The sequence below is a fragment of the Microcebus murinus genome, unplaced genomic scaffold, assembly GCF_040939455.1.
Source record: "Microcebus murinus isolate Inina unplaced genomic scaffold, M.murinus_Inina_mat1.0 scaf007_hap2_Mmur4.0, whole genome shotgun sequence".
Classification (NCBI taxonomy): domain Eukaryota; kingdom Metazoa; phylum Chordata; class Mammalia; order Primates; family Cheirogaleidae; genus Microcebus; species Microcebus murinus.
The window spans coordinates 91,168-155,883 of record NW_027438953.1 but is presented as its reverse complement, the minus strand read 5'-3'; the positions used below and the strand labels follow the sequence as shown (position 1 = coordinate 155,883).

Sequence of the window (64,716 nt, the reverse complement as noted above, 5' to 3'; positions counted from 1 at the left end):
CTGGATGGAGGGGCACCAGGAGTAGAGGAGCAGGAAGGGGAAGGGGGTGGCCATGCGAGGGGACACTTTCAGGCCAAGTCCCAGCTTCAGCCTGATCCTCCTGGGAACCCCGGGGTGTACGTCACACCTCCTGGTTGTCCCGCTCTGAGACAAGGAGCCGGGCTTCGCATTCCCCCAGCAGCCAGTCGTGGGCTGAGGACACCTGGGGCGTTGGGAACTCCCTGGCTTCTCCTTGGCTTAACATCTGGAGCTGCTTGTGAATCGTGCCGCCACACACACCCGAGTGCAGGTGTCTTCTGCACAGACTGCGGGCCTCGCTCTTCTGAATGCCGCTAGCTCGCCACCCACCCACGGGTGAACCTGGTCAGGGTACTTTCTCTCGGGGGCAGACTCTGATCCTGGCGGGCTACCGGTGTTTCTGTTTGCTCGTTTCTTTCTTCCATTTCGGGAAAGGCTTCCTTACTGGGTGTGGAAATCTCCTATGCCTTTCCTCGCCTATTCTGTCAGCTTTAAAATTCTCTTTCAGTTGCCACCCTCACAGATGGATTAGGAAACTCTTTCCGGTGCACTCATTAGTGAAATGACCTCAATGAAGCTGGAATCCAATATCTAATCGCCGATTTTTAGCGAGTCCACACGCCAGGGTGGTCGGGGTCCAATGCAGCCCCGGCCAGGCCCAGGCCCCTTGGACTGGGCCACAGGAGGACACAGAGGAGGGTCCCGGCACCCCCGGTCGCATTGCCGGCAGTTCTCCAAGGGCTTGGGCGTTTTCCAGAGGTAGGAGATGGAGGGGACTGATTTCTTCAGCGCCCCACAAACCACGCCACCCCACCCATGGGACACATCCCTAGAGAGAGAGAGAGACGCCCCATACAGTCGCTCCCCTCCCCCATGCGCTGTGCCCCAGCCCGGGCCCGGGGGAATAGGCGGCAGCCCACCCACAGGGTGGGGGGCCCAGCTGAAAGGGGTTGTCGGGGAGGGCGGCCCCTGCCTGGGGTCAAAGGGCGGGCGATCCGCGCGTGCGCAATCGGCGGCGGCGGCGGCGGCGGCGGCGGCGGCGGCGGCGGGGGTGGCCACGAGCTGGGGGTGGGGGGCGGGTAGGTGAAGGAGGCCAGGCGAGGAGAGGAAGGGGGCTGGAAGGTCTCCACCTTGGCGAGTCCAGCCGTGGAGGCGCATCTTGTGTGAGTGTGAGTGTGTGTGTGTGTGTGTGTGTGTGTGTGTGTATAGAGAGACAGCCCCCCACCCCGGCCCACCGCTCCCTGCCCGCCCCGCCCCGCCTGTCACCCCCGTCCCTCGGAGCCCGCCGGACCCGGCCGGTGAACTCAACAGGCCCGGCCCGGCGCGGGTCAGCGCCGGTGCGGGGCCTGGGGCGGGAGGAGGCGGCGGGGAAGCGCAGAGAGGCTCGGCTTCTTGAGCGGGGCAGGGGCGCCCTCCGCCGTCTAGGGCCACACCACCCTGAACGCGCCCGACCTCGTCTGGTCTCGGAAGCTAAGCAGGGTCGGGCCTGGTTAGTACTTGGATGGGAGACCGCCTGGGAATACCGGGTGATGTAGGCTTCTTCTTTTTTTTTTTTTTTTTGTTTTGCCTCTTGTTCTGTCCCCTCTCTGGGAGCGAGGCGGCGGCCCGGGGTGGGGGTCACCCCCACCCTCAGCGCCCGCCGCGGTGCCTGGCGCCCCAGCCCGCACCGTGGGGCCTCCTCTTGTCCCAAGCCGCGACACCGCCGTCACGCGGCAGCATGCGTGGCTTCTGGACTGTCAGGTCTCAGACCAAAGGTCTGCTCTGTGGGAACCGACACGCTGGAGGAAACCTTGAGAGTCTGAGAGGGGAGGGAGTTCCAGAAGAAGGCCAGGATGTCATTTTGAGGGAGTATGTGACCAGAACTCGTCCCGTTGCTTTTGGGGTTCTATGGGCTACACGTAGGAATCTTTGGTGGTGGCACCTGATGTTGGGGGATCCGGAGTCACACCCAGACCTGCTCCACAGGCCTCCTTTTACTTTTCTCTTCGGATTCATTATTTTTAAAAAGTGTCTCTTATCTCTATGATTGCATTTTCTTTTCTCTCTCTTTTCAAGCAGATGATGGGAGTCCAAGTATTAAGGTGACATGTGTTGCCCGTGCCCCCCTCCCCCCTGTGTTCTTATTCATTTACCTCTGATGTCGTTCCAGCGTATTGTGGGGGTACCAATGTTAAGGTCGGGTACGTTGCCCTCTCCCAGCCTCCCCCCTCGGGTCAGAGCCTCAAGTGCGCCCATCCCCCAGTCGGTGCGCACCCACCCCATTCCTAATGGAGGTGTATGCCCATCCCCTCCCCCCACCCGCCCGACACCCACCCGATGAATGTGATTCCTCTGTGTTCACTTAGGTGTCCATCGGTTCGTACCCATTTGCTGGTGAGCGCGAGCACGTGGTGCTCGTGTGTCCATTCTTGGGCTACCTGGCTTACTGGAACGGGTTCCAGCTCTGGCCAGGAGAACCACGAGAGGTGCCCTCTCACCGCTGCTCCTCCTAGCTGAATAGCACTCCGTGGTGTCCACGCGCCACATTTCATTTACGCACTCGTGGGTCGATGGGCACTCGGGTCGCTTCCAGGTCTTTGCGATTGTGACTTGTGCCCTGACTCTAACCCTAACCCTTACCCAGCCCGTCTCCTCCTCGGCCCCTGCCTGACTGACTCCTTCCCGCCCGGCCTGTCACCTGTCACCGTCCTCTGCCCCTGCCTGACACGCTCCTCCCCGCCCGGGCCGTCACCGTCCTCGGCCCCTGCCTGACGGGGCTCCTCCGTCGCCTGGGCCTTCCAAGGGCTTGGTGTGGACGCTGGTTCCAGGACGCCCTCCCAGGAACCCGGTAGCAGGGCGGCCGCAGCGTCTCGCGCCACCCAACCGTCCGCCGGCCGGCGGCCGTCGCTAAGTGGCCTGCGGGGGACGTGCCCCCACTGTGGGGCGGGCGCCCAGCCTGGTGTCTTCTCTGAGGCCCCGTGGCTGCTTTTCCCCCCCCCCCAAGGGGAGAGCCGCGGAGGTGGGGACCGCCTCCTCGTGGGGACGTACACCCAGCTCTCCACGTCGGATTCCGGGGCTCTCTGTCCTGCCAGAAGGCCCAGCTGGCCTGCGGGTCCTTAGAGTGGCAAAAACATCCGAAAACTGAGATTGAGGGTCCGGTGGTTGTCTGCACTTTTGTGCTGGGCACCCCAGGGAGGCCCGGGGGCTGGCTGGACAACGCGGTCTGCTGGGCAGGGGGGGGGTTTGGAGGAGCAACTGATGCCCTTTGCACTTTGGGTAGCAAGTGTCTGAGGTGTCTCTGAGCCCTGCGCCATGTCGGGGGTGGGGGGTGGGAGGTCGGGGGGGGTGGAGGAGCAGGAGGAGGAGGAGGAGGAGGTGGGAAGGGCCGTGGCCTGCAGTCGTCTTCCCGGGGTGGCTTCTTCCACAGGCTGCTTGGCCTGGGCTCCCTGCACCTGGGCCTTTGGAGGACTGGCCCTGTGCTTGCCAACGCTTCCCCTGCAGGGACCCAGAGCTGGGAGGTTGCATCTCTCAGCCCTGGGTCGGGCAGAGCCCCAGCGGGCCATGTCCACAACCTCTCTCAGCACGGGTCCCCCAGAAGGCCCCTTTGGGACCAGGATTCTCTTGCGGGTGACTCTTTAAGGTCTGGCCCCTGGATGGAGGGGCACCAGGAGTAGAGGAGCAGGAAGGGGAAGGGGGTGGCCATGCGAGGGGACACTTTCAGGCCAAGTCCCAGCTTCAGCCTGATCCTCCTGGGAACCCCGGGGTGTACGTCACACCTCCTGGTTGTCCCGCTCTGAGACAAGGAGCCGGGCTTCGCATTCCCCCAGCAGCCAGTCGTGGGCTGAGGACACCTGGGGCGTTGGGAACTCCCTGGCTTCTCCTTGGCTTAACATCTGGAGCTGCTTGTGAATCGTGCCGCCACACACACCCGAGTGCAGGTGTCTTCTGCACAGACTGCGGGCCTCGCTCTTCTGAATGCCGCTAGCTCGCCACCCACCCACGGGTGAACCTGGTCAGGGTACTTTCTCTCGGGGGCAGACTCTGATCCTGGCGGGCTACCGGTGTTTCTGTTTGCTCGTTTCTTTCTTCCATTTCGGGAAAGGCTTCCTTACTGGGTGTGGAAATCTCCTATGCCTTTCCTCGCCTATTCTGTCAGCTTTAAAATTCTCTTTCAGTTGCCACCCTCACAGATGGATTAGGAAACTCTTTCCGGTGCACTCATTAGTGAAATGACCTCAATGAAGCTGGAATCCAATATCTAATCGCCGATTTTTAGCGAGTCCACACGCCAGGGTGGTCGGGGTCCAATGCAGCCCCGGCCAGGCCCAGGCCCCTTGGACTGGGCCACAGGAGGACACAGAGGAGGGTCCCGGCACCCCCGGTCGCATTGCCGGCAGTTCTCCAAGGGCTTGGGCGTTTTCCAGAGGTAGGAGATGGAGGGGACTGATTTCTTCAGCGCCCCACAAACCACGCCACCCCACCCATGGGACACATCCCTAGAGAGAGAGAGAGACGCCCCATACAGTCGCTCCCCTCCCCCATGCGCTGTGCCCCAGCCCGGGCCCGGGGGAATAGGCGGCAGCCCACCCACAGGGTGGGGGGCCCAGCTGAAAGGGGTTGTCGGGGAGGGCGGCCCCTGCCTGGGGTCAAAGGGCGGGCGATCCGCGCGTGCGCAATCGGCGGCGGCGGCGGCGGCGGCGGCGGGGGCGGCCACGAGCTGGGGGTGGGGGGCGGGTAGGTGAAGGAGGCCAGGCGAGGAGAGGAAGGGGGCTGGAAGGTCTCCACCTTGGCGAGTCCAGCCGTGGAGGCGCATCTTGTGTGAGTGTGAGTGTGTGTGTGTGTGTGTGTGTGTATAGAGAGACAGCCCCCCACCCCGGCCCACCGCTCCCTGCCCGCCCCGCCCCGCCTGTCACCCCCGTCCCTCGGAGCCCGCCGGACCCGGCCGGTGAACTCAACAGGCCCGGCCCGGCGCGGGTCAGCGCCGGCGCGGGGCCTGGGGCGGGAGGAGGCGGCGGGGAAGCGCAGAGAGGCTCGGCTTCTTGAGCGGGGCAGGGGCGCCCTCCGCCGTCTAGGGCCACACCACCCTGAACGCGCCCGACCTCGTCTGGTCTCGGAAGCTAAGCAGGGTCGGGCCTGGTTAGTACTTGGATGGGAGACCGCCTGGGAATACCGGGTGCCGTAGGCTTCTTCTTTTTTTTTTTTTTTTGTTTTGCCTCTTGTTCTGTCCCCTCTCTGGGAGCGAGGCGGCGGCCCGGGGTGGGGGTCACCCCCACCCTCAGCGCCCGCCGCGGTGCCTGGCGCCCCAGCCCGCACCGTGGGGCCTCCTCTTGTCCCAAGCCGCGACACCGCCGTCACGCGGCAGCATGCGTGGCTTCTGGACTGTCAGGTCTCAGACCAAAGGTCTGCTCTGTGGGAACCGACACGCTGGAGGAAACCTTGAGAGTCTGAGAGGGGAGGGAGTTCCAGAAGAAGGCCAGGATGTCATTTTGAGGGAGTATGTGACCAGAACTCGTCCCGTTGCTTTTGGGGTTCTATGGGCTACACGTAGGAATCTTTGGTGGTGGCACCTGATGTTGGGGGATCCGGAGTCACACCCAGACCTGCTCCACAGGCCTCCTTTTACTTTTCTCTTCGGATTCATTATTTTTAAAAAGTGTCTCTTATCTCTATGATTGCATTTTCTTTTCTCTCTCTTTTCAAGCAGATGATGGGAGTCCAAGTATTAAGGTGACATGTGTTGCCCGTGCCCCCCTCCCCCCTGTGTTCTTATTCATTTACCTCTGATGTCGTTCCAGCGTATTGTGGGGGTACCAATGTTAAGGTCGGGTACGTTGCCCTCTCCCAGCCTCCCCCCTCGGGTCAGAGCCTCAAGTGCGCCCATCCCCCAGTCGGTGCGCACCCACCCCATTCCTAATGGAGGTGTATGCCCATCCCCTCCCCCCACCCGCCCGACACCCACCCGATGAAGGTGATTCCTCTGTGTCCACTTAGGTGTCCATCGGTTCGTACCCATTTGCTGGTGAGCGCGAGCACGTGGTGCTCGTGTGTCCATTCTTGGGCTACCTGGCTTACTGGAACGGGTTCCAGCTCTGGCCAGGAGAACCACGAGAGGTGCCCTCTCACCGCTGCTCCTCCTAGCTGAATAGCACTCCGTGGTGTCCACGCGCCACATTTCATTTACGCACTCGTGGGTCGATGGGCACTCGGGTCGCTTCCAGGTCTTTGCGATTGTGACTTGTGCCCTGACTCTAACCCTAACCCTTACCCAGCCCGTCTCCTCCTCGGCCCCTGCCTGACTGACTCCTTCCCGCCCGGCCTGTCACCTGTCACCGTCCTCTGCCCCTGCCTGACACGCTCCTCCCCGCCCGGGCCGTCACCGTCCTCGGCCCCTGCCTGACGGGGCTCCTCCGTCGCCTGGGCCTTCCAAGGGCTTGGTGTGGACGCTGGTTCCAGGACGCCCTCCCAGGAACCCGGTAGCAGGGCGGCCGCAGCGTCTCGCGCCACCCAACCGTCCGCCGGCCGGCGGCCGTCGCTAAGTGGCCTGCGGGGGACGTGCCCCCACTGTGGGGCGGGCGCCCAGCCTGGTGTCTTCTCTGAGGCCCCGTGGCTGCTTTTCCCCCCCCCAAGGGGAGAGCCGCGGAGGTGGGGACCGCCTCCTCGTGGGGACGTACACCCAGCTCTCCACGTCGGATTCCGGGGCTCTCTGTCCTGCCAGAAGGCCCAGCTGGCCTGCGGGTCCTTAGAGTGGCAAAAACATCCGAAAACTGAGATTGAGGGTCCGGTGGTTGTCTGCACTTTTGTGCTGGGCACCCCAGGGAGGCCCGGGGGCTGGCTGGACAACGCGGTCTGCTGGGCAGGGGGGGGGTTTGGAGGAGCAACTGATGCCCTTTGCACTTTGGGTAGCAAGTGTCTGAGGTGTCTCTGAGCCCTGCGCCATGTCGGGGGTGGGGGGTGGGAGGTCGGGGGGGGTGGAGGAGCAGGAGGAGGAGGAGGAGGAGGTGGGAAGGGCCGTGGCCTGCAGTCGTCTTCCCGGGGTGGCTTCTTCCACAGGCTGCTTGGCCTGGGCTCCCTGCACCTGGGCCTTTGGAGGACTGGCCCTGTGCTTGCCAACGCTTCCCCTGCAGGGACCCAGAGCTGGGAGGTTGCATCTCTCAGCCCTGGGTCGGGCAGAGCCCCAGCGGGCCATGCCCACAACCTCTCTCAGCACGGGTCCCCCAGAAGGCTCCTTTGGGACCAGGATTCTCTTGCGGGTGACTCTTTAAGGTCTGGCCCCTGGATGGAGGGGCACCAGGAGTAGAGGAGCAGGAAGGGGAAGGGGGTGGCCATGCGAGGGGACACTTTCAGGCCAAGTCCCAGCTTCAGCCTGATCCTCCTGGGAACCCCGGGGTGTACGTCACACCTCCTGGTTGTCCCGCTCTGAGACAAGGAGCCGGGCTTCGCATTCCCCCAGCAGCCAGTCGTGGGCTGAGGACACCTGGGGCGTTGGGAACTCCCTGGCTTCTCCTTGGCTTAACATCTGGAGCTGCTTGTGAATCGTGCCGCCACACACACCCGAGTGCAGGTGTCTTCTGCACAGACTGCGGGCCTCGCTCTTCTGAATGCCGCTAGCTCGCCACCCACCCACGGGTGAACCTGGTCAGGGTACTTTCTCTCGGGGGCAGACTCTGATCCTGGCGGGCTACCGGTGTTTCTGTTTGCTCGTTTCTTTCTTCCATTTCGGGAAAGGCTTCCTTACTGGGTGTGGAAATCTCCTATGCCTTTCCTCGCCTATTCTGTCAGCTTTAAAATTCTCTTTCAGTTGCCACCCTCACAGATGGATTAGGAAACTCTTTCCGGTGCACTCATTAGTGAAATGACCTCAATGAAGCTGGAATCCAATATCTAATCGCCGATTTTTAGCGAGTCCACACGCCAGGGTGGTCGGGGTCCAATGCAGCCCCGGCCAGGCCCAGGCCCCTTGGACTGGGCCACAGGAGGACACAGAGGAGGGTCCCGGCACCCCCGGTCGCATTGCCGGCAGTTCTCCAAGGGCTTGGGCGTTTTCCAGAGGTAGGAGATGGAGGGGACTGATTTCTTCAGCGCCCCACAAACCACGCCACCCCACCCATGGGACACATCCCTAGAGAGAGAGAGAGACGCCCCATACAGTCGCTCCCCTCCCCCATGCGCTGTGCCCCAGCCCGGGCCCGGGGGAATAGGCGGCAGCCCACCCACAGGGTGGGGGGCCCAGCTGAAAGGGGTTGTCGGGGAGGGCGGCCCCTGCCTGGGGTCAAAGGGCGGGCGATCCGCGCGTGCGCAATCGGCGGCGGCGGCGGCGGCGGCGGCGGCGGCGGCGGCGGGGGTGGCCACGAGCTGGGGGTGGGGGGCGGGTAGGTGAAGGAGGCCAGGCGAGGAGAGGAAGGGGGCTGGAAGGTCTCCACCTTGGCGAGTCCAGCCGTGGAGGCGCATCTTGTGTGAGTGTGAGTGTGTGTGTGTGTGTGTGTGTGTGTGTGTGTATAGAGAGACAGCCCCCCACCCCGGCCCACCGCTCCCTGCCCGCCCCGCCCCGCCTGTCACCCCCGTCCCTCGGAGCCCGCCGGACCCGGCCGGTGAACTCAACAGGCCCGGCCCGGCGCGGGTCAGCGCCGGTGCGGGGCCTGGGGCGGGAGGAGGCGGCGGGGAAGCGCAGAGAGGCTCGGCTTCTTGAGCGGGGCAGGGGCGCCCTCCGCCGTCTAGGGCCACACCACCCTGAACGCGCCCGACCTCGTCTGGTCTCGGAAGCTAAGCAGGGTCGGGCCTGGTTAGTACTTGGATGGGAGACCGCCTGGGAATACCGGGTGATGTAGGCTTCTTCTTTTTTTTTTTTTTTTTGTTTTGCCTCTTGTTCTGTCCCCTCTCTGGGAGCGAGGCGGCGGCCCGGGGTGGGGGTCACCCCCACCCTCAGCGCCCGCCGCGGTGCCTGGCGCCCCAGCCCGCACCGTGGGGCCTCCTCTTGTCCCAAGCCGCGACACCGCCGTCACGCGGCAGCATGCGTGGCTTCTGGACTGTCAGGTCTCAGACCAAAGGTCTGCTCTGTGGGAACCGACACGCTGGAGGAAACCTTGAGAGTCTGAGAGGGGAGGGAGTTCCAGAAGAAGGCCAGGATGTCATTTTGAGGGAGTATGTGACCAGAACTCGTCCCGTTGCTTTTGGGGTTCTATGGGCTACACGTAGGAATCTTTGGTGGTGGCACCTGATGTTGGGGGATCCGGAGTCACACCCAGACCTGCTCCACAGGCCTCCTTTTACTTTTCTCTTCGGATTCATTATTTTTAAAAAGTGTCTCTTATCTCTATGATTGCATTTTCTTTTCTCTCTCTTTTCAAGCAGATGATGGGAGTCCAAGTATTAAGGTGACATGTGTTGCCCGTGCCCCCCTCCCCCCTGTGTTCTTATTCATTTACCTCTGATGTCGTTCCAGCGTATTGTGGGGGTACCAATGTTAAGGTCGGGTACGTTGCCCTCTCCCAGCCTCCCCCCTCGGGTCAGAGCCTCAAGTGCGCCCATCCCCCAGTCGGTGCGCACCCACCCCATTCCTAATGGAGGTGTATGCCCATCCCCTCCCCCCACCCGCCCGACACCCACCCGATGAATGTGATTCCTCTGTGTTCACTTAGGTGTCCATCGGTTCGTACCCATTTGCTGGTGAGCGCGAGCACGTGGTGCTCGTGTGTCCATTCTTGGGCTACCTGGCTTACTGGAACGGGTTCCAGCTCTGGCCAGGAGAACCACGAGAGGTGCCCTCTCACCGCTGCTCCTCCTAGCTGAATAGCACTCCGTGGTGTCCACGCGCCACATTTCATTTACGCACTCGTGGGTCGATGGGCACTCGGGTCGCTTCCAGGTCTTTGCGATTGTGACTTGTGCCCTGACTCTAACCCTAACCCTTACCCAGCCCGTCTCCTCCTCGGCCCCTGCCTGACTGACTCCTTCCCGCCCGGCCTGTCACCTGTCACCGTCCTCTGCCCCTGCCTGACACGCTCCTCCCCGCCCGGGCCGTCACCGTCCTCGGCCCCTGCCTGACGGGGCTCCTCCGTCGCCTGGGCCTTCCAAGGGCTTGGTGTGGACGCTGGTTCCAGGACGCCCTCCCAGGAACCCGGTAGCAGGGCGGCCGCAGCGTCTCGCGCCACCCAACCGTCCGCCGGCCGGCGGCCGTCGCTAAGTGGCCTGCGGGGGACGTGCCCCCACTGTGGGGCGGGCGCCCAGCCTGGTGTCTTCTCTGAGGCCCCGTGGCTGCTTTTCCCCCCCCCCCAAGGGGAGAGCCGCGGAGGTGGGGACCGCCTCCTCGTGGGGACGTACACCCAGCTCTCCACGTCGGATTCCGGGGCTCTCTGTCCTGCCAGAAGGCCCAGCTGGCCTGCGGGTCCTTAGAGTGGCAAAAACATCCGAAAACTGAGATTGAGGGTCCGGTGGTTGTCTGCACTTTTGTGCTGGGCACCCCAGGGAGGCCCGGGGGCTGGCTGGACAACGCGGTCTGCTGGGCAGGGGGGGGGTTTGGAGGAGCAACTGATGCCCTTTGCACTTTGGGTAGCAAGTGTCTGAGGTGTCTCTGAGCCCTGCGCCATGTCGGGGGTGGGGGGTGGGAGGTCGGGGGGGGTGGAGGAGCAGGAGGAGGAGGAGGAGGAGGTGGGAAGGGCCGTGGCCTGCAGTCGTCTTCCCGGGGTGGCTTCTTCCACAGGCTGCTTGGCCTGGGCTCCCTGCACCTGGGCCTTTGGAGGACTGGCCCTGTGCTTGCCAACGCTTCCCCTGCAGGGACCCAGAGCTGGGAGGTTGCATCTCTCAGCCCTGGGTCGGGCAGAGCCCCAGCGGGCCATGTCCACAACCTCTCTCAGCACGGGTCCCCCAGAAGGCCCCTTTGGGACCAGGATTCTCTTGCGGGTGACTCTTTAAGGTCTGGCCCCTGGATGGAGGGGCACCAGGAGTAGAGGAGCAGGAAGGGGAAGGGGGTGGCCATGCGAGGGGACACTTTCAGGCCAAGTCCCAGCTTCAGCCTGATCCTCCTGGGAACCCCGGGGTGTACGTCACACCTCCTGGTTGTCCCGCTCTGAGACAAGGAGCCGGGCTTCGCATTCCCCCAGCAGCCAGTCGTGGGCTGAGGACACCTGGGGCGTTGGGAACTCCCTGGCTTCTCCTTGGCTTAACATCTGGAGCTGCTTGTGAATCGTGCCGCCACACACACCCGAGTGCAGGTGTCTTCTGCACAGACTGCGGGCCTCGCTCTTCTGAATGCCGCTAGCTCGCCACCCACCCACGGGTGAACCTGGTCAGGGTACTTTCTCTCGGGGGCAGACTCTGATCCTGGCGGGCTACCGGTGTTTCTGTTTGCTCGTTTCTTTCTTCCATTTCGGGAAAGGCTTCCTTACTGGGTGTGGAAATCTCCTATGCCTTTCCTCGCCTATTCTGTCAGCTTTAAAATTCTCTTTCAGTTGCCACCCTCACAGATGGATTAGGAAACTCTTTCCGGTGCACTCATTAGTGAAATGACCTCAATGAAGCTGGAATCCAATATCTAATCGCCGATTTTTAGCGAGTCCACACGCCAGGGTGGTCGGGGTCCAATGCAGCCCCGGCCAGGCCCAGGCCCCTTGGACTGGGCCACAGGAGGACACAGAGGAGGGTCCCGGCACCCCCGGTCGCATTGCCGGCAGTTCTCCAAGGGCTTGGGCGTTTTCCAGAGGTAGGAGATGGAGGGGACTGATTTCTTCAGCGCCCCACAAACCACGCCACCCCACCCATGGGACACATCCCTAGAGAGAGAGAGAGACGCCCCATACAGTCGCTCCCCTCCCCCATGCGCTGTGCCCCAGCCCGGGCCCGGGGGAATAGGCGGCAGCCCACCCACAGGGTGGGGGGCCCAGCTGAAAGGGGTTGTCGGGGAGGGCGGCCCCTGCCTGGGGTCAAAGGGCGGGCGATCCGCGCGTGCGCAATCGGCGGCGGCGGCGGCGGCGGCGGCGGCGGCGGCGGCGGGGGTGGCCACGAGCTGGGGGTGGGGGGCGGGTAGGTGAAGGAGGCCAGGCGAGGAGAGGAAGGGGGCTGGAAGGTCTCCACCTTGGCGAGTCCAGCCGTGGAGGCGCATCTTGTGTGAGTGTGAGTGTGTGTGTGTGTGTGTGTGTGTGTGTGTGTATAGAGAGACAGCCCCCCACCCCGGCCCACCGCTCCCTGCCCGCCCCGCCCCGCCTGTCACCCCCGTCCCTCGGAGCCCGCCGGACCCGGCCGGTGAACTCAACAGGCCCGGCCCGGCGCGGGTCAGCGCCGGTGCGGGGCCTGGGGCGGGAGGAGGCGGCGGGGAAGCGCAGAGAGGCTCGGCTTCTTGAGCGGGGCAGGGGCGCCCTCCGCCGTCTAGGGCCACACCACCCTGAACGCGCCCGACCTCGTCTGGTCTCGGAAGCTAAGCAGGGTCGGGCCTGGTTAGTACTTGGATGGGAGACCGCCTGGGAATACCGGGTGATGTAGGCTTCTTCTTTTTTTTTTTTTTTTTGTTTTGCCTCTTGTTCTGTCCCCTCTCTGGGAGCGAGGCGGCGGCCCGGGGTGGGGGTCACCCCCACCCTCAGCGCCCGCCGCGGTGCCTGGCGCCCCAGCCCGCACCGTGGGGCCTCCTCTTGTCCCAAGCCGCGACACCGCCGTCACGCGGCAGCATGCGTGGCTTCTGGACTGTCAGGTCTCAGACCAAAGGTCTGCTCTGTGGGAACCGACACGCTGGAGGAAACCTTGAGAGTCTGAGAGGGGAGGGAGTTCCAGAAGAAGGCCAGGATGTCATTTTGAGGGAGTATGTGACCAGAACTCGTCCCGTTGCTTTTGGGGTTCTATGGGCTACACGTAGGAATCTTTGGTGGTGGCACCTGATGTTGGGGGATCCGGAGTCACACCCAGACCTGCTCCACAGGCCTCCTTTTACTTTTCTCTTCGGATTCATTATTTTTAAAAAGTGTCTCTTATCTCTATGATTGCATTTTCTTTTCTCTCTCTTTTCAAGCAGATGATGGGAGTCCAAGTATTAAGGTGACATGTGTTGCCCGTGCCCCCCTCCCCCCTGTGTTCTTATTCATTTACCTCTGATGTCGTTCCAGCGTATTGTGGGGGTACCAATGTTAAGGTCGGGTACGTTGCCCTCTCCCAGCCTCCCCCCTCGGGTCAGAGCCTCAAGTGCGCCCATCCCCCAGTCGGTGCGCACCCACCCCATTCCTAATGGAGGTGTATGCCCATCCCCTCCCCCCACCCGCCCGACACCCACCCGATGAAGGTGATTCCTCTGTGTTCACTTAGGTGTCCATCGGTTCGTACCCATTTGCTGGTGAGCGCGAGCACGTGGTGCTCGTGTGTCCATTCTTGGGCTACCTGGCTTACTGGAACGGGTTCCAGCTCTGGCCAGGAGAACCACGAGAGGTGCCCTCTCACCGCTGCTCCTCCTAGCTGAATAGCACTCCGTGGTGTCCACGCGCCACATTTCATTTACGCACTCGTGGGTCGATGGGCACTCGGGTCGCTTCCAGGTCTTTGCGATTGTGACTTGTGCCCTGACTCTAACCCTAACCCTTACCCAGCCCGTCTCCTCCTCGGCCCCTGCCTGACTGACTCCTTCCCGCCCGGCCTGTCACCTGTCACCGTCCTCTGCCCCTGCCTGACACGCTCCTCCCCGCCCGGGCCGTCACCGTCCTCGGCCCCTGCCTGACGGGGCTCCTCCGTCGCCTGGGCCTTCCAAGGGCTTGGTGTGGACGCTGGTTCCAGGACGCCCTCCCAGGAACCCGGTAGCAGGGCGGCCGCAGCGTCTCGCGCCACCCAACCGTCCGCCGGCCGGCGGCCGTCGCTAAGTGGCCTGCGGGGGACGTGCCCCCACTGTGGGGCGGGCGCCCAGCCTGGTGTCTTCTCTGAGGCCCCGTGGCTGCTTTTCCCCCCCCCCCAAGGGGAGAGCCGCGGAGGTGGGGACCGCCTCCTCGTGGGGACGTACACCCAGCTCTCCACGTCGGATTCCGGGGCTCTCTGTCCTGCCAGAAGGCCCAGCTGGCCTGCGGGTCCTTAGAGTGGCAAAAACATCCGAAAACTGAGATTGAGGGTCCGGTGGTTGTCTGCACTTTTGTGCTGGGCACCCCAGGGAGGCCCGGGGGCTGGCTGGACAACGCGGTCTGCTGGGCAGGGGGGGGGTTTGGAGGAGCAACTGATGCCCTTTGCACTTTGGGTAGCAAGTGTCTGAGGTGTCTCTGAGCCCTGCGCCATGTCGGGGGTGGGGGGTGGGAGGTCGGGGGGGGTGGAGGAGCAGGAGGAGGAGGAGGAGGAGGTGGGAAGGGCCGTGGCCTGCAGTCGTCTTCCCGGGGTGGCTTCTTCCACAGGCTGCTTGGCCTGGGCTCCCTGCACCTGGGCCTTTGGAGGACTGGCCCTGTGCTTGCCAACGCTTCCCCTGCAGGGACCCAGAGCTGGGAGGTTGCATCTCTCAGCCCTGGGTCGGGCAGAGCCCCAGCGGGCCATGTCCACAACCTCTCTCAGCACGGGTCCCCCAGAAGGCCCCTTTGGGACCAGGATTCTCTTGCGGGTGACTCTTTAAGGTCTGGCCCCTGGATGGAGGGGCACCAGGAGTAGAGGAGCAGGAAGGGGAAGGGGGTGGCCATGCGAGGGGACACTTTCAGGCCAAGTCCCAGCTTCAGCCTGATCCTCCTGGGAACCCCGGGGTGTACGTCACACCTCCTGGTTGTCCCGCTCTGAGACAAGGAGCCGGGCTTCGCATTCCCCCAGCAGCCAGTCGTGGGCTGAGGACACCTGGGGCGTTGGGAACTCCCTGGCTTCTCCTTGGCTTAACATCTGGAGCTGCTTGTGAATCGTGCCGCCACACACACCCGAGTGCAGGTGTCTTCTGCACAGACTGCGGGCCTCGCTCTTCTGAATGCCGCTAGCTCGCCACCCACCCACGGGTGAACCTGGTCAGGGTACTTTCTCTCGGGGGCAGACTCTGATCCTGGCGGGCTACCGGTGTTTCTGTTTGCTCGTTTCTTTCTTCCATTTCGGGAAAGGCTTCCTTACTGGGTGTGGAAATCTCCTATGCCTTTCCTCGCCTATTCTGTCAGCTTTAAAATTCTCTTTCAGTTGCCACCCTCACAGATGGATTAGGAAACTCTTTCCGGTGCACTCATTAGTGAAATGACCTCAATGAAGCTGGAATCCAATATCTAATCGCCGATTTTTAGCGAGTCCACACGCCAGGGTGGTCGGGGTCCAATGCAGCCCCGGCCAGGCCCAGGCCCCTTGGACTGGGCCACAGGAGGACACAGAGGAGGGTCCCGGCACCCCCGGTCGCATTGCCGGCAGTTCTCCAAGGGCTTGGGCGTTTTCCAGAGGTAGGAGATGGAGGGGACTGATTTCTTCAGCGCCCCACAAACCACGCCACCCCACCCATGGGACACATCCCTAGAGAGAGAGAGAGACGCCCCATACAGTCGCTCCCCTCCCCCATGCGCTGTGCCCCAGCCCGGGCCCGGGGGAATAGGCGGCAGCCCACCCACAGGGTGGGGGGCCCAGCTGAAAGGGGTTGTCGGGGAGGGCGGCCCCTGCCTGGGGTCAAAGGGCGGGCGATCCGCGCGTGCGCAATCGGCGGCGGCGGCGGCGGCGGGGGCGGCCACGAGCTGGGGGTGGGGGGCGGGTAGGTGAAGGAGGCCAGGCGAGGAGAGGAAGGGGGCTGGAAGGTCTCCACCTTGGCGAGTCCAGCCGTGGAGGCGCATCTTGTGTGAGTGTGAGTGTGTGTGTGTGTGTGTGTGTGTATAGAGAGACAGCCCCCCACCCCGGCCCACCGCTCCCTGCCCGCCCCGCCCCGCCCCGCCTGTCACCCCCGTCCCTCGGAGCCCGCCGGACCCGGCCGGTGAACTCAACAGGCCCGGCCCGGCGCGGGTCAGCGCCGGCGCGGGGCCTGGGGCGGGAGGAGGCGGCGGGGAAGCGCAGAGAGGCTCGGCTTCTTGAGCGGGGCAGGGGCGCCCTCCGCCGTCTAGGGCCACACCACCCTGAACGCGCCCGACCTCGTCTGGTCTCGGAAGCTAAGCAGGGTCGGGCCTGGTTAGTACTTGGATGGGAGACCGCCTGGGAATACCGGGTGCCGTAGGCTTCTTCTTTTTTTTTTTTTTTTGTTTTGCCTCTTGTTCTGTCCCCTCTCTGGGAGCGAGGCGGCGGCCCGGGGTGGGGGTCACCCCCACCCTCAGCGCCCGCCGCGGTGCCTGGCGCCCCAGCCCGCACCGTGGGGCCTCCTCTTGTCCCAAGCCGCGACACCGCCGTCACGCGGCAGCATGCGTGGCTTCTGGACTGTCAGGTCTCAGACCAAAGGTCTGCTCTGTGGGAACCGACACGCTGGAGGAAACCTTGAGAGTCTGAGAGGGGAGGGAGTTCCAGAAGAAGGCCAGGATGTCATTTTGAGGGAGTATGTGACCAGAACTCGTCCCGTTGCTTTTGGGGTTCTATGGGCTACACGTAGGAATCTTTGGTGGTGGCACCTGATGTTGGGGGATCCGGAGTCACACCCAGACCTGCTCCACAGGCCTCCTTTTACTTTTCTCTTCGGATTCATTATTTTTAAAAAGTGTCTCTTATCTCTATGATTGCATTTTCTTTTCTCTCTCTTTTCAAGCAGATGATGGGAGTCCAAGTATTAAGGTGACATGTGTTGCCCGTGCCCCCCTCCCCCCTGTGTTCTTATTCATTTACCTCTGATGTCGTTCCAGCGTATTGTGGGGGTACCAATGTTAAGGTCGGGTACGTTGCCCTCTCCCAGCCTCCCCCCTCGGGTCAGAGCCTCAAGTGCGCCCATCCCCCAGTCGGTGCGCACCCACCCCATTCCTAATGGAGGTGTATGCCCATCCCCTCCCCCCACCCGCCCGACACCCACCCGATGAAGGTGATTCCTCTGTGTCCACTTAGGTGTCCATCGGTTCGTACCCATTTGCTGGTGAGCGCAAGCACGTGGTGCTCGTGTGTCCATTCTTGGGCTACCTGGCTTACTGGAACGGGTTCCAGCTCTGGCCAGGAGAACCACGAGAGGTGCCCTCTCACCGCTGCTCCTCCTAGCTGAATAGCACTCCGTGGTGTCCACGCGCCACATTTCATTTACGCACTCGTGGGTCGATGGGCACTCGGGTCGCTTCCAGGTCTTTGCGATTGTGACTTGTGCCCTGACTCTAACCCTAACCCTTACCCAGCCCGTCTCCTCCTCGGCCCCTGCCTGACTGACTCCTTCCCGCCCGGCCTGTCACCTGTCACCGTCCTCTGCCCCTGCCTGACACGCTCCTCCCCGCCCGGGCCGTCACCGTCCTCGGCCCCTGCCTGACGGGGCTCCTCCGTCGCCTGGGCCTTCCAAGGGCTTGGTGTGGACGCTGGTTCCAGGACGCCCTCCCAGGAACCCGGTAGCAGGGCGGCCGCAGCGTCTCGCGCCACCCAACCGTCCGCCGGCCGGCGGCCGTCGCTAAGTGGCCTGCGGGGGACGTGCCCCCACTGTGGGGCGGGCGCCCAGCCTGGTGTCTTCTCTGAGGCCCCGTGGCTGCTTTTCCCCCCCCCAAGGGGAGAGCCGCGGAGGTGGGGACCGCCTCCTCGTGGGGACGTACACCCAGCTCTCCACGTCGGATTCCGGGGCTCTCTGTCCTGCCAGAAGGCCCAGCTGGCCTGCGGGTCCTTAGAGTGGCAAAAACATCCGAAAACTGAGATTGAGGGTCCGGTGGTTGTCTGCACTTTTGTGCTGGGCACCCCAGGGAGGCCCGGGGGCTGGCTGGACAACGCGGTCTGCTGGGCAGGGGGGGGGTTTGGAGGAGCAACTGATGCCCTTTGCACTTTGGGTAGCAAGTGTCTGAGGTGTCTCTGAGCCCTGCGCCATGTCGGGGGTGGGGGGTGGGAGGTCGGGGGGGGTGGAGGAGCAGGAGGAGGAGGAGGAGGAGGTGGGAAGGGCCGTGGCCTGCAGTCGTCTTCCCGGGGTGGCTTCTTCCACAGGCTGCTTGGCCTGGGCTCCCTGCACCTGGGCCTTTGGAGGACTGGCCCTGTGCTTGCCAACGCTTCCCCTGCAGGGACCCAGAGCTGGGAGGTTGCATCTCTCAGCCCTGGGTCGGGCAGAGCCCCAGCGGGCCATGCCCACAACCTCTCTCAGCACGGGTCCCCCAGAAGGCTCCTTTGGGACCAGGATTCTCTTGCGGGTGACTCTTTAAGGTCTGGCCCCTGGATGGAGGGGCACCAGGAGTAGAGGAGCAGGAAGGGGAAGGGGGTGGCCATGCGAGGGGACACTTTCAGGCCAAGTCCCAGCTTCAGCCTGATCCTCCTGGGAACCCCGGGGTGTACGTCACACCTCCTGGTTGTCCCGCTCTGAGACAAGGAGCCGGGCTTCGCATTCCCCCAGCAGCCAGTCGTGGGCTGAGGACACCTGGGGCGTTGGGAACTCCCTGGCTTCTCCTTGGCTTAACATCTGGAGCTGCTTGTGAATCGTGCCGCCACACACACCCGAGTGCAGGTGTCTTCTGCACAGACTGCGGGCCTCGCTCTTCTGAATGCCGCTAGCTCGCCACCCACCCACGGGTGAACCTGGTCAGGGTACTTTCTCTCGGGGGCAGACTCTGATCCTGGCGGGCTACCGGTGTTTCTGTTTGCTCGTTTCTTTCTTCCATTTCGGGAAAGGCTTCCTTACTGGGTGTGGAAATCTCCTATGCCTTTCCTCGCCTATTCTGTCAGCTTTAAAATTCTCTTTCAGTTGCCACCCTCACAGATGGATTAGGAAACTCTTTCCGGTGCACTCATTAGTGAAATGACCTCAATGAAGCTGGAATCCAATATCTAATCGCCGATTTTTAGCGAGTCCACACGCCAGGGTGGTCGGGGTCCAATGCAGCCCCGGCCAGGCCCAGGCCCCTTGGACTGGGCCACAGGAGGACACAGAGGAGGGTCCCGGCACCCCCGGTCGCATTGCCGGCAGTTCTCCAAGGGCTTGGGCGTTTTCCAGAGGTAGGAGATGGAGGGGACTGATTTCTTCAGCGCCCCACAAACCACGCCACCCCACCCATGGGACACATCCCTAGAGAGAGAGAGAGACGCCCCATACAGTCGCTCCCCTCCCCCATGCGCTGTGCCCCAGCCCGGGCCCGGGGGAATAGGCGGCAGCCCACCCACAGGGTGGGGGGCCCAGCTGAAAGGGGTTGTCGGGGAGGGCGGCCCCTGCCTGGGGTCAAAGGGCGGGCGATCCGCGCGTGCGCAATCGGCGGCGGCGGCGGCGGCGGGGGCGGCCACGAGCTGGGGGTGGGGGGCGGGTAGGTGAAGGAGGCCAGGCGAGGAGAGGAAGGGGGCTGGAAGGTCTCCACCTTGGCGAGTCCAGCCGTGGAGGCGCATCTTGTGTGAGTGTGAGTGTGTGTGTGTGTGTGTGTGTGTATAGAGAGACAGCCCCCCACCCCGGCCCACCGCTCCCTGCCCGCCCCGCCCCGCCCCGCCTGTCACCCCCGTCCCTCGGAGCCCGCCGGACCCGGCCGGTGAACTCAACAGGCCCGGCCCGGCGCGGGTCAGCGCCGGTGCGGGGCCTGGGGCGGGAGGAGGCGGCGGGGAAGCGCAGAGAGGCTCGGCTTCTTGAGCGGGGCAGGGGCGCCCTCCGCCGTCTAGGGCCACACCACCCTGAACGCGCCCGACCTCGTCTGGTCTCGGAAGCTAAGCAGGGTCGGGCCTGGTTAGTACTTGGATGGGAGACCGCCTGGGAATACCGGGTGCCTTAGGCTTCTTCTTTTTTTTTTTTTTTTGTTTTGCCTCTTGTTCTGTCCCCTCTCTGGGAGCGAGGCGGCGGCCCGGGGTGGGGGTCACCCCCACCCTCAGCGCCCGCCGCGGTGCCTGGCGCCCCAGCCCGCACCGTGGGGCCTCCTCTTGTCCCAAGCCGCGACACCGCCGTCACGCGGCAGCATGCGTGGCTTCTGGACTGTCAGGTCTCAGACCAAAGGTCTGCTCTGTGGGAACCGACACGCTGGAGGAAACCTTGAGAGTCTGAGAGGGGAGGGAGTTCCAGAAGAAGGCCAGGATGTCATTTTGAGGGAGTATGTGACCAGAACTCGTCCCGTTGCTTTTGGGGTTCTATGGGCTACACGTAGGAATCTTTGGTGGTGGCACCTGATGTTGGGGGATCCGGAGTCACACCCAGACCTGCTCCACAGGCCTCCTTTTACTTTTCTCTTCGGATTCATTATTTTTAAAAAGTGTCTCTTATCTCTATGATTGCATTTTCTTTTCTCTCTCTTTTCAAGCAGATGATGGGAGTCCAAGTATTAAGGTGACATGTGTTGCCCGTGCCCCCCTCCCCCCTGTGTTCTTATTCATTTACCTCTGATGTCGTTCCAGCGTATTGTGGGGGTACCAATGTTAAGGTCGGGTACGTTGCCCTCTCCCAGCCTCCCCCCTCGGGTCAGAGCCTCAAGTGCGCCCATCCCCCAGTCGGTGCGCACCCACCCCATTCCTAATGGAGGTGTATGCCCATCCCCTCCCCCCACCCGCCCGACACCCACCCGATGAATGTGATTCCTCTGTGTTCACTTAGGTGTCCATCGGTTCGTACCCATTTGCTGGTGAGCGCGAGCACGTGGTGCTCGTGTGTCCATTCTTGGGCTACCTGGCTTACTGGAACGGGTTCCAGCTCTGGCCAGGAGAACCACGAGAGGTGCCCTCTCACCGCTGCTCCTCCTAGCTGAATAGCACTCCGTGGTGTCCACGCGCCACATTTCATTTACGCACTCGTGGGTCGATGGGCACTCGGGTCGCTTCCAGGTCTTTGCGATTGTGACTTGTGCCCTGACTCTAACCCTAACCCTTACCCAGCCCGTCTCCTCCTCGGCCCCTGCCTGACTGACTCCTTCCCGCCCGGCCTGTCACCTGTCACCGTCCTCTGCCCCTGCCTGACACGCTCCTCCCCGCCCGGGCCGTCACCGTCCTCGGCCCCTGCCTGACGGGGCTCCTCCGTCGCCTGGGCCTTCCAAGGGCTTGGTGTGGACGCTGGTTCCAGGACGCCCTCCCAGGAACCCGGTAGCAGGGCGGCCGCAGCGTCTCGCGCCACCCAACCGTCCGCCGGCCGGCGGCCGTCGCTAAGTGGCCTGCGGGGGACGTGCCCCCACTGTGGGGCGGGCGCCCAGCCTGGTGTCTTCTCTGAGGCCCCGTGGCTGCTTTTCCCCCCCCCCCAAGGGGAGAGCCGCGGAGGTGGGGACCGCCTCCTCGTGGGGACGTACACCCAGCTCTCCACGTCGGATTCCGGGGCTCTCTGTCCTGCCAGAAGGCCCAGCTGGCCTGCGGGTCCTTAGAGTGGCAAAAACATCCGAAAACTGAGATTGAGGGTCCGGTGGTTGTCTGCACTTTTGTGCTGGGCACCCCAGGGAGGCCCGGGGGCTGGCTGGACAACGCGGTCTGCTGGGCAGGGGGGGGGTTTGGAGGAGCAAATGATGCCCTTTGCACTTTGGGTAGCAAGTGTCTGAGGTGTCTCTGAGCCCTGCGCCATGTCGGGGGTGGGGGGTGGGAGGTCGGGGGGGGTGGAGGAGCAGGAGGAGGAGGAGGAGGAGGTGGGAAGGGCCGTGGCCTGCAGTCGTCTTCCCGGGGTGGCTTCTTCCACAGGCTGCTTGGCCTGGGCTCCCTGCACCTGGGCCTTTGGAGGACTGGCCCTGTGCTTGCCAACGCTTCCCCTGCAGGGACCCAGAGCTGGGAGGTTGCATCTCTCAGCCCTGGGTCGGGCAGAGCCCCAGCGGGCCATGCCCACAACCTCTCTCAGCACGGGTCCCCCAGAAGGCCCCTTTGGGACCAGGATTCTCTTGCGGGTGACTCTTTAAGGTCTGGCCCCTGGATGGAGGGGCACCAGGAGTAGAGGAGCAGGAAGGGGAAGGGGGTGGCCATGCGAGGGGACACTTTCAGGCCAAGTCCCAGCTTCAGCCTGATCCTCCTGGGAACCCCGGGGTGTACGTCACACCTCCTGGTTGTCCCGCTCTGAGACAAGGAGCCGGGCTTCGCATTCCCCCAGCAGCCAGTCGTGGGCTGAGGACACCTGGGGCGTTGGGAACTCCCTGGCTTCTCCTTGGCTTAACATCTGGAGCTGCTTGTGAATCGTGCCGCCACACACACCCGAGTGCAGGTGTCTTCTGCACAGACTGCGGGCCTCGCTCTTCTGAATGCCGCTAGCTCGCCACCCACCCACGGGTGAACCTGGTCAGGGTACTTTCTCTCGGGGGCAGACTCTGATCCTGGCGGGCTACCGGTGTTTCTGTTTGCTCGTTTCTTTCTTCCATTTCGGGAAAGGCTTCCTTACTGGGTGTGGAAATCTCCTATGCCTTTCCTCGCCTATTCTGTCAGCTTTAAAATTCTCTTTCAGTTGCCACCCTCACAGATGGATTAGGAAACTCTTTCCGGTGCACTCATTAGTGAAATGACCTCAATGAAGCTGGAATCCAATATCTAATCGCCGATTTTTAGCGAGTCCACACGCCAGGGTGGTCGGGGTCCAATGCAGCCCCGGCCAGGCCCAGGCCCCTTGGACTGGGCCACAGGAGGACACAGAGGAGGGTCCCGGCACCCCCGGTCGCATTGCCGGCAGTTCTCCAAGGGCTTGGGCGTTTTCCAGAGGTAGGAGATGGAGGGGACTGATTTCTTCAGCGCCCCACAAACCACGCCACCCCACCCATGGGACACATCCCTAGAGAGAGAGAGAGACGCCCCATACAGTCGCTCCCCTCCCCCATGCGCTGTGCCCCAGCCCGGGCCCGGGGGAATAGGCGGCAGCCCACCCACAGGGTGGGGGGCCCAGCTGAAAGGGGTTGTCGGGGAGGGCGGCCCCTGCCTGGGGTCAAAGGGCGGGCGATCCGCGCGTGCGCAATCGGCGGCGGCGGCGGCGGCGGGGGCGGCCACGAGCTGGGGGTGGGGGGCGGGTAGGTGAAGGAGGCCAGGCGAGGAGAGGAAGGGGGCTGGAAGGTCTCCACCTTGGCGAGTCCAGCCGTGGAGGCGCATCTTGTGTGAGTGTGAGTGTGTGTGTGTGTGTGTGTGTGTATAGAGAGACAGCCCCCCACCCCGGCCCACCGCTCCCTGCCCGCCCCGCCCCGCCCCGCCTGTCACCCCCGTCCCTCGGAGCCCGCCGGACCCGGCCGGTGAACTCAACAGGCCCGGCCCGGCGCGGGTCAGCGCCGGTGCGGGGCCTGGGGCGGGAGGAGGCGGCGGGGAAGCGCAGAGAGGCTCGGCTTCTTGAGCGGGGCAGGGGCGCCCTCCGCCGTCTAGGGCCACACCACCCTGAACGCGCCCGACCTCGTCTGGTCTCGGAAGCTAAGCAGGGTCGGGCCTGGTTAGTACTTGGATGGGAGACCGCCTGGGAATACCGGGTGATGTAGGCTTCTTCTTTTTTTTTTTTTTTTTTGTTTTGCCTCTTGTTCTGTCCCCTCTCTGGGAGCGAGGCGGCGGCCCGGGGTGGGGGTCACCCCCACCCTCAGCGCCCGCCGCGGTGCCTGGCGCCCCAGCCCGCACCGTGGGGCCTCCTCTTGTCCCAAGCCGCGACACCGCCGTCACGCGGCAGCATGCGTGGCTTCTGGACTGTCAGGTCTCAGACCAAAGGTCTGCTCTGTGGGAACCGACACGCTGGAGGAAACCTTGAGAGTCTGAGAGGGGAGGGAGTTCCAGAAGAAGGCCAGGATGTCATTTTGAGGGAGTATGTGACCAGAACTCGTCCCGTTGCTTTTGGGGTTCTATGGGCTACACGTAGGAATCTTTGGTGGTGGCACCTGATGTTGGGGGATCCGGAGTCACACCCAGACCTGCTCCACAGGCCTCCTTTTACTTTTCTCTTCGGATTCATTATTTTTAAAAAGTGTCTCTTATCTCTATGATTGCATTTTCTTTTCTCTCTCTTTTCAAGCAGATGATGGGAGTCCAAGTATTAAGGTGACATGTGTTGCCCGTGCCCCCCTCCCCCCTGTGTTCTTATTCATTTACCTCTGATGTCGTTCCAGCGTATTGTGGGGGTACCAATGTTAAGGTCGGGTACGTTGCCCTCTCCCAGCCTCCCCCCTCGGGTCAGAGCCTCAAGTGCGCCCATCCCCCAGTCGGTGCGCACCCACCCCATTCCTAATGGAGGTGTATGCCCATCCCCTCCCCCCACCCGCCCGACACCCACCCGATGAATGTGATTCCTCTGTGTTCACTTAGGTGTCCATCGGTTCGTACCCATTTGCTGGTGAGCGCGAGCACGTGGTGCTCGTGTGTCCATTCTTGGGCTACCTGGCTTACTGGAACGGGTTCCAGCTCTGGCCAGGAGAACCACGAGAGGTGCCCTCTCACCGCTGCTCCTCCTAGCTGAATAGCACTCCGTGGTGTCCACGCGCCACATTTCATTTACGCACTCGTGGGTCGATGGGCACTCGGGTCGCTTCCAGGTCTTTGCGATTGTGACTTGTGCCCTGACTCTAACCCTAACCCTTACCCAGCCCGTCTCCTCCTCGGCCCCTGCCTGACTGACTCCTTCCCGCCCGGCCTGTCACCTGTCACCGTCCTCTGCCCCTGCCTGACACGCTCCTCCCCGCCCGGGCCGTCACCGTCCTCGGCCCCTGCCTGACGGGGCTCCTCCGTCGCCTGGGCCTTCCAAGGGCTTGGTGTGGACGCTGGTTCCAGGACGCCCTCCCAGGAACCCGGTAGCAGGGCGGCCGCAGCGTCTCGCGCCACCCAACCGTCCGCCGGCCGGCGGCCGTCGCTAAGTGGCCTGCGGGGGACGTGCCCCCACTGTGGGGCGGGCGCCCAGCCTGGTGTCTTCTCTGAGGCCCCGTGGCTGCTTTCCCCCCCCCCCCAAGGGGAGAGCCGCGGAGGTGGGGACCGCCTCCTCGTGGGGACGTACACCCAGCTCTCCACGTCGGATTCCGGGGCTCTCTGTCCTGCCAGAAGGCCCAGCTGGCCTGCGGGTCCTTAGAGTGGCAAAAACATCCGAAAACTGAGATTGAGGGTCCGGTGGTTGTCTGCACTTTTGTGCTGGGCACCCCAGGGAGGCCCGGGGGCTGGCTGGACAACGCGGTCTGCTGGGCAGGGGGGGGGTTTGGAGGAGCAACTGATGCCCTTTGCACTTTGGGTAGCAAGTGTCTGAGGTGTCTCTGAGCCCTGCGCCATGTCGGGGGTGGGGGGTGGGAGGTCGGGGGGGGGTGGAGGAGCAGGAGGAGGAGGAGGAGGAGGTGGGAAGGGCCGTGGCCTGCAGTCGTCTTCCCGGGGTGGCTTCTTCCACAGGCTGCTTGGCCTGGGCTCCCTGCACCTGGGCCTTTGGAGGACTGGCCCTGTGCTTGCCAACGCTTCCCCTGCAGGGACCCAGAGCTGGGAGGTTGCATCTCTCAGCCCTGGGTCGGGCAGAGCCCCAGCGGGCCATGCCCACAACCTCTCTCAGCACGGGTCCCCCAGAAGGCCCCTTTGGGACCAGGATTCTCTTGCGGGTGACTCTTTAAGGTCTGGCCCCTGGATGGAGGGGCACCAGGAGTAGAGGAGCAGGAAGGGGAAGGGGGTGGCCATGCGAGGGGACACTTTCAGGCCAAGTCCCAGCTTCAGCCTGATCCTCCTGGGAACCCCGGGGTGTACGTCACACCTCCTGGTTGTCCCGCTCTGAGACAAGGAGCCGGGCTTCGCATTCCCCCAGCAGCCAGTCGTGGGCTGAGGACACCTGGGGCGTTGGGAACTCCCTGGCTTCTCCTTGGCTTAACATCTGGAGCTGCTTGTGAATCGTGCCGCCACACACACCCGAGTGCAGGTGTCTTCTGCACAGACTGCGGGCCTCGCTCTTCTGAATGCCGCTAGCTCGCCACCCACCCACGGGTGAACCTGGTCAGGGTACTTTCTCTCGGGGGCAGACTCTGATCCTGGCGGGCTACCGGTGTTTCTGTTTGCTCGTTTCTTTCTTCCATTTCGGGAAAGGCTTCCTTACTGGGTGTGGAAATCTCCTATGCCTTTCCTCGCCTATTCTGTCAGCTTTAAAATTCTCTTTCAGTTGCCACCCTCACAGATGGATTAGGAAACTCTTTCCGGTGCACTCATTAGTGAAATGACCTCAATGAAGCTGGAATCCAATATCTAATCGCCGATTTTTAGCGAGTCCACACGCCAGGGTGGTCGGGGTCCAATGCAGCCCCGGCCAGGCCCAGGCCCCTTGGACTGGGCCACAGGAGGACACAGAGGAGGGTCCCGGCACCCCCGGTCGCATTGCCGGCAGTTCTCCAAGGGCTTGGGCGTTTTCCAGAGGTAGGAGATGGAGGGGACTGATTTCTTCAGCGCCCCACAAACCACGCCACCCCACCCATGGGACACATCCCTAGAGAGAGAGAGAGACGCCCCATACAGTCGCTCCCCTCCCCCATGCGCTGTGCCCCAGCCCGGGCCCGGGGGAATAGGCGGCAGCCCACCCACAGGGTGGGGGGCCCAGCTGAAAGGGGTTGTCGGGGAGGGCGGCCCCTGCCTGGGGTCAAAGGGCGGGCGATCCGCGCGTGCGCAATCGGCGGCGGCGGCGGCGGCGGCGGGGGCGGCCACGAGCTGGGGGTGGGGGGCGGGTAGGTGAAGGAGGCCAGGCGAGGAGAGGAAGGGGGCTGGAAGGTCTCCACCTTGGCGAGTCCAGCCGTGGAGGCGCATCTTGTGTGAGTGTGAGTGTGTGTGTGTGTGTGTGTGTGTATAGAGAGACAGCCCCCCACCCCGGCCCACCGCTCCCTGCCCGCCCCGCCCCGCCCCGCCTGTCACCCCCGTCCCTCGGAGCCCGCCGGACCCGGCCGGTGAACTCAACAGGCCCGGCCCGGCGCGGGTCAGCGCCGGCGCGGGGCCTGGGGCGGGAGGAGGCGGCGGGGAAGCGCAGAGAGGCTCGGCTTCTTGAGCGGGGCAGGGGCGCCCTCCGCCGTCTAGGGCCACACCACCCTGAACGCGCCCGACCTCGTCTGGTCTCGGAAGCTAAGCAGGGTCGGGCCTGGTTAGTACTTGGATGGGAGACCGCCTGGGAATACCGGGTGCCGTAGGCTTCTTCTTTTTTTTTTTTTTTTGTTTTGCCTCTTGTTCTGTCCCCTCTCTGGGAGCGAGGCGGCGGCCCGGGGTGGGGGTCACCCCCACCCTCAGCGCCCGCCGCGGTGCCTGGCGCCCCAGCCCGCACCGTGGGGCCTCCTCTTGTCCCAAGCCGCGACACCGCCGTCACGCGGCAGCATGCGTGGCTTCTGGACTGTCAGGTCTCAGACCAAAGGTCTGCTCTGTGGGAACCGACACGCTGGAGGAAACCTTGAGAGTCTGAGAGGGGAGGGAGTTCCAGAAGAAGGCCAGGATGTCATTTTGAGGGAGTATGTGACCAGAACTCGTCCCGTTGCTTTTGGGGTTCTATGGGCTACACGTAGGAATCTTTGGTGGTGGCACCTGATGTTGGGGGATCCGGAGTCACACCCAGACCTGCTCCACAGGCCTCCTTTTACTTTTCTCTTCGGATTCATTATTTTTAAAAAGTGTCTCTTATCTCTATGATTGCATTTTCTTTTCTCTCTCTTTTCAAGCAGATGATGGGAGTCCAAGTATTAAGGTGACATGTGTTGCCCGTGCCCCCCTCCCCCCTGTGTTCTTATTCATTTACCTCTGATGTCGTTCCAGCGTATTGTGGGGGTACCAATGTTAAGGTCGGGTACGTTGCCCTCTCCCAGCCTCCCCCCTCGGGTCAGAGCCTCAAGTGCGCCCATCCCCCAGTCGGTGCGCACCCACCCCATTCCTAATGGAGGTGTATGCCCATCCCCTCCCCCCACCCGCCCGACACCCACCCGATGAAGGTGATTCCTCTGTGTCCACTTAGGTGTCCATCGGTTCGTACCCATTTGCTGGTGAGCGCGAGCACGTGGTGCTCGTGTGTCCATTCTTGGGCTACCTGGCTTACTGGAACGGGTTCCAGCTCTGGCCAGGAGAACCACGAGAGGTGCCCTCTCACCGCTGCTCCTCCTAGCTGAATAGCACTCCGTGGTGTCCACGCGCCACATTTCATTTACGCACTCGTGGGTCGATGGGCACTCGGGTCGCTTCCAGGTCTTTGCGATTGTGACTTGTGCCCTGACTCTAACCCTAACCCTTACCCAGCCCGTCTCCTCCTCGGCCCCTGCCTGACTGACTCCTTCCCGCCCGGCCTGTCACCTGTCACCGTCCTCTGCCCCTGCCTGACACGCTCCTCCCCGCCCGGGCCGTCACCGTCCTCGGCCCCTGCCTGACGGGGCTCCTCCGTCGCCTGGGCCTTCCAAGGGCTTGGTGTGGACGCTGGTTCCAGGACGCCCTCCCAGGAACCCGGTAGCAGGGCGGCCGCAGCGTCTCGCGCCACCCAACCGTCCGCCGGCCGGCGGCCGTCGCTAAGTGGCCTGCGGGGGACGTGCCCCCACTGTGGGGCGGGCGCCCAGCCTGGTGTCTTCTCTGAGGCCCCGTGGCTGCTTTTCCCCCCCCCCCAAGGGGAGAGCCGCGGAGGTGGGGACCGCCTCCTCGTGGGGACGTACACCCAGCTCTCCACGTCGGATTCCGGGGCTCTCTGTCCTGCCAGAAGGCCCAGCTGGCCTGCGGGTCCTTAGAGTGGCAAAAACATCCGAAAACTGAGATTGAGGGTCCGGTGGTTGTCTGCACTTTTGTGCTGGGCACCCCAGGGAGGCCCGGGGGCTGGCTGGACAACGCGGTCTGCTGGGCAGGGGGGGGGTTTGGAGGAGCAACTGATGCCCTTTGCACTTTGGGTAGCAAGTGTCTGAGGTGTCTCTGAGCCCTGCGCCATGTCGGGGGTGGGGGGTGGGAGGTCGGGGGGGGTGGAGGAGCAGGAGGAGGAGGAGGAGGAGGTGGGAAGGGCCGTGGCCTGCAGTCGTCTTCCCGGGGTGGCTTCTTCCACAGGCTGCTTGGCCTGGGCTCCCTGCACCTGGGCCTTTGGAGGACTGGCCCTGTGCTTGCCAACGCTTCCCCTGCAGGGACCCAGAGCTGGGAGGTTGCATCTCTCAGCCCTGGGTCGGGCAGAGCCCCAGCGGGCCATGCCCACAACCTCTCTCAGCACGGGTCCCCCAGAAGGCTCCTTTGGGACCAGGATTCTCTTGCGGGTGACTCTTTAAGGTCTGGCCCCTGGATGGAGGGGCACCAGGAGTAGAGGAGCAGGAAGGGGAAGGGGGTGGCCATGCGAGGGGACACTTTCAGGCCAAGTCCCAGCTTCAGCCTGATCCTCCTGGGAACCCCGGGGTGTACGTCACACCTCCTGGTTGTCCCGCTCTGAGACAAGGAGCCGGGCTTCGCATTCCCCCAGCAGCCAGTCGTGGGCTGAGGACACCTGGGGCGTTGGGAACTCCCTGGCTTCTCCTTGGCTTAACATCTGGAGCTGCTTGTGAATCGTGCCGCCACACACACCCGAGTGCAGGTGTCTTCTGCACAGACTGCGGGCCTCGCTCTTCTGAATGCCGCTAGCTCGCCACCCACCCACGGGTGAACCTGGTCAGGGTACTTTCTCTCGGGGGCAGACTCTGATCCTGGCGGGCTACCGGTGTTTCTGTTTGCTCGTTTCTTTCTTCCATTTCGGGAAAGGCTTCCTTACTGGGTGTGGAAATCTCCTATGCCTTTCCTCGCCTATTCTGTCAGCTTTAAAATTCTCTTTCAGTTGCCACCCTCACAGATGGATTAGGAAACTCTTTCCGGTGCACTCATTAGTGAAATGACCTCAATGAAGCTGGAATCCAATATCTAATCGCCGATTTTTAGCGAGTCCACACGCCAGGGTGGTCGGGGTCCAATGCAGCCCCGGCCAGGCCCAGGCCCCTTGGACTGGGCCACAGGAGGACACAGAGGAGGGTCCCGGCACCCCCGGTCGCATTGCCGGCAGTTCTCCAAGGGCTTGGGCGTTTTCCAGAGGTAGGAGATGGAGGGGACTGATTTCTTCAGCGCCCCACAAACCACGCCACCCCACCCATGGGACACATCCCTAGAGAGAGAGAGAGACGCCCCATACAGTCGCTCCCCTCCCCCATGCGCTGTGCCCCAGCCCGGGCCCGGGGGAATAGGCGGCAGCCCACCCACAGGGTGGGGGGCCCAGCTGAAAGGGGTTGTCGGGGAGGGCGGCCCCTGCCTGGGGTCAAAGGGCGGGCGATCCGCGCGTGCGCAATCGGCGGCGGCGGCGGCGGCGGGGGCGGCCACGAGCTGGGGGTGGGGGGCGGGTAGGTGAAGGAGGCCAGGCGAGGAGAGGAAGGGGGCTGGAAGGTCTCCACCTTGGCGAGTCCAGCCGTGGAGGCGCATCTTGTGTGAGTGTGAGTGTGTGTGTGTGTGTGTGTGTGTATAGAGAGACAGCCCCCCACCCCGGCCCACCGCTCCCTGCCCGCCCCGCCCCGCCCCGCCTGTCACCCCCGTCCCTCGGAGCCCGCCGGACCCGGCCGGTGAACTCAACAGGCCCGGCCCGGCGCGGGTCAGCGCCGGTGCGGGGCCTGGGGCGGGAGGAGGCGGCGGGGAAGCGCAGAGAGGCTCGGCTTCTTGAGCGGGGCAGGGGCGCCCTCCGCCGTCTAGGGCCACACCACCCTGAACGCGCCCGACCTCGTCTGGTCTCGGAAGCTAAGCAGGGTCGGGCCTGGTTAGTACTTGGATGGGAGACCGCCTGGGAATACCGGGTGCCTTAGGCTTCTTCTTTTTTTTTTTTTTTTTGTTTTGCCTCTTGTTCTGTCCCCTCTCTGGGAGCGAGGCGGCGGCCCGGGGTGGGGGTCACCCCCACCCTCAGCGCCCGCCGCGGTGCCTGGCGCCCCAGCCCGCACCGTGGGGCCTCCTCTTGTCCCAAGCCGCGACACCGCCGTCACGCGGCAGCATGCGTGGCTTCTGGACTGTCAGGTCTCAGACCAAAGGTCTGCTCTGTGGGAACCGACACGCTGGAGGAAACCTTGAGAGTCTGAGAGGGGAGGGAGTTCCAGAAGAAGGCCAGGATGTCATTTTGAGGGAGTATGTGACCAGAACTCGTCCCGTTGCTTTTGGGGTTCTATGGGCTACACGTAGGAATCTTTGGTGGTGGCACCTGATGTTGGGGGATCCGGAGTCACACCCAGACCTGCTCCACAGGCCTCCTTTTACTTTTCTCTTCGGATTCATTATTTTTAAAAAGTGTCTCTTATCTCTATGATTGCATTTTCTTTTCTCTCTCTTTTCAAGCAGATGATGGGAGTCCAAGTATTAAGGTGACATGTGTTGCCCGTGCCCCCCTCCCCCCTGTGTTCTTATTCATTTACCTCTGATGTCGTTCCAGCGTATTGTGGGGGTACCAATGTTAAGGTCGGGTACGTTGCCCTCTCCCAGCCTCCCCCCTCGGGTCAGAGCCTCAAGTGCGCCCATCCCCCAGTCGGTGCGCACCCACCCCATTCCTAATGGAGGTGTATGCCCATCCCCTCCCCCCACCCGCCCGACACCCACCCGATGAATGTGATTCCTCTGTGTTCACTTAGGTGTCCATCGGTTCGTACCCATTTGCTGGTGAGCGCGAGCACGTGGTGCTCGTGTGTCCATTCTTGGGCTACCTGGCTTACTGGAACGGGTTCCAGCTCTGGCCAGGAGAACCACGAGAGGTGCCCTCTCACCGCTGCTCCTCCTAGCTGAATAGCACTCCGTGGTGTCCACGCGCCACATTTCATTTACGCACTCGTGGGTCGATGGGCACTCGGGTCGCTTCCAGGTCTTTGCGATTGTGACTTGTGCCCTGACTCTAACCCTAACCCTTACCCAGCCCGTCTCCTCCTCGGCCCCTGCCTGACTGACTCCTTCCCGCCCGGCCTGTCACCTGTCACCGTCCTCTGCCCCTGCCTGACACGCTCCTCCCCGCCCGGGCCGTCACCGTCCTCGGCCCCTGCCTGACGGGGCTCCTCCGTCGCCTGGGCCTTCCAAGGGCTTGGTGTGGACGCTGGTTCCAGGACGCCCTCCCAGGAACCCGGTAGCAGGGCGGCCGCAGCGTCTCGCGCCACCCAACCGTCCGCCGGCCGGCGGCCGTCGCTAAGTGGCCTGCGGGGGACGTGCCCCCACTGTGGGGCGGGCGCCCAGCCTGGTGTCTTCTCTGAGGCCCCGTGGCTGCTTTTCCCCCCCCCCCAAGGGGAGAGCCGCGGAGGTGGGGACCGCCTCCTCGTGGGGACGTACACCCAGCTCTCCACGTCGGATTCCGGGGCTCTCTGTCCTGCCAGAAGGCCCAGCTGGCCTGCGGGTCCTTAGAGTGGCAAAAACATCCGAAAACTGAGATTGAGGGTCCGGTGGTTGTCTGCACTTTTGTGCTGGGCACCCCAGGGAGGCCCGGGGGCTGGCTGGACAACGCGGTCTGCTGGGCAGGGGGGGGGTTTGGAGGAGCAAATGATGCCCTTTGCACTTTGGGTAGCAAGTGTCTGAGGTGTCTCTGAGCCCTGCGCCATGTCGGGGGTGGGGGGTGGGAGGTCGGGGGGGGTGGAGGAGCAGGAGGAGGAGGAGGAGGAGGTGGGAAGGGCCGTGGCCTGCAGTCGTCTTCCCGGGGTGGCTTCTTCCACAGGCTGCTTGGCCTGGGCTCCCTGCACCTGGGCCTTTGGAGGACTGGCCCTGTGCTTGCCAACGCTTCCCCTGCAGGGACCCAGAGCTGGGAGGTTGCATCTCTCAGCCCTGGGTCGGGCAGAGCCCCAGCGGGCCATGCCCACAACCTCTCTCAGCACGGGTCCCCCAGAAGGCCCCTTTGGGACCAGGATTCTCTTGCGGGTGACTCTTTAAGGTCTGGCCCCTGGATGGAGGGGCACCAGGAGTAGAGGAGCAGGAAGGGGAAGGGGGTGGCCATGCGAGGGGACACTTTCAGGCCAAGTCCCAGCTTCAGCCTGATCCTCCTGGGAACCCCGGGGTGTACGTCACACCTCCTGGTTGTCCCGCTCTGAGACAAGGAGCCGGGCTTCGCATTCCCCCAGCAGCCAGTCGTGGGCTGAGGACACCTGGGGCGTTGGGAACTCCCTGGCTTCTCCTTGGCTTAACATCTGGAGCTGCTTGTGAATCGTGCCGCCACACACACCCGAGTGCAGGTGTCTTCTGCACAGACTGCGGGCCTCGCTCTTCTGAATGCCGCTAGCTCGCCACCCACCCACGGGTGAACCTGGTCAGGGTACTTTCTCTCGGGGGCAGACTCTGATCCTGGCGGGCTACCGGTGTTTCTGTTTGCTCGTTTCTTTCTTCCATTTCGGGAAAGGCTTCCTTACTGGGTGTGGAAATCTCCTATGCCTTTCCTCGCCTATTCTGTCAGCTTTAAAATTCTCTTTCAGTTGCCACCCTCACAGATGGATTAGGAAACTCTTTCCGGTGCACTCATTAGTGAAATGACCTCAATGAAGCTGGAATCCAATATCTAATCGCCGATTTTTAGCGAGTCCACACGCCAGGGTGGTCGGGGTCCAATGCAGCCCCGGCCAGGCCCAGGCCCCTTGGACTGGGCCACAGGAGGACACAGAGGAGGGTCCCGGCACCCCCGGTCGCATTGCCGGCAGTTCTCCAAGGGCTTGGGCGTTTTCCAGAGGTAGGAGATGGAGGGGACTGATTTCTTCAGCGCCCCACAAACCACGCCACCCCACCCATGGGACACATCCCTAGAGAGAGAGAGAGACGCCCCATACAGTCGCTCCCCTCCCCCATGCGCTGTGCCCCAGCCCGGGCCCGGGGGAATAGGCGGCAGCCCACCCACAGGGTGGGGGGCCCAGCTGAAAGGGGTTGTCGGGGAGGGCGGCCCCTGCCTGGGGTCAAAGGGCGGGCGATCCGCGCGTGCGCAATCGGCGGCGGCGGCGGCGGCGGGGGCGGCCACGAGCTGGGGGTGGGGGGCGGGTAGGTGAAGGAGGCCAGGCGAGGAGAGGAAGGGGGCTGGAAGGTCTCCACCTTGGCGAGTCCAGCCGTGGAGGCGCATCTTGTGTGAGTGTGAGTGTGTGTGTGTGTGTGTGTGTGTATAGAGAGACAGCCCCCCACCCCGGCCCACCGCTCCCTGCCCGCCCCGCCCCGCCCCGCCTGTCACCCCCGTCCCTCGGAGCCCGCCGGACCCGGCCGGTGAACTCAACAGGCCCGGCCCGGCGCGGGTCAGCGCCGGTGCGGGGCCTGGGGCGGGAGGAGGCGGCGGGGAAGCGCAGAGAGGCTCGGCTTCTTGAGCGGGGCAGGGGCGCCCTCCGCCGTCTAGGGCCACACCACCCTGAACGCGCCCGACCTCGTCTGGTCTCGGAAGCTAAGCAGGGTCGGGCCTGGTTAGTACTTGGATGGGAGACCGCCTGGGAATACCGGGTGATGTAGGCTTCTTCTTTTTTTTTTTTTTTTTGTTTTGCCTCTTGTTCTGTCCCCTCTCTGGGAGCGAGGCGGCGGCCCGGGGTGGGGGTCACCCCCACCCTCAGCGCCCGCCGCGGTGCCTGGCGCCCCAGCCCGCACCGTGGGGCCTCCTCTTGTCCCAAGCCGCGACACCGCCGTCACGCGGCAGCATGCGTGGCTTCTGGACTGTCAGGTCTCAGACCAAAGGTCTGCTCTGTGGGAACCGACACGCTGGAGGAAACCTTGAGAGTCTGAGAGGGGAGGGAGTTCCAGAAGAAGGCCAGGATGTCATTTTGAGGGAGTATGTGACCAGAACTCGTCCCGTTGCTTTTGGGGTTCTATGGGCTACACGTAGGAATCTTTGGTGGTGGCACCTGATGTTGGGGGATCCGGAGTCACACCCAGACCTGCTCCACAGGCCTCCTTTTACTTTTCTCTTCGGATTCATTATTTTTAAAAAGTGTCTCTTATCTCTATGATTGCATTTTCTTTTCTCTCTCTTTTCAAGCAGATGATGGGAGTCCAAGTATTAAGGTGACATGTGTTGCCCGTGCCCCCCTCCCCCCTGTGTTCTTATTCATTTACCTCTGATGTCGTTCCAGCGTATTGTGGGGGTACCAATGTTAAGGTCGGGTACGTTGCCCTCTCCCAGCCTCCCCCCTCGGGTCAGAGCCTCAAGTGCGCCCATCCCCCAGTCGGTGCGCACCCACCCCATTCCTAATGGAGGTGTATGCCCATCCCCTCCCCCCACCCGCCCGACACCCACCCGATGAATGTGATTCCTCTGTGTTCACTTAGGTGTCCATCGGTTCGTACCCATTTGCTGGTGAGCGCGAGCACGTGGTGCTCGTGTGTCCATTCTTGGGCTACCTGGCTTACTGGAACGGGTTCCAGCTCTGGCCAGGAGAACCACGAGAGGTGCCCTCTCACCGCTGCTCCTCCTAGCTGAATAGCACTCCGTGGTGTCCACGCGCCACATTTCATTTACGCACTCGTGGGTCGATGGGCACTCGGGTCGCTTCCAGGTCTTTGCGATTGTGACTTGTGCCCTGACTCTAACCCTAACCCTTACCCAGCCCGTCTCCTCCTCGGCCCCTGCCTGACTGACTCCTTCCCGCCCGGCCTGTCACCTGTCACCGTCCTCTGCCCCTGCCTGACACGCTCCTCCCCGCCCGGGCCGTCACCGTCCTCGGCCCCTGCCTGACGGGGCTCCTCCGTCGCCTGGGCCTTCCAAGGGCTTGGTGTGGACGCTGGTTCCAGGACGCCCTCCCAGGAACCCGGTAGCAGGGCGGCCGCAGCGTCTCGCGCCACCCAACCGTCCGCCGGCCGGCGGCCGTCGCTAAGTGGCCTGCGGGGGACGTGCCCCCACTGTGGGGCGGGCGCCCAGCCTGGTGTCTTCTCTGAGGCCCCGTGGCTGCTTTCCCCCCCCCCCAAGGGGAGAGCCGCGGAGGTGGGGACCGCCTCCTCGTGGGGACGTACACCCAGCTCTCCACGTCGGATTCCGGGGCTCTCTGTCCTGCCAGAAGGCCCAGCTGGCCTGCGGGTCCTTAGAGTGGCAAAAACATCCGAAAACTGAGATTGAGGGTCCGGTGGTTGTCTGCACTTTTGTGCTGGGCACCCCAGGGAGGCCCGGGGGCTGGCTGGACAACGCGGTCTGCTGGGCAGGGGGGGGGTTTGGAGGAGCAACTGATGCCCTTTGCACTTTGGGTAGCAAGTGTCTGAGGTGTCTCTGAGCCCTGCGCCATGTCGGGGGTGGGGGGTGGGAGGTCGGGGGGGGGTGGAGGAGCAGGAGGAGGAGGAGGAGGAGGTGGGAAGGGCCGTGGCCTGCAGTCGTCTTCCCGGGGTGGCTTCTTCCACAGGCTGCTTGGCCTGGGCTCCCTGCACCTGGGCCTTTGGAGGACTGGCCCTGTGCTTGCCAACGCTTCCCCTGCAGGGACCCAGAGCTGGGAGGTTGCATCTCTCAGCCCTGGGTCGGGCAGAGCCCCAGCGGGCCATGCCCACAACCTCTCTCAGCACGGGTCCCCCAGAAGGCCCCTTTGGGACCAGGATTCTCTTGCGGGTGACTCTTTAAGGTCTGGCCCCTGGATGGAGGGGCACCAGGAGTAGAGGAGCAGGAAGGGGAAGGGGGTGGCCATGCGAGGGGACACTTTCAGGCCAAGTCCCAGCTTCAGCCTGATCCTCCTGGGAACCCCGGGGTGTACGTCACACCTCCTGGTTGTCCCGCTCTGAGACAAGGAGCCGGGCTTCGCATTCCCCCAGCTGAGGACACCTGGGGCGTTGGGAACTCCCTGGCTTCTCCTTGGCTTAACATCTGGAGCTGCTTGTGAATCGTGCCGCCACACACACCCGAGTGCAGGTGTCTTCTGCACAGACTGCGGGCCTCGCTCTTCTGAATGCCGCTAGCTCGCCACCCACCCACGGGTGAACCTGGTCAGGGTACTTTCTCTCGGGGGCAGACTCTGATCCTGGCGGGCTACCGGTGTTTCTGTTTGCTCGTTTCTTTCTTCCATTTCGGGAAAGGCTTCCTTACTGGGTGTGGAAATCTCCTATGCCTTTCCTCGCCTATTCTGTCAGCTTTAAAATTCTCTTTCAGTTGCCACCCTCACAGATGGATTAGGAAACTCTTTCCGGTGCACTCATTAGTGAAATGACCTCAATGAAGCTGGAATCCAATATCTAATCGCCGATTTTTAGCGAGTCCACACGCCAGGGTGGTCGGGGTCCAATGCAGCCCCGGCCAGGCCCAGGCCCCTTGGACTGGGCCACAGGAGGACACAGAGGAGGGTCCCGGCACCCCCGGTCGCATTGCCGGCAGTTCTCCAAGGGCTTGGGCGTTTTCCAGAGGTAGGAGATGGAGGGGACTGATTTCTTCAGCGCCCCACAAACCACGCCACCCCACCCATGGGACACATCCCTAGAGAGAGAGAGAGACGCCCCATACAGTCGCTCCCCTCCCCCATGCGCTGTGCCCCAGCCCGGGCCCGGGGGAATAGGCGGCAGCCCACCCACAGGGTGGGGGGCCCAGCTGAAAGGGGTTGTCAGGGAGGGCGGCCCCTGCCTGGGGTCAAAGGGCGGGCGATCCGCGCGTGCGCAATCGGCGGCGGCGGCGGCGGCGGCGGCGGCGGGGGCGGCCACGAGCTGGGGGTGGGGGGCGGGTAGGTGAAGGAGGCCAGGCGAGGAGAGGAAGGGGGCTGGAAGGTCTCCACCTTGGCGAGTCCAGCCGTGGAGGCGCATCTTGTGTGAGTGTGAGTGTGTGTGTGTGTGTGTGTGTGTATAGAGAGACAGCCCCCCACCCCGGCCCACCGCTCCCTGCCCGCCCCGCCCCGCCCCGCCTGTCACCCCCGTCCCTCGGAGCCCGCCGGACCCGGCCGGTGAACTCAACAGGCCCGGCCCGGCGCGGGTCAGCGCCGGCGCGGGGCCTGGGGCGGGAGGAGGCGGCGGGGAAGCGCAGAGAGGCTCGGCTTCTTGAGCGGGGCAGGGGCGCCCTCCGCCGTCTAGGGCCACACCACCCTGAACGCGCCCGACCTCGTCTGGTCTCGGAAGCTAAGCAGGGTCGGGCCTGGTTAGTACTTGGATGGGAGACCGCCTGGGAATACCGGGTGATGTAGGCTTCTTCTTTTTTTTTTTTTTTTTGTTTTGCCTCTTGTTCTGTCCCCTCTCTGGGAGCGAGGCGGCGGCCCGGGGTGGGGGTCACCCCCACCCTCAGCGCCCGCCGCGGTGCCTGGCGCCCCAGCCCGCACCGTGGGGCCTCCTCTTGTCCCAAGCCGCGACACCGCCGTCACGCGGCAGCATGCGTGGCTTCTGGACTGTCAGGTCTCAGACCAAAGGTCTGCTCTGTGGGAACCGACACGCTGGAGGAAACCTTGAGAGTCTGAGAGGGGAGGGAGTTCCAGAAGAAGGCCAGGATGTCATTTTGAGGGAGTATGTGACCAGAACTCGTCCCGTTGCTTTTGGGGTTCTATGGGCTACACGTAGGAATCTTTGGTGGTGGCACCTGATGTTGGGGGATCCGGAGTCACACCCAGACCTGCTCCACAGGCCTCCTTTTACTTTTCTCTTCGGATTCATTATTTTTAAAAAGTGTCTCTTATCTCTATGATTGCATTTTCTTTTCTCTCTCTTTTCAAGCAGATGATGGGAGTCCAAGTATTAAGGTGACATGTGTTGCCCGTGCCCCCCTCCCCCCTGTGTTCTTATTCATTTACCTCTGATGTCGTTCCAGCGTATTGTGGGGGTACCAATGTTAAGGTCGGGTACGTTGCCCTCTCCCAGCCTCCCCCCTCGGGTCAGAGCCTCAAGTGCGCCCATCCCCCAGTCGGTGCGCACCCACCCCATTCCTAATGGAGGTGTATGCCCATCCCCTCCCCCCACCCGCCCGACACCCACCCGATGAATGTGATTCCTCTGTGTTCACTTAGGTGTCCATCGGTTCGTACCCATTTGCTGGTGAGCGCGAGCACGTGGTGCTCGTGTGTCCATTCTTGGGCTACCTGGCTTACTGGAACGGGTTCCAGCTCTGGCCAGGAGAACCACGAGAGGTGCCCTCTCACCGCTGCTCCTCCTAGCTGAATAGCACTCCGTGGTGTCCACGCGCCACATTTCATTTACGCACTCGTGGGTCGATGGGCACTCGGGTCGCTTCCAGGTCTTTGCGATTGTGACTTGTGCCCTGACTCTAACCCTAACCCTTACCCAGCCCGTCTCCTCCTCGGCCCCTGCCTGACTGACTCCTTCCCGCCCGGCCTGTCACCTGTCACCGTCCTCTGCCCCTGCCTGACACGCTCCTCCCCGCCCGGGCCGTCACCGTCCTCGGCCCCTGCCTGACGGGGCTCCTCCGTCGCCTGGGCCTTCCAAGGGCTTGGTGTGGACGCTGGTTCCAGGACGCCCTCCCAGGAACCCGGTAGCAGGGCGGCCGCAGCGTCTCGCGCCACCCAACCGTCCGCCGGCCGGCGGCCGTCGCTAAGTGGCCTGCGGGGGACGTGCCCCCACTGTGGGGCGGGCGCCCAGCCTGGTGTCTTCTCTGAGGCCCCGTGGCTGCTTTTCCCCCCCCCCCAAGGGGAGAGCCGCGGAGGTGGGGACCGCCTCCTCGTGGGGACGTACACCCAGCTCTCCACGTCGGATTCCGGGGCTCTCTGTCCTGCCAGAAGGCCCAGCTGGCCTGCGGGTCCTTAGAGTGGCAAAAACATCCGAAAACTGAGATTGAGGGTCCGGTGGTTGTCTGCACTTTTGTGCTGGGCACCCCAGGGAGGCCCGGGGGCTGGCTGGACAACGCGGTCTGTTGGGCAGGGGGGGGGTTTGGAGGAGCAACTGATGCCCTTTGCACTTTGGGTAGCAAGTGTCTGAGGTGTCTCTGAGCCCTGCGCCATGTCGGGGGTGGGGGGTGGGAGGTCGGGGGGGGTGGAGGATCAGGAGGAGGAGGAGGAGGAGGTGGGAAGGGCCGTGGCCTGCAGTCGTCTTCCCGGGGTGGCTTCTTCCACAGGCTGCTTGGCCTGGGCTCCCTGCACCTGGGCCTTTGGAGGACTGGCCCTGTGCTTGCCAACGCTTCCCCTGCAGGGACCCAGAGCTGGGAGGTTGCATCTCTCAGCCCTGGGTCGGGCAGAGCCCCAGCGGGCCATGCCCACAACCTCTCTCAGCACGGGTCCCCCAGAAGGCCCCTTTGGGACCAGGATTCTCTTGCGGGTGACTCTTTAAGGTCTGGCCCCTGGATGGAGGGGCACCAGGAGTAGAGGAGCAGGAAGGGGAAGGGGGTGGCCATGCGAGGGGACACTTTCAGGCCAAGTCCCAGCTTCAGCCTGATCCTCCTGGGAACCCCGGGGTGTACGTCACACCTCCTGGTTGTCCCGCTCTGAGACAAGGAGCCGGGCTTCGCATTCCCCCAGCAGCCAGTCGTGGGCTGAGGACACCTGGGGCGTTGGGAACTCCCTGGCTTCTCCTTGGCTTAACATCTGGAGCTGCTTGTGAATCGTGCCGCCACACACACCCGAGTGCAGGTGTCTTCTGCACAGACTGCGGGCCTCGCTCTTCTGAATGCCGCTAGCTCGCCACCCACCCACGGGTGAACCTGGTCAGGGTACTTTCTCTCGGGGGCAGACTCTGATCCTGGCGGGCTACCGGTGTTTCTGTTTGCTCGTTTCTTTCTTCCATTTCGGGAAAGGCATCCTTACTGGGTGTGGAAATCTCCTATGCCTTTCCTCGCCTATTCTGTCAGCTTTAAAATTCTCTTTCAGTTGCCACCCTCACAGATGGATTAGGAAACTCTTTCCGGTGCACTCATTAGTGAAATGACCTCAATGAAGCTGGAATCCAATATCTAATCGCCGATTTTTAGCGAGTCCACACGCCAGGGTGGTCGGGGTCCAATGCAGCCCCGGCCAGGCCCAGGCCCCTTGGACTGGGCCACAGGAGGACACAGAGGAGGGTCCCGGCACCCCCGGTCGCATTGCCGGCAGTTCTCCAAGGGCTTGGGCGTTTTCCAGAGGTAGGAGATGGAGGGGACTGATTTCTTCAGCGCCCCACAAACCACGCCACCCCACCCATGGGACACATCCCTAGAGAGAGAGAGAGACGCCCCATACAGTCGCTCCCCTCCCCCATGCGCTGTGCCCCAGCCCGGGCCCGGGGGAATAGGCGGCAGCCCACCCACAGGGTGGGGGGCCCAGCTGAAAGGGGTTGTCGGGGAGGGCGGCCCCTGCCTGGGGTCAAAGGGCGGGCGATCCGCGCGTGCGCAATCGGCGGCGGCGGCGGCGGCGGGGGCGGCCACGAGCTGGGGGTGGGGGGCGGGTAGGTGAAGGAGGCCAGGCGAGGAGAGGAAGGGGGCTGGAAGGTCTCCACCTTGGCGAGTCCAGCCGTGGAGGCGCATCTTGTGTGAGTGTGAGTGTGTGTGTGTGTGTGTGTGTGTATAGAGAGACAGCCCCCCACCCCGGCCCACCGCTCCCTGCCCGCCCCGCCCCGCCCCGCCTGTCACCCCCGTCCCTCGGAGCCCGCCGGACCCGGCCGGTGAACTCAACAGGCCCGGCCCGGCGCGGGTCAGCGCCGGTGCGGGGCCTGGGGCGGGAGGAGGCGGCGGGGAAGCGCAGAGAGGCTCGGCTTCTTGAGCGGGGCAGGGGCGCCCTCCGCCGTCTAGGGCCACACCACCCTGAACGCGCCCGACCTCGTCTGGTCTCGGAAGCTAAGCAGGGTCGGGCCTGGTTAGTACTTGGATGGGAGACCGCCTGGGAATACCGGGTGATGTAGGCTTCTTCTTTTTTTTTTTTTTTTTTGTTTTGCCTCTTGTTCTGTCCCCTCTCTGGGAGCGAGGCGGCGGCCCGGGGTGGGGGTCACCCCCACCCTCAGCGCCCGCCGCGGTGCCTGGCGCCCCAGCCCGCACCGTGGGGCCTCCTCTTGTCCCAAGCCGCGACACCGCCGTCACGCGGCAGCATGCGTGGCTTCTGGACTGTCAGGTCTCAGACCAAAGGTCTGCTCTGTGGGAACCGACACGCTGGAGGAAACCTTGAGAGTCTGAGAGGGGAGGGAGTTCCAGAAGAAGGCCAGGATGTCATTTTGAGGGAGTATGTGACCAGAACTCGTCCCGTTGCTTTTGGGGTTCTATGGGCTACACGTAGGAATCTTTGGTGGTGGCACCTGATGTTGGGGGATCCGGAGTCACACCCAGACCTGCTCCACAGGCCTCCTTTTACTTTTCTCTTCGGATTCATTATTTTTAAAAAGTGTCTCTTATCTCTATGATTGCATTTTCTTTTCTCTCTCTTTTCAAGCAGATGATGGGAGTCCAAGTATTAAGGTGACATGTGTTGCCCGTGCCCCCCTCCCCCCTGTGTTCTTATTCATTTACCTCTGATGTCGTTCCAGCGTATTGTGGGGGTACCAATGTTAAGGTCGGGTACGTTGCCCTCTCCCAGCCTCCCCCCTCGGGTCAGAGCCTCAAGTGCGCCCATCCCCCAGTCGGTGCGCACCCACCCCATTCCTAATGGAGGTGTATGCCCATCCCCTCCCCCCACCCGCCCGACACCCACCCGATGAATGTGATTCCTCTGTGTTCACTTAGGTGTCCATCGGTTCGTACCCATTTGCTGGTGAGCGCGAGCACGTGGTGCTCGTGTGTCCATTCTTGGGCTACCTGGCTTACTGGAACGGGTTCCAGCTCTGGCCAGGAGAACCACGAGAGGTGCCCTCTCACCGCTGCTCCTCCTAGCTGAATAGCACTCCGTGGTGTCCACGCGCCACATTTCATTTACGCACTCGTGGGTCGATGGGCACTCGGGTCGCTTCCAGGTCTTTGCGATTGTGACTTGTGCCCTGACTCTAACCCTAACCCTTACCCAGCCCGTCTCCTCCTCGGCCCCTGCCTGACTGACTCCTTCCCGCCCGGCCTGTCACCTGTCACCGTCCTCTGCCCCTGCCTGACACGCTCCTCCCCGCCCGGGCCGTCACCGTCCTCGGCCCCTGCCTGACGGGGCTCCTCCGTCGCCTGGGCCTTCCAAGGGCTTGGTGTGGACGCTGGTTCCAGGACGCCCTCCCAAGAACCCGGTAGCAGGGCGGCCGCAGCGTCTCGCGCCACCCAACCGTCCGCCGGCCGGCGGCCGTCGCTAAGTGGCCTGCGGGGGACGTGCCCCCACTGTGGGGCGGGCGCCCAGCCTGGTGTCTTCTCTGAGGCCCCGTGGCTGCTTTCCCCCCCCCCGCAAGGGGAGAGCCGCGGAGGTGGGGACCGCCTCCTCGTGGGGACGTACACCCAGCTCTCCACGTCGGATTCCGGGGCTCTCTGTCCTGCCAGAAGGCCCAGCTGGCCTGCGGGTCCTTAGAGTGGCAAAAACATCCGAAAACTGAGATTGAGGGTCCGGTGGTTGTCTGCACTTTTGTGCTGGGCACCCCAGGGAGGCCCGGGGGCTGGCTGGACAACGCGGTCTGTTGGGCAGGGGGGGGTTTGGAGGAGCAACTGATGCCCTTTGCACTTTGGGTAGCAAGTGTCTGAGGTGTCTCTGAGCCCTGCGCCATGTCGGGGGTGGGGGGTGGGAGGTCGGGGGGGTGGAGGAGCAGGAGGAGGAGGAGGAGGAGGTGGGAAGGGCCGTGGCCTGCAGTCGTCTTCCCGGGGTGGCTTCTTCCACAGGCTGCTTGGCCTGGGCTCCCTGCACCTGGGCCTTTGGAGGACTGGCCCTGTGCTTGCCAACGCTTCCCCTGCAGGGACCCAGAGCTGGGAGGTTGCATCTCTCAGCCCTGGGTCGGGCAGAGCCCCAGCGGGCCATGCCCACAACCTCTCTCAGCACGGGTCCCCCAGAAGGCCCCTTTGGGACCAGGATTCTCTTGCGGGTGACTCTTTAAGGTCTGGCCCCTGGATGGAGGGGCACCAGGAGTAGAGGAGCAGGAAGGGGAAGGGGGTGGCCATGCGAGGGGACACTTTCAGGCCAAGTCCCAGCTTCAGCCTGATCCTCCTGGGAACCCCGGGGTGTACGTCACACCTCCTGGTTGTCCCGCTCTGAGACAAGGAGCCGGGCTTCGCATTCCCCCAGCAGCCAGTCGTGGGCTGAGGACACCTGGGGCGTTGGGAACTCCCTGGCTTCTCCTTGGCTTAACATCTGGAGCTGCTTGTGAATCGTGCCGCCACACACACCCGAGTGCAGGTGTCTTCTGCACAGACTGCGGGCCTCGCTCTTCTGAATGCCGCTAGCTCGCCACCCACCCACGGGTGAACCTGGTCAGGGTACTTTCTCTCGGGGGCAGACTCTGATCCTGGCGGGCTACCGGTGTTTCTGTTTGCTCGTTTCTTTCTTCCATTTCGGGAAAGGCTTCCTTACTGGGTGTGGAAATCTCCTATGCCTTTCCTCGCCTATTCTGTCAGCTTTAAAATTCTCTTTCAGTTGCCACCCTCACAGATGGATTAGGAAACTCTTTCCGGTGCACTCATTAGTGAAATGACCTCAATGAAGCTGGAATCCAATATCTAATCGCCGATTTTTAGCGAGTCCACACGCCAGGGTGGTCGGGGTCCAATGCAGCCCCGGCCAGGCCCAGGCCCCTTGGACTGGGCCACAGGAGGACACAGAGGAGGGTCCCGGCCCCCCCCCCCCGGTCGCGTTGCCGGCAGTTCTCCAAGGGCTTGGGCGTTTTCCAGAGGTAGGAGATGGAGGGGACTGATTTCTTCAGCGCCCCACAAACCACGCCACCCCACCCATGGGACACATCCCTAGAGAGAGAGAGAGACGCCCCTACACTCGCTCCCCTCCCCCATGCGCTGTGCCCCAGCCCGGGCCCGGGGGAATAGGCGGCAGCCCACCCACAGGGTGGGGGGCCCAGCTGAAAGGGGTTGTCGGGGAGGGCGGCCCCTGCCTGGGGTCAAAGGGCGGGCGATCCGCGCGTGCGCAATCGGCGGCGGCGGCGGCGGCGGGGGCGGCCACGAGCTGGGGGTGGGGGGCGGGTAGGTGAAGGAGGCCAGGCGAGGAGAGGAAGGGGGCTGGAAGGTCTCCACCTTGGCGAGTCCAGCCGTGGAGGCGCATCTTGTGTGAGTGTGAGTGTGTGTGTGTGTGTGTGTGTGTATAGAGAGACAGCCCCCCACCCCGGCCCACCGCTCCCTGCCCGCCCCGCCCCGCCCCGCCTGTCACCCCCGTCCCTCGGAGCCCGCCGGACCCGGCCGGTGAACTCAACAGGCCCGGCCCGGCGCGGGTCAGCGCCGGCGCGGGGCCTGGGGCGGGAGGAGGCGGCGGGGAAGCGCAGAGAGGCTCGGCTTCTTGAGCGGGGCAGGGGCGCCCTCCGCCGTCTAGGGCCACACCACCCTGAACGCGCCCGACCTCGTCTGGTCTCGGAAGCTAAGCAGGGTCGGGCCTGGTTAGTACTTGGATGGGAGACCGCCTGGGAATACCGGGTGCCTTAGGCTTCTTCTTCTTTTTTTTTTTTTGTTTTGCCTCTTGTTCTGTCCCCTCTCTGGGAGCGAGGCGGCGGCCCGGGGTGGGGGTCACCCCCACCCTCAGCGCCCGCCGCGGTGCCTGGCGCCCCAGCCCGCACCGTGGGGCCTCCTCTTGTCCCAAGCCGCGACACCGCCGTCACGCGGCAGCATGCGTGGCTTCTGGACTGTCAGGTCTCAGACCAAAGGTCTGCTCTGTGGGAACCGACACGCTGGAGGAAACCTTGAGAGTCTGAGAGGGGAGGGAGTTCCAGAAGAAGGCCAGGATGTCATTTTGAGGGAGTATGTGACCAGAACTCGTCCCGTTGCTTTTGGGGTTCTATGGGCTACACGTAGGAATCTTTGGTGGTGGCACCTGATGTTGGGGGATCCGGAGTCACACCCAGACCTGCTCCACAGGCCTCCTTTTACTTTTCTCTTCGGATTCATTATTTTTAAAAAGTGTCTCTTATCTCTATGATTGCATTTTCTTTTCTCTCTCTTTTCAAGCAGATGATGGGAGTCCAAGTATTAAGGTGACATGTGTTGCCCGTGCCCCCCTCCCCCCTGTGTTCTTATTCATTTACCTCTGATGTCGTTCCAGCGTATTGTGGGGGTACCAATGTTAAGGTCGGGTACGTTGCCCTCTCCCAGCCTCCCCCCTCGGGTCAGAGCCTCAAGTGCGCCCATGCCCCAGTCGGTGCGCACCCACCCCATTCCTAATGGAGGTGTATGCCCATCCCCTCCCCCCACCCGCCCGACACCCACCCGATGAAGGTGATTCCTCTGTGTCCACTTAGGTGTCCATCGGTTCGTACCCATTTGCTGGTGAGCGCGAGCACGTGGTGCTCGTGTGTCCATTCTTGGGCTACCTGGCTTACTGGAACGGGTTCCAGCTCTGGCCAGGAGAACCACGAGAGGTGCCCTCTCACCGCTGCTCCTCCTAGCTGAATAGCACTCCGTGGTGTCCACGCGCCACATTTCATTTACGCACTCGTGGGTCGATGGGCACTCGGGTCGCTTCCAGGTCTTTGCGATTGTGACTTGTGCCCTGACTCTAACCCTAACCCTTACCCAGCCCGTCTCCTCCTCGGCCCCTGCCTGACTGACTCCTTCCCGCCCGGCCTGTCACCTGTCACCGTCCTCTGCCCCTGCCTGACACGCTCCTCCCCGCCCGGGCCGTCACCGTCCTCGGCCCCTGCCTGACGGGGCTCCTCCGTCGCCTGGGCCTTCCAAGGGCTTGGTGTGGACGCTGGTTCCAGGACGCCCTCCCAGGAACCCGGTAGCAGGGCGGCCGCAGCGTCTCGCGCCACCCAACCGTCCGCCGGCCGGCGGCCGTCGCTAAGTGGCCTGCGGGGGACGTGCCCCCACTGTGGGGCGGGCGCCCAGCCTGGTGTCTTCTCTGAGGCCCCGTGGCTGCTTTCCCCCCCCCCGCAAGGGGAGAGCCGCGGAGGTGGGGACCGCCTCCTCGTGGGGACGTACACCCAGCTCTCCACGTCGGATTCCGGGGCTCTCTGTCCTGCCAGAAGGCCCAGCTGGCCTGCGGGTCCTTAGAGTGGCAAAAACATCCGAAAACTGAGATTGAGGGTCCGGTGGTTGTCTGCACTTTTGTGCTGGGCACCCCAGGGGGGCCCGGGGGCTGGCTGGACAACGCGGTCTGCTGGGCAGAAGGGGGGGTTTGGAGGAGCAACTGATGCCCTTTGCACTTTGGGTAGCAAGTGTCTGAGGTGTCTCTGAGCCCTGCGCCATGTCGGGGGTGGGGGGTGGGAGGTCGGGGTGGGTGGAGGAGCAGGAGGAGGAGGAGGAGGAGGTGGGAAGGGCCGTGGCCTGCAGTCGTCTTCCCGGGGTGGCTTCTTCCACAGGCTGCTTGGCCTGGGCTCCCTGCACCTGGGCCTTTGGAGGACTGGCCCTGTGCTTGCCAACGCTTCCCCTGCAGGGACCCAGAGCTGGGAGGTTGCATCTCTCAGCCCTGGGTCGGGCAGAGCCCCAGCGGGCCATGCCCACAACCTCTCTCAGCACGGGTCCCCCAGAAGGCCCCTTTGGGACCAGGATTCTCTTGCGGGTGACTCTTTAAGGTCTGGCCCCTGGATGGAGGGGCACCAGGAGTAGAGGAGCAGGAAGGGGAAGGGGGTGGCCATGCGAGGGGACACTTTCAGGCCAAGTCCCAGCTTCAGCCTGATCCTCCTGGGAACCCCGGGGTGTACGTCACACCTCCTGGTTGTCCCGCTCTGAGACAAGGAGCCGGGCTTCGCATTCCCCCAGCAGCCAGTCGTGGGCTGAGGACACCTGGGGCGTTGGGAACTCCCTGGCTTCTCCTTGGCTTAACATCTGGAGCTGCTTGTGAATCGTGCCGCCACACACACCCGAGTGCAGGTGTCTTCTGCACAGACTGCGGGCCTCGCTCTTCTGAATGCCGCTAGCTCGCCACCCACCCACGGGTGAACCTGGTCAGGGTACTTTCTCTCGGGGGCAGACTCTGATCCTGGCGGGCTACCGGTGTTTCTGTTTGCTCGTTTCTTTCTTCCATTTCGGGAAAGGCTTCCTTACTGGGTGTGGAAATCTCCTATGCCTTTCCTCGCCTATTCTGTCAGCTTTAAAATTCTCTTTCAGTTGCCACCCTCACAGATGGATTAGGAAACTCTTTCCGGTGCACTCATTAGTGAAATGACCTCAATGAAGCTGGAATCCAATATCTAATCGCCGATTTTTAGCGAGTCCACACGCCAGGGTGGTCGGGGTCCAATGCAGCCCCGGCCAGGCCCAGGCCCCTTGGACTGGGCCACAGGAGGACACAGAGGAGGGTCCCGGCCCCCCCGGTCGCGTTGCCGGCAGTTCTCCAAGGGCTTGGGCGTTTTCCAGAGGTAGGAGATGGAGGGGACTGATTTCTTCAGCGCCCCACAAACCACGCCACCCCACCCATGGGACACATCCCTAGAGAGAGAGAGAGACGCCCCTACACTCGCTCCCCTCCCCCATGCGCTGTGCCCCAGCCCGGGCCCGGGGGAATAGGCGGCAGCCCACCCACAGGGTGGGGGGCCCAGCTGAAAGGGGTTGTCAGGGAGGGCGGACCCTGCCTGGGGTCAAAGGGCGGGCGATCCGCGCGTGCGCAATCGGCGGCGGCGGCGGCGGCGGCGGGGGCGGCCACGAGCTGGGGGTGGGGGGCGGGTAGGTGAAGGAGGCCAGGCGAGGAGAGGAAGGGGGCTGGAAGGTCTCCACCTTGGCGAGTCCAGCCGTGGAGGCGCATCTTGTGTGAGTGTGAGTGTGTGTGTGTGTGTGTGTGTGTGTATAGAGAGACAGCTCCCCACCCCGGCCCACCGCTCCCTGCCCGCCCCGCCCCGCCCCGCCTGTCACCCCCGTCCCTCGGAGCCCGCCGGACCCGGCCGGTGAACTCAACAGGCCCGGCCCGGCGCGGGTCAGCGCCGGCGCGGGGCCTGGGGCGGGAGGAGGCGGCGGGGAAGCGCAGAGAGGCTCGGCTTCTTGAGCGGGGCAGGGGCGCCCTCCGCCGTCTAGGGCCACACCACCCTGAACGCGCCCGACCTCGTCTGGTCTCGGAAGCTAAGCAGGGTCGGGCCCGGTTAGTACTTGGATGGGAGACCGCCTGGGAATACCGGGTGCCTTAGGCTTCTTCTTCTTTTTTTTTTTTTGTTTTGCCTCTTGTTCTGTCCCCTCTCTGGGAGCGAGGCGGCGGCCCGGGGTGGGGGTCACCCCCACCCTCAGCGCCCGCCGCGGTGCCTGGCGCCCCAGCCCGCACCGTGGGGCCTCCTCTTGTCCCAAGCCGCGACACCGCCGTCACGCGGCAGCATGCGTGGCTTCTGGACTGTCAGGTCTCAGACCAAAGGTCTGCTCTGTGGGAACCGACACGCTGGAGGAAACCTTGAGAGTCTGAGAGGGGAGGGAGTTCCAGAAGAAGGCCAGGATGTCATTTTGAGGGAGTATGTGACCAGAACTCGTCCCGTTGCTTTTGGGGTTCTATGGGCTACACGTAGGAATCTTTGGTGGTGGCACCTGATGTTGGGGGATCCGGAGTCACACCCAGACCTGCTCCACAGGCCTCCTTTTACTTTTCTCTTCGGATTCATTATTTTTAAAAAGTGTCTCTTATCTCTATGATTGCATTTTCTTTTCTCTCTCTTTTCAAGCAGATGATGGGAGTCCAAGTATTAAGGTGACATGTGTTGCCCGTGCCCCCCTCCCCCCTGTGTTCTTATTCATTTACCTCTGATGTCGTTCCAGCGTATTGTGGGGGTACCAATGTTAAGGTCGGGTACGTTGCCCTCTCCCAGCCTCCCCCCTCGGGTCAGAGCCTCAAGTGCGCCCATGCCCCAGTCGGTGCGCACCCACCCCATTCCTAATGGAGGTGTATGCCCATCCCCTCCCCCCACCCGCCCGACACCCACCCGATGAAGGTGATTCCTCTGTGTCCACTTAGGTGTCCATCGGTTCGTACCCATTTGCTGGTGAGCGCGAGCACGTGGTGCTCGTGTGTCCATTCTTGGGCTACCTGGCTTACTGGAACGGGTTCCAGCTCTGGCCAGGAGAACCACGAGAGGTGCCCTCTCACCGCTGCTCCTCCTAGCTGAATAGCACTCCGTGGTGTCCACGCGCCACATTTCATTTACGCACTCGTGGGTCGATGGGCACTCGGGTCGCTTCCAGGTCTTTGCGATTGTGACTTGTGCCCTGACTCTAACCCTAACCCTTACCCAGCCCGTCTCCTCCTCGGCCCCTGCCTGACTGACTCCTTCCCGCCCGGCCTGTCACCTGTCACCGTCCTCTGCCCCTGCCTGACACGCTCCTCCCCGCCCGGGCCGTCACCGTCCTCGGCCCCTGCCTGACGGGGCTCCTCCGTCGCCTGGGCCTTCCAAGGGCTTGGTGTGGACGCTGGTTCCAGGACGCCCTCCCAAGAACCCGGTAGCAGGGCGGCCGCAGCGTCTCGCGCCACCCAACCGTCCGCCGGCCGGCGGCCGTCGCTAAGTGGCCTGCGGGGGACGTGCCCCCACTGTGGGGCGGGCGCCCAGCCTGGTGTCTTCTCTGAGGCCCCGTGGCTGCTTTCCCCCCCCCCCCGCAAGGGGAGAGCCGCGGAGGTGGGGACCGCCTCCTCGTGGGGACGTACACCCAGCTCTCCACGTCGGATTCCGGGGCTCTCTGTCCTGCCAGAAGGCCCAGCTGGCCTGCGGGTCCTTAGAGTGGCAAAAACATCCGAAAACTGAGATTGAGGGTCCGGTGGTTGTCTGCACTTTTGTGCTGGGCACCCCAGGGAGGCCCGGGGGCTGGCTGGACAACGCGGTCTGTTGGGCAGGGGGGGGTTTGGAGGAGCAACTGATGCCCTTTGCACTTTGGGTAGCAAGTGTCTGAGGTGTCTCTGAGCCCTGCGCCATGTCGGGGGTGGGGGGTGGGAGGTCGGGGGGGTGGAGGAGCAGGAGGAGGAGGAGGAGGAGGTGGGAAGGGCCGTGGCCTGCAGTCGTCTTCCCGGGGTGGCTTCTTCCACAGGCTGCTTGGCCTGGGCTCCCTGCACCTGGGCCTTTGGAGGACTGGCCCTGTGCTTGCCAACGCTTCCCCTGCAGGGACCCAGAGCTGGGAGGTTGCATCTCTCAGCCCTGGGTCGGGCAGAGCCCCAGCGGGCCATGCCCACAACCTCTCTCAGCACGGGTCCCCCAGAAGGCCCCTTTGGGACCAGGATTCTCTTGCGGGTGACTCTTTAAGGTCTGGCCCCTGGATGGAGGGGCACCAGGAGTAGAGGAGCAGGAAGGGGAAGGGGGTGGCCATGCGAGGGGACACTTTCAGGCCAAGTCCCAGCTTCAGCCTGATCCTCCTGGGAACCCCGGGGTGTACGTCACACCTCCTGGTTGTCCCGCTCTGAGACAAGGAGCCGGGCTTCGCATTCCCCCAGCAGCCAGTCGTGGGCTGAGGACACCTGGGGCGTTGGGAACTCCCTGGCTTCTCCTTGGCTTAACATCTGGAGCTGCTTGTGAATCGTGCCGCCACACACACCCGAGTGCAGGTGTCTTCTGCACAGACTGCGGGCCTCGCTCTTCTGAATGCCGCTAGCTCGCCACCCACCCACGGGTGAACCTGGTCAGGGTACTTTCTCTCGGGGGCAGACTCTGATCCTGGCGGGCTACCGGTGTTTCTGTTTGCTCGTTTCTTTCTTCCATTTCGGGAAAGGCTTCCTTACTGGGTGTGGAAATCTCCTATGCCTTTCCTCGCCTATTCTGTCAGCTTTAAAATTCTCTTTCAGTTGCCACCCTCACAGATGGATTAGGAAACTCTTTCCGGTGCACTCATTAGTGAAATGACCTCAATGAAGCTGGAATCCAATATCTAATCGCCGATTTTTAGCGAGTCCACACGCCAGGGTGGTCGGGGTCCAATGCAGCCCCGGCCAGGCCCAGGCCCCTTGGACTGGGCCACAGGAGGACACAGAGGAGGGTCCCGGCCCCCCCGGTCGCGTTGCCGGCAGTTCTCCAAGGGCTTGGGCGTTTTCCAGAGGTAGGAGATGGAGGGGACTGATTTCTTCAGCGCCCCACAAACCACGCCACCCCACCCATGGGACACATCCCTAGAGAGAGAGAGAGACGCCCCATACACTCGCTCCCCTCCCCCATGCGCTGTGCCCCAGCCCGGGCCCGGGGGAATAGGCGGCAGCCCACCCACAGGGTGGGGGGCCCAGCTGAAAGGGGTTGTCAGGGAGGGCGGCCCCTGCCTGGGGTCAAAGGGCGGGCGATCCGCGCGTGCGCAATCGGCGGCGGCGGCGGCGGCGGCGGCGGGGGCGGCCACGAGCTGGGGGTGGGGGGCGGGTAGGTGAAGGAGGCCAGGCGAGGAGAGGAAGGGGGCTGGAAGGTCTCCACCTTGGCGAGTCCAGCCGTGGAGGCGCATCTTGTGTGAGTGTGAGTGTGTGTGTGTGTGTGTGTGTGTGTGTGTATAGAGAGACAGCCCCCCACCCCGGCCCACCGCTCCCTGCCCGCCCCGCCCCGCCTGTCACCCCCGTCCCTCGGAGCCCGCCGGACCCGGCCGGTGAACTCAACAGGCCCGGCCCGGCGCGGGTCAGCGCCGGCGCGGGGCCTGGGGCGGGAGGAGGCGGCGGGGAAGCGCAGAGAGGCTCGGCTTCATGAGCGGGGCAGGGGCGCCCTCCGCCGTCTAGGGCCACACCACCCTGAACGCGCCCGACCTCGTCTGGTCTCGGAAGCTAAGCAGGGTCGGGCCTGGTTAGTACTTGGATGGGAGACCGCCTGGGAATACCGGGTGCCTTAGGCTTCTTCTTTTTTTTTTTTTTTTGTTTTGCCTCTTGTTCTGTCCCCTCTCTGGGAGCGAGGCGGCGGCCCGGGGTGGGGGTCACCCCCACCCTCAGCGCCCGCCGCGGTGCCTGGCGCCCCAGCCCGCACCGTGGGGCCTCCTCTTGTCCCAAGCCGCGACACCGCCGTCACGCGGCAGCATGCGTGGCTTCTGGACTGTCAGGTCTCAGACCAAAGGTCTGCTCTGTGGGAACCGACACGCTGGAGGAAACCTTGAGAGTCTGAGAGGGGAGGGAGTTCCAGAAGAAGGCCAGGATGTCATTTTGAGGGAGTATGTGACCAGAACTCGTCCCGTTGCTTTTGGGGTTCTATGGGCTACACGTAGGAATCTTTGGTGGTGGCACCTGATGTTGGGGGATCCGGAGTCACACCCAGACCTGCTCCACAGGCCTCCTTTTACTTTTCTCTTCGGATTCATTATTTTTAAAAAGTGTCTCTTATCTCTATGATTGCATTTTCTTTTCTCTCTCTTTTCAAGCAGATGATGGGAGTCCAAGTATTAAGGTGACATGTGTTGCCCGTGCCCCCCTCCCCCCTGTGTTCTTATTCATTTACCTCTGATGTCGTTCCAGCGTATTGTGGGGGTACCAATGTTAAGGTCGGGTACGTTGCCCTCTCCCAGCCTCCCCCCTCGGGTCAGAGCCTCAAGTGCGCCCATGCCCCAGTCGGTGCGCACCCACCCCATTCCTAATGGAGGTGTATGCCCATCCCCTCCCCCCACCCGCCCGACACCCACCCGATGAAGGTGATTCCTCTGTGTCCACTTAGGTGTCCATCGGTTCGTACCCATTTGCTGGTGAGCGCGAGCACGTGGTGCTCGTGTGTCCATTCTTGGGCTACCTGGCTTACTGGAACGGGTTCCAGCTCTGGCCAGGAGAACCACGAGAGGTGCCCTCTCACCGCTGCTCCTCCTAGCTGAATAGCACTCCGTGGTGTCCACGCGCCACATTTCATTTACGCACTCGTGGGTCGATGGGCACTCGGGTCGCTTCCAGGTCTTTGCGATTGTGACTTGTGCCCTGACTCTAACCCTAACCCTTACCCAGCCCGTCTCCTCCTCGGCCCCTGCCTGACTGACTCCTTCCCGCCCGGCCTGTCACCTGTCACCGTCCTCTGCCCCTGCCTGACACGCTCCTCCCCGCCCGGGCCGTCACCGTCCTCGGCCCCTGCCTGACGGGGCTCCTCCGTCGCCTGGGCCTTCCAAGGGCTTGGTGTGGACGCTGGTTCCAGGACGCCCTCCCAAGAACCCGGTAGCAGGGCGGCCGCAGCGTCTCGCGCCACCCAACCGTCCGCCGGCCGGCGGCCGTCGCTAAGTGGCCTGCGGGGGACGTGCCCCCACTGTGGGGCGGGCGCCCAGCCTGGTGTCTTCTCTGAGGCCCCGTGGCTGCTTTCCCCCCCCCCCGCAAGGGGAGAGCCGCGGAGGTGGGGACCGCCTCCTCGTGGGGACGTACACCCAGCTCTCCACGTCGGATTCCGGGGCTCTCTGTCCTGCCAGAAGGCCCAGCTGGCCTGCGGGTCCTTAGAGTGGCAAAAACATCCGAAAACTGAGATTGAGGGTCCGGTGGTTGTCTGCACTTTTGTGCTGGGCACCCCAGGGAGGCCCGGGGGCTGGCTGGACAACGCGGTCTGTTGGGCAGGGGGGGGTTTGGAGGAGCAACTGATGCCCTTTGCACTTTGGGTAGCAAGTGTCTGAGGTGTCTCTGAGCCCTGCGCCATGTCGGGGGTGGGGGGTGGGAGGTCGGGGGGGTGGAGGAGCAGGAGGAGGAGGAGGAGGAGGTGGGAAGGGCCGTGGCCTGCAGTCGTCTTCCCGGGGTGGCTTCTTCCACAGGCTGCTTGGCCTGGGCTCCCTGCACCTGGGCCTTTGGAGGACTGGCCCTGTGCTTGCCAACGCTTCCCCTGCAGGGACCCAGAGCTGGGAGGTTGCATCTCTCAGCCCTGGGTCGGGCAGAGCCCCAGCGGGCCATGCCCACAACCTCTCTCAGCACGGGTCCCCCAGAAGGCCCCTTTGGGACCAGGATTCTCTTGCGGGTGACTCTTTAAGGTCTGGCCCCTGGATGGAGGGGCACCAGGAGTAGAGGAGCAGGAAGGGGAAGGGGGTGGCCATGCGAGGGGACACTTTCAGGCCAAGTCCCAGCTTCAGCCTGATCCTCCTGGGAACCCCGGGGTGTACGTCACACCTCCTGGTTGTCCCGCTCTGAGACAAGGAGCCGGGCTTCGCATTCCCCCAGCAGCCAGTCGTGGGCTGAGGACACCTGGGGCGTTGGGAACTCCCTGGCTTCTCCTTGGCTTAACATCTGGAGCTGCTTGTGAATCGTGCCGCCACACACACCCGAGTGCAGGTGTCTTCTGCACAGACTGCGGGCCTCGCTCTTCTGAATGCCGCTAGCTCGCCACCCACCCACGGGTGAACCTGGTCAGGGTACTTTCTCTCGGGGGCAGACTCTGATCCTGGCGGGCTACCGGTGTTTCTGTTTGCTCGTTTCTTTCTTCCATTTCGGGAAAGGCTTCCTTACTGGGTGTGGAAATCTCCTATGCCTTTCCTCGCCTATTCTGTCAGCTTTAAAATTCTCTTTCAGTTGCCACCCTCACAGATGGATTAGGAAACTCTTTCCGGTGCACTCATTAGTGAAATGACCTCAATGAAGCTGGAATCCAATATCTAATCGCCGATTTTTAGCGAGTCCACACGCCAGGGTGGTCGGGGTCCAATGCAGCCCCGGCCAGGCCCAGGCCCCTTGGACTGGGCCACAGGAGGACACAGAGGAGGGTCCCGGCCCCCCCGGTCGCGTTGCCGGCAGTTCTCCAAGGGCTTGGGCGTTTTCCAGAGGTAGGAGATGGAGGGGACTGATTTCTTCAGCGCCCCACAAACCACGCCACCCCACCCATGGGACACATCCCTAGAGAGAGAGAGAGACGCCCCATACACTCGCTCCCCTCCCCCATGCGCTGTGCCCCAGCCCGGGCCCGGGGGAATAGGCGGCAGCCCACCCACAGGGTGGGGGGCCCAGCTGAAAGGGGTTGTCAGGGAGGGCGGCCCCTGCCTGGGGTCAAAGGGCGGGCGATCCGTGCGTGCGCAATCGGCGGCGGCGGCGGCGGCGGCGGCGGGGGCGGCCACGAGCTGGGGGTGGGGGGCGGGTAGGTGAAGGAGGCCAGGCGAGGAGAGGAAGGGGGCTGGAAGGTCTCCACCTTGGCGAGTCCAGCCGTGGAGGCGCATCTTGTGTGAGTGTGAGTGTGTGTGTGTGTGTGTGTGTGTGTGTGTATAGAGAGACAGCCCCCCACCCCGGCCCACCGCTCCCTGCCCGCCCCGCCCCGCCCCGCCTGTCACCCCCGTCCCTCGGAGCCCGCCGGACCCGGCCGGTGAACTCAACAGGCCCGGCCCGGCGCGGGTCAGCGCCGGTGCGGGGCCTGGGGCGGGAGGAGGCGGCGGGGAAGCGCAGAGAGGCTCGGCTTCTTGAGCGGGGCAGGGGCGCCCTCCGCCGTCTAGGGCCACACCACCCTGAACGCGCCCGACCTCGTCTGGTCTCGGAAGCTAAGCAGGGTCGGGCCTGGTTAGTACTTGGATGGGAGACCGCCTGGGAATACCGGGTGCCTTAGGCTTCTTCTTTTTTTTTTTTTTTTTGTTTTGCCTCTTGTTCTGTCCCCTCTCTGGGAGCGAGGCGGCGGCCCGGGGTGGGGGTCACCCCCACCCTCAGCGCCCGCCGCGGTGCCTGGCGCCCCAGCCCGCACCGTGGGGCCTCCTCTTGTCCCAAGCCGCGACACCGCCGTCACGCGGCAGCATGCGTGGCTTCTGGACTGTCAGGTCTCAGACCAAAGGTCTGCTCTGTGGGAACCGACACGCTGGAGGAAACCTTGAGAGTCTGAGAGGGGAGGGAGTTCCAGAAGAAGGCCAGGATGTCATTTTGAGGGAGTATGTGACCAGAACTCGTCCCGTTGCTTTTGGGGTTCTATGGGCTACACGTAGGAATCTTTGGTGGTGGCACCTGATGTTGGGGGATCCGGAGTCACACCCAGACCTGCTCCACAGGCCTCCTTTTACTTTTCTCTTCGGATTCATTATTTTTAAAAAGTGTCTCTTATCTCTATGATTGCATTTTCTTTTCTCTCTCTTTTCAAGCAGATGATGGGAGTCCAAGTATTAAGGTGACATGTGTTGCCCGTGCCCCCCTCCCCCCTGTGTTCTTATTCATTTACCTCTGATGTCGTTCCAGCGTATTGTGGGGGTACCAATGTTAAGGTCGGGTACGTTGCCCTCTCCCAGCCTCCCCCCTCGGGTCAGAGCCTCAAGTGCGCCCATCCCCCAGTCGGTGCGCACCCACCCCATTCCTAATGGAGGTGTATGCCCATCCCCTCCCCCCACCCGCCCGACACCCACCCGATGAATGTGATTCCTCTGTGTTCACTTAGGTGTCCATCGGTTCGTACCCATTTGCTGGTGAGCGCGAGCACGTGGTGCTCGTGTGTCCATTCTTGGGCTACCTGGCTTACTGGAACGGGTTCCAGCTCTGGCCAGGAGAACCACGAGAGGTGCCCTCTCACCGCTGCTCCTCCTAGCTGAATAGCACTCCGTGGTGTCCACGCGCCACATTTCATTTACGCACTCGTGGGTCGATGGGCACTCGGGTCGCTTCCAGGTCTTTGCGATTGTGACTTGTGCCCTGACTCTAACCCTAACCCTTACCCAGCCCGTCTCCTCCTCGGCCCCTGCCTGACTGACTCCTTCCCGCCCGGCCTGTCACCTGTCACCGTCCTCTGCCCCTGCCTGACACGCTCCTCCCCGCCCGGGCCGTCACCGTCCTCGGCCCCTGCCTGACGGGGCTCCTCCGTCGCCTGGGCCTTCCAAGGGCTTGGTGTGGACGCTGGTTCCAGGACGCCCTCCCAGGAACCCGGTAGCAGGGCGGCCGCAGCGTCTCGCGCCACCCAACCGTCCGCCGGCCGGCGGCCGTCGCTAAGTGGCCTGCGGGGGACGTGCCCCCACTGTGGGGCGGGCGCCCAGCCTGGTGTCTTCTCTGAGGCCCCGTGGCTGCTTTTCCCCCCCCCCCAAGGGGAGAGCCGCGGAGGTGGGGACCGCCTCCTCGTGGGGACGTACACCCAGCTCTCCACGTCGGATTCCGGGGCTCTCTGTCCTGCCAGAAGGCCCAGCTGGCCTGCGGGTCCTTAGAGTGGCAAAAACATCCGAAAACTGAGATTGAGGGTCCGGTGGTTGTCTGCACTTTTGTGCTGGGCACCCCAGGGAGGCCCGGGGGCTGGCTGGACAACGCGGTCTGCTGGGCAGGGGGGGGGTTTGGAGGAGCAACTGATGCCCTTTGCACTTTGGGTAGCAAGTGTCTGAGGTGTCTCTGAGCCCTGCGCCATGTCGGGGGTGGGGGGTGGGAGGTCGGGGGGGGTGGAGGAGCAGGAGGAGGAGGAGGAGGAGGTGGGAAGGGCCGTGGCCTGCAGTCGTCTTCCCGGGGTGGCTTCTTCCACAGGCTGCTTGGCCTGGGCTCCCTGCACCTGGGCCTTTGGAGGACTGGCCCTGTGCTTGCCAACGCTTCCCCTGCAGGGACCCAGAGCTGGGAGGTTGCATCTCTCAGCCCTGGGTCGGGCAGAGCCCCAGCGGGCCATGCCCACAACCTCTCTCAGCACGGGTCCCCCAGAAGGCTCCTTTGGGTCCAGGATTCTCTTGCGGGTGACTCTTTAAGGTCTGGCCCCTGGATGGAGGGGCACCAGGAGTAGAGGAGCAGGAAGGGGAAGGGGGTGGCCATGCGAGGGGACACTTTCAGGCCAAGTCCCAGCTTCAGCCTGATCCTCCTGGGAACCCCGGGGTGTACGTCACACCTCCTGGTTGTCCCGCTCTGAGACAAGGAGCCGGGCTTCGCATTCCCCCAGCAGCCAGTCGTGGGCTGAGGACACCTGGGGCGTTGGGAACTCCCTGGCTTCTCCTTGGCTTAACATCTGGAGCTGCTTGTGAATCGTGCCGCCACACACACCCGAGTGCAGGTGTCTTCTGCACAGACTGCGGGCCTCGCTCTTCTGAATGCCGCTAGCTCGCCACCCACCCACGGGTGAACCTGGTCAGGGTGCTTTCTCTAAGGAGCAGACTCTGATCCGGGCGGGCTACCGGTGTCTCTGTTTGCTCGTTTCTTTCTTCCATTTCGGGAAAGGCTTCCTTACTGGGTGTGGAAATCTCCTATGCCTTTCCTCGCCTATTCTGTCAGCTTTAAAATTCTCTTTCAGTTGCCACCCTCACAGATGGATTAGGAAACTCTTTCCGGTGCACTCATTAGTGAAATGACCTCAATGAAGCTGGAATCCAATATCTAATCGCCGATTTTTAGCGAGTCCACACGCCAGGGTGGTCGGGGTCCAATGCAGCCCCGGCCAGGCCCAGGCCCCTTGGACTGGGCCACAGGAGGACACAGAGGAGGGACCCGGCACCCCCGGTCGCATTGCCGGCAGTTCTCCAAGGGCTTGGGCGTTTTCCAGAGGTAGGAGATGGAGGGGACTGATTTCTTCAGCGCCCCACAAACCACGCCACCCCACCCATGGGACACATCCCTAGAGAGAGAGAGAGACGCCCCATACAGTCGCTCCCCTCCCCCATGCGCTGTGCCCCAGCCCGGGCCCGGGGGAATAGGCGGCAGCCCACCCACAGGGTGGGGGGCCCAGCTGAAAGGGGTTGTCAGGGAGGGCGGCCCCTGCCTGGGGTCAAAGGGCGGGCGATCCGCGCGTGCGCAATCGGCGGCGGCGGCGGGGACGGCCACGAGCTGGGGGTGGGGGGCGGGTAGGTGAAGGAGGCCAGGCGAGGAGAGGAAGGGGGCTGGAAGGTCTCCACCTTGGCGAGTCCAGCCGTGGAGGCGCATCTTGTGTGAGTGTGAGTGTGTGTGTGTGTGTGTGTGTGTATAGAGAGACAGCCCCCCACCCCGGCCCACCGCTCCCTGCCCGCCCCGCCCCGCCTGTCACCCCCGTCCCTCAGAGCCCGCCGGACCCGGCCGGTGAACTCAACAGGCCCGGCCCGGCGCGGGTCAGCGCCGGCGCGGGGCCTGGGGCGGGAGGAGGCGGCGGGGAAGCGCAGAGAGGCTCGGCTTCTTGAGCGGGGCAGGGGCGCCCTCCGCCGTCTAGGGCCACACCACCCTGAACGCGCCCGACCTCGTCTGGTCTCGGAAGCTAAGCAGGGTCGGGCCTGGTTAGTACTTGGATGGGAGACCGCCTGGGAATACCGGGTGCCTTAGGCTTCTTCTTCTTTTTTTTTTTTTGTTTTGCCTCTTGTTCTGTCCCCTCTCTGGGAGCGAGGCGGCGGCCCGGGGTGGGGGTCACCCCCACCCTCAGCGCCCGCCGCGGTGCCTGGCGCCCCAGCCCGCACCGTGGGGCCTCCTCTTGTCCCAAGCCGCGACACCGCCGTCACGCGGCAGCATGCGTGGCTTCTGGACTGTCAGGTCTCAGACCAAAGGTCTGCTCTGTGGGAACCGACACGCTGGAGGAAACCTTGAGAGTCTGAGAGGGGAGGGAGTTCCAGAAGAAGGCCAGGATGTCATTTTGAGGGAGTATGTGACCAGAACTCGTCCCGTTGCTTTTGGGGTTCTATGGGCTACACGTAGGAATCTTTGGTGGTGGCACCTGATGTTGGGGGATCCGGAGTCACACCCAGACCTGCTCCACAGGCCTCCTTTTACTTTTCTCTTCGGATTCATTATTTTTAAAAAGTGTCTCTTATCTCTATGATTGCATTTTCTTTTCTCTCTCTTTTCAAGCAGATGATGGGAGTCCAAGTATTAAGGTGACATGTGTTGCCCGTGCCCCCCTCCCCCCTGTGTTCTTATTCATTTACCTCTGATGTCGTTCCAGCGTATTGTGGGGGTACCAATGTTAAGGTCGGGTACGTTGCCCTCTCCCAGCCTCCCCCCTCGGGTCAGAGCCTCAAGTGCGCCCATGCCCCAGTCGGTGCGCACCCACCCCATTCCTAATGGAGGTGTATGCCCATCCCCTCCCCCCACCCGCCCGACACCCACCCGATGAAGGTGATTCCTCTGTGTCCACTTAGGTGTCCATCGGTTCGTACCCATTTGCTGGTGAGCGCGAGCACGTGGTGCTCGTGTGTCCATTCTTGGGCTACCTGGCTTACTGGAACGGGTTCCAGCTCTGGCCAGGAGAACCACGAGAGGTGCCCTCTCACCGCTGCTCCTCCTAGCTGAATAGCACTCCGTGGTGTCCACGCGCCACATTTCATTTACGCACTCGTGGGTCGATGGGCACTCGGGTCGCTTCCAGGTCTTTGCGATTGTGACTTGTGCCCTGACTCTAACCCTAACCCTTACCCAGCCCGTCTCCTCCTCGGCCCCTGCCTGACTGACTCCTTCCCGCCCGGCCTGTCACCTGTCACCGTCCTCTGCCCCTGCCTGACACGCTCCTCCCCGCCCGGGCCGTCACCGTCCTCGGCCCCTGCCTGACGGGGCTCCTCCGTCGCCTGGGCCTTCCAAGGGCTTGGTGTGGACGCTGGTTCCAGGACGCCCTCCCAGGAACCCGGTAGCAGGGCGGCCGCAGCGTCTCGCGCCACCCAACCGTCCGCCGGCCGGCGGCCGTCGCTAAGTGGCCTGCGGGGGACGTGCCCCCACTGTGGGGCGGGCGCCCAGCCTGGTGTCTTCTCTGAGGCCCCGTGGCTGCTTTCCCCCCCCCCCGCAAGGGGAGAGCCGCGGAGGTGGGGACCGCCTCCTCGTGGGGACGTACACCCAGCTCTCCACGTCGGATTCCGGGGCTCTCTGTCCTGCCAGAAGGCCCAGCTGGCCTGCGGGTCCTTAGAGTGGCAAAAACATCCGAAAACTGAGATTGAGGGTCCGGTGGTTGTCTGCACTTTTGTGCTGGGCACCCCAGGGGGGCCCGGGGGCTGGCTGGACAACGCGGTCTGCTGGGCAGAAGGGGGGGTTTGGAGGAGCAACTGATGCCCTTTGCACTTTGGGTAGCAAGTGTCTGAGGTGTCTCTGAGCCCTGCGCCATGTCGGGGGTGGGGGGTGGGAGGTCGGGGTGGGTGGAGGAGCAGGAGGAGGAGGAGGAGGAGGTGGGAAGGGCCGTGGCCTGCAGTCGTCTTCCCGGGGTGGCTTCTTCCACAGGCTGCTTGGCCTGGGCTCCCTGCACCTGGGCCTTTGGAGGACTGGCCCTGTGCTTGCCAACGCTTCCCCTGCAGGGACCCAGAGCTGGGAGGTTGCATCTCTCAGCCCTGGGTCGGGCAGAGCCCCAGCGGGCCATGCCCACAACCTCTCTCAGCACGGGTCCCCCAGAAGGCCCCTTTGGGACCAGGATTCTCTTGCGGGTGACTCTTTAAGGTCTGGCCCCTGGATGGAGGGGCACCAGGAGTAGAGGAGCAGGAAGGGGAAGGGGGTGGCCATGCGAGGGGACACTTTCAGGCCAAGTCCCAGCTTCAGCCTGATCCTCCTGGGAACCCCGGGGTGTACGTCACACCTCCTGGTTGTCCCGCTCTGAGACAAGGAGCCGGGCTTCGCATTCCCCCAGCAGCCAGTCGTGGGCTGAGGACACCTGGGGCGTTGGGAACTCCCTGGCTTCTCCTTGGCTTAACATCTGGAGCTGCTTGTGAATCGTGCCGCCACACACACCCGAGTGCAGGTGTCTTCTGCACAGACTGCGGGCCTCGCTCTTCTGAATGCCGCTAGCTCGCCACCCACCCACGGGTGAACCTGGTCAGGGTACTTTCTCTCGGGGGCAGACTCTGATCCTGGCGGGCTACCGGTGTTTCTGTTTGCTCGTTTCTTTCTTCCATTTCGGGAAAGGCTTCCTTACTGGGTGTGGAAATCTCCTATGCCTTTCCTCGCCTATTCTGTCAGCTTTAAAATTCTCTTTCAGTTGCCACCCTCACAGATGGATTAGGAAACTCTTTCCGGTGCACTCATTAGTGAAATGACCTCAATGAAGCTGGAATCCAATATCTAATCGCCGATTTTTAGCGAGTCCACACGCCAGGGTGGTCGGGGTCCAATGCAGCCCCGGCCAGGCCCAGGCCCCTTGGACTGGGCCACAGGAGGACACAGAGGAGGGTCCCGGCCCCCCCGGTCGCGTTGCCGGCAGTTCTCCAAGGGCTTGGGCGTTTTCCAGAGGTAGGAGATGGAGGGGACTGATTTCTTCAGCGCCCCACAAACCACGCCACCCCACCCATGGGACACATCCCTAGAGAGAGAGAGAGACGCCCCTACACTCGCTCCCCTCCCCCATGCGCTGTGCCCCAGCCCGGGCCCGGGGGAATAGGCGGCAGCCCACCCACAGGGTGGGGGGCCCAGCTGAAAGGGGTTGTCAGGGAGGGCGGCCCCTGCCTGGGGTCAAAGGGCGGGCGATCCGCGCGTGCGCAATCGGCGGCGGCGGCGGCGGCGGGGGCGGCCACGAGCTGGGGGTGGGGGGCGGGTAGGTGAAGGAGGCCAGGCGAGGAGAGGAAGGGGGCTGGAAGGTCTCCACCTTGGCGAGTCCAGCCGTGGAGGCGCATCTTGTGTGAGTGTGAGTGTGTGTGTGTGTGTGTGTGTGTGTATAGAGAGACAGCCCCCCACCCCGGCCCACCTCTCCCTGCCCGCCCCGCCCCGCCCCGCCTGTCACCCCCGTCCCTCGGAGCCCGCCGGACCCGGCCGGTGAACTCAACAGGCCCGGCCCGGCGCGGGTCAGCGCCGGCGCGGGGCCTGGGGCGGGAGGAGGCGGCGGGGAAGCGCAGAGAGGCTCGGCTTCTTGAGCGGGGCAGGGGCGCCCTCCGCCGTCTAGGGCCACACCACCCTGAACGCGCCCGACCTCGTCTGGTCTCGGAAGCTAAGCAGGGTCGGGCCTGGTTAGTACTTGGATGGGAGACCGCCTGGGAATACCGGGTGCCTTAGGCTTCTTCTTCTTTTTTTTTTTTTGTTTTGCCTCTTGTTCTGTCCCCTCTCTGGGAGCGAGGCGGCGGCCCGGGGTGGGGGTCACCCCCACCCTCAGCGCCCGCCGCGGTGCCTGGCGCCCCAGCCCGCACCGTGGGGCCTCCTCTTGTCCCAAGCCGCGACACCGCCGTCACGCGGCAGCATGCGTGGCTTCTGGACTGTCAGGTCTCAGACCAAAGGTCTGCTCTGTGGGAACCGACACGCTGGAGGAAACCTTGAGAGTCTGAGAGGGGAGGGAGTTCCAGAAGAAGGCCAGGATGTCATTTTGAGGGAGTATGTGACCAGAACTCGTCCCGTTGCTTTTGGGGTTCTATGGGCTACACGTAGGAATCTTTGGTGGTGGCACCTGATGTTGGGGGATCCGGAGTCACACCCAGACCTGCTCCACAGGCCTCCTTTTACTTTTCTCTTCGGATTCATTATTTTTAAAAAGTGTCTCTTATCTCTATGATTGCATTTTCTTTTCTCTCTCTTTTCAAGCAGATGATGGGAGTCCAAGTATTAAGGTGACATGTGTTGCCCGTGCCCCCCTCCCCCCTGTGTTCTTATTCATTTACCTCTGATGTCGTTCCAGCGTATTGTGGGGGTACCAATGTTAAGGTCGGGTACGTTGCCCTCTCCCAGCCTCCCCCCTCGGGTCAGAGCCTCAAGTGCGCCCATGCCCCAGTCGGTGCGCACCCACCCCATTCCTAATGGAGGTGTATGCCCATCCCCTCCCCCCACCCGCCCGACACCCACCCGATGAAGGTGATTCCTCTGTGTCCACTTAGGTGTCCATCGGTTCGTACCCATTTGCTGGTGAGCGCGAGCACGTGGTGCTCGTGTGTCCATTCTTGGGCTACCTGGCTTACTGGAACGGGTTCCAGCTCTGGCCAGGAGAACCACGAGAGGTGCCCTCTCACCGCTGCTCCTCCTAGCTGAATAGCACTCCGTGGTGTCCACGCGCCACATTTCATTTACGCACTCGTGGGTCGATGGGCACTCGGGTCGCTTCCAGGTCTTTGCGATTGTGACTTGTGCCCTGACTCTAACCCTAACCCTTACCCAGCCCATCTCCTCCTCGGCCCCTGCCTGACTGACTCCTTCCCGCCCGGCCTGTCACCTGTCACCGTCCTCTGCCCCTGCCTGACACGCTCCTCCCCGCCCGGGCCGTCACCGTCCTCGGCCCCTGCCTGACGGGGCTCCTCCGTCGCCTGGGCCTTCCAAGGGCTTGGTGTGGACGCTGGTTCCAGGACGCCCTCCCAAGAACCCGGTAGCAGGGCGGCCGCAGCGTCTCGCGCCACCCAACCGTCCGCCGGCCGGCGGCCGTCGCTAAGTGGCCTGCGGGGGACGTGCCCCCACTGTGGGGCGGGCGCCCAGCCTGGTGTCTTCTCTGAGGCCCCGTGGCTGCTTTCCCCCCCCCCGCAAGGGGAGAGCCGCGGAGGTGGGGACCGCCTCCTCGTGGGGACGT

General features: G+C 63.6%; 18 non-coding genes across 18 annotated transcripts; all 18 read left to right on the top strand.

Moving 5' to 3' along the window:
* The first annotated feature begins 1,437 nt into the window (after positions 1 to 1,437).
* On the top strand, positions 1,438 to 1,556 carry LOC142866740 (5S ribosomal RNA). The gene has a single exon (XR_012916570.1). It is a non-coding gene; the product is annotated as a 5S ribosomal RNA (ribosomal RNA).
* A 3,507-nt stretch (positions 1,557 to 5,063) lies between these two features.
* LOC142866894 (5S ribosomal RNA) lies at positions 5,064 to 5,182 on the top strand. The gene has a single exon (XR_012916668.1). It is a non-coding gene; the product is annotated as a 5S ribosomal RNA (ribosomal RNA).
* Positions 5,183 to 8,706: 3,524 nt separating this feature from the next.
* Positions 8,707 to 8,825, top strand: LOC142866739 (5S ribosomal RNA). Its single transcript, XR_012916569.1, has one exon. It is a non-coding gene; the product is annotated as a 5S ribosomal RNA (ribosomal RNA).
* Positions 8,826 to 12,352: 3,527 nt separating this feature from the next.
* LOC142866738 (5S ribosomal RNA) lies at positions 12,353 to 12,471 on the top strand. Its single transcript, XR_012916568.1, has one exon. It is a non-coding gene; the product is annotated as a 5S ribosomal RNA (ribosomal RNA).
* Positions 12,472 to 15,977: 3,506 nt separating this feature from the next.
* On the top strand, positions 15,978 to 16,096 carry LOC142866883 (5S ribosomal RNA). The gene has a single exon (XR_012916667.1). It is a non-coding gene; the product is annotated as a 5S ribosomal RNA (ribosomal RNA).
* Positions 16,097 to 19,599: 3,503 nt separating this feature from the next.
* LOC142866729 (5S ribosomal RNA) lies at positions 19,600 to 19,718 on the top strand. The gene has a single exon (XR_012916559.1). It is a non-coding gene; the product is annotated as a 5S ribosomal RNA (ribosomal RNA).
* Positions 19,719 to 23,223: 3,505 nt separating this feature from the next.
* On the top strand, positions 23,224 to 23,342 carry LOC142866736 (5S ribosomal RNA). The gene has a single exon (XR_012916566.1). It is a non-coding gene; the product is annotated as a 5S ribosomal RNA (ribosomal RNA).
* Positions 23,343 to 26,853: 3,511 nt separating this feature from the next.
* On the top strand, positions 26,854 to 26,972 carry LOC142866872 (5S ribosomal RNA). The gene has a single exon (XR_012916666.1). It is a non-coding gene; the product is annotated as a 5S ribosomal RNA (ribosomal RNA).
* Positions 26,973 to 30,477: 3,505 nt separating this feature from the next.
* LOC142866728 (5S ribosomal RNA) lies at positions 30,478 to 30,596 on the top strand. Its single transcript, XR_012916558.1, has one exon. It is a non-coding gene; the product is annotated as a 5S ribosomal RNA (ribosomal RNA).
* Positions 30,597 to 34,102: 3,506 nt separating this feature from the next.
* On the top strand, positions 34,103 to 34,221 carry LOC142866735 (5S ribosomal RNA). The gene has a single exon (XR_012916565.1). It is a non-coding gene; the product is annotated as a 5S ribosomal RNA (ribosomal RNA).
* A 3,501-nt stretch (positions 34,222 to 37,722) lies between these two features.
* Positions 37,723 to 37,841, top strand: LOC142866734 (5S ribosomal RNA). Its single transcript, XR_012916564.1, has one exon. It is a non-coding gene; the product is annotated as a 5S ribosomal RNA (ribosomal RNA).
* A 3,506-nt stretch (positions 37,842 to 41,347) lies between these two features.
* On the top strand, positions 41,348 to 41,466 carry LOC142866733 (5S ribosomal RNA). Its single transcript, XR_012916563.1, has one exon. It is a non-coding gene; the product is annotated as a 5S ribosomal RNA (ribosomal RNA).
* Positions 41,467 to 44,975: 3,509 nt separating this feature from the next.
* Positions 44,976 to 45,094, top strand: LOC142866727 (5S ribosomal RNA). Its single transcript, XR_012916557.1, has one exon. It is a non-coding gene; the product is annotated as a 5S ribosomal RNA (ribosomal RNA).
* A 3,510-nt stretch (positions 45,095 to 48,604) lies between these two features.
* Positions 48,605 to 48,723, top strand: LOC142866730 (5S ribosomal RNA). The gene has a single exon (XR_012916560.1). It is a non-coding gene; the product is annotated as a 5S ribosomal RNA (ribosomal RNA).
* A 3,512-nt stretch (positions 48,724 to 52,235) lies between these two features.
* On the top strand, positions 52,236 to 52,354 carry LOC142866725 (5S ribosomal RNA). Its single transcript, XR_012916555.1, has one exon. It is a non-coding gene; the product is annotated as a 5S ribosomal RNA (ribosomal RNA).
* A 3,516-nt stretch (positions 52,355 to 55,870) lies between these two features.
* On the top strand, positions 55,871 to 55,989 carry LOC142866724 (5S ribosomal RNA). Its single transcript, XR_012916554.1, has one exon. It is a non-coding gene; the product is annotated as a 5S ribosomal RNA (ribosomal RNA).
* A 3,495-nt stretch (positions 55,990 to 59,484) lies between these two features.
* LOC142866723 (5S ribosomal RNA) lies at positions 59,485 to 59,603 on the top strand. The gene has a single exon (XR_012916553.1). It is a non-coding gene; the product is annotated as a 5S ribosomal RNA (ribosomal RNA).
* Positions 59,604 to 63,111: 3,508 nt separating this feature from the next.
* LOC142866722 (5S ribosomal RNA) lies at positions 63,112 to 63,230 on the top strand. Its single transcript, XR_012916552.1, has one exon. It is a non-coding gene; the product is annotated as a 5S ribosomal RNA (ribosomal RNA).
* Positions 63,231 to 64,716: the final 1,486 nt, after the last annotated feature.